Source organism: Magnolia sinica, chromosome 2 (assembly GCF_029962835.1).
Source record: "Magnolia sinica isolate HGM2019 chromosome 2, MsV1, whole genome shotgun sequence".
NCBI lineage: Eukaryota > Viridiplantae > Streptophyta > Magnoliopsida > Magnoliales > Magnoliaceae > Magnolia > Magnolia sinica.
The window spans coordinates 120,295,872-120,367,960 of NC_080574.1; the positions used below are offsets into that span (position 1 = coordinate 120,295,872).

The 72,089-nt window shown below is 40.3% G+C and overlaps 1 protein-coding gene across 1 annotated transcript; it reads left to right on the plus strand.

Moving 5' to 3' along the window:
* The first annotated feature begins 12,824 nt into the window (after positions 1-12,824).
* LOC131237487 (NAC domain-containing protein 105-like) lies at positions 12,825-20,616 on the plus strand. Its single transcript, XM_058235279.1, has 4 exons — positions 12,825-13,177; positions 15,946-16,110; positions 16,859-17,130; positions 19,852-20,616. Exons 2-4 carry the CDS (start codon positions 15,951-15,953, stop codon positions 20,371-20,373), a joined length of 954 nt encoding a protein of 317 aa, XP_058091262.1. The 5' UTR covers positions 12,825-13,177; positions 15,946-15,950; the 3' UTR covers positions 20,374-20,616.
* The last annotated feature ends 51,473 nt before the right edge of the window (positions 20,617-72,089 follow it).

The following is a 72,089-nucleotide window of genomic DNA, read 5'->3' on the forward strand; positions in this document are numbered from 1 at the left end:
CATGTTAAATGGTCATCTCATAGGTCACATTCAACAACTTCATGGCCAATTTCACTAAGATATGGGTCAATTTCAGAGTTATATGTTGCATTTTGGCCATGAACGTCTTGAATTTGACCATGCGTAGATTTGTCTAAGGACTGTAATCGACCGTTAAGTGAAGGGGATTGACTGTGAAATGCATGGAATTGTCCGTGAGGTGAAGGAAATAGTCTGTGAAATGGGTGGAATTGAACGTGACGATAAAGGGTATTGTCCATGAAAAGCATGGAATTGACCATGATGTGAAGGGGAATGACCGGGAATGACCGTGAAATGCATGGGAATGATCATGGTTTGAAGCGAATTGACCGCGAAATGCATGCAACTGACCGTGAAGTGGAGGGAATTGACTGCGAAATGCCTTGAAATGACCGTGAATCAACACGGAATTGTTTGGGATGACCATGAAATGCAAGGGAATGATTATGGTTTGAAGCAAATTGACCGCGAAATGCATGCAAATGACCGTGAAGTGAAGGGAATTGACCGCAAAATGCCTCGAAATGATCGTGAATCAACACGGAATTGTTTGGGATGACTGTGAAATGCATGGGAATGATCATGGTTTGAAGTGAATTGACTGCGGAATGCATGCAACTGACCATGAAGTGAGGGGAATTGACTGCGAAATGCCTCGAAATGACCGTGAATCAACACGAAATTGTTTGGGATGACCGTGAAATGCATGGGAATGATCATGGTTTGAAGCGATTTGACCGCGAAATGCATGCGAATGACCGTGAAGTGAGGGAAATTGACCGCGAAATGCCTCGAAATGACCGTGAATCAACACGGAATTGTTTGGGATGACCGTGAAATGCATGGGAATGATCATAGTTTGAAGCGAATTGACCGCGAAATGCATGCAACTGACCGTGAAGTGAGGGGAATTGACCGCGAAATGCCTCGAAATGATCGTGAATCAACACGAAATTATTTGGGATGACCATGAAATGCATGGGAATGATCATGGTTTGAAGCGAATTGATCGCGAAATACATGCAAATGACCATGAAGTGAAGGGAATTGACTGCGAAATGCCTCGAAATGACTGTGAATCAACATGGAATTGTTTGGGATGACCGTGAAATGCGTGGGAATGATCATGGTTTGAAGCGAATTGACCGCGAAATGCATGCAATTGACCGTGAAGTGAAGGGAATTGACCATGAAATGCCTTGAAATGACTGTGAATCAACACGGAATTATTTGGGATGACCGTAAAATGCATGAGAATGATCATGGTTTGAAGCGAATTGACCATGAAATGCATACAAACGACCGTGAAGTGAAGGGAATTGACCGCGAAATGCCACAAAATGACCGTGAATCAACACGGAATTGTTTGGGATGACCGTGAAATGCATGGGAATGATCATGGTTTGAATTGAATTGACCGCGAAATGCATGCAACTGACCGTGAAGTGAGGGGAATTGACCGCGAAATGCCTCAAAATGACCGTGAATCAACACGGAATTGTTTGGTATGACCATGAAATGCATGAGAATGATCATGGTTTGAAGCGAATTGACCGCGAAATACATCCAAATGACCGTGAAGTGAAGGGAATTGACTGCGAAATGCCTCGAAATGACCGTGAATCAACATGGAATTGTTTAGGATGACCGTGAAACGTGTGGGAATGATCATGGTTTGAAGCGAATTGACCGCGAAATGCATGCAACTGACCGTGAAGTGAGGGGAATTGACCGCGAAATGCCTCGAAATGACCGTGAATCAACGCGAAATTATTTGGGATGACCGTGAAATGCATGGGAATGATTATGGTTTGAAGCGAATTGACCGCGAAATACATGCAAATGACCGTAAAGTGAAGGGAATTAACTGCGAAATGCCTCGAAATGACCGTGAATCAACATGGAATTGTTTAGGATGACCGTGAAATGCGTGGGAATGATCATGGTTTGAAGCAAATTGATCGCGAAATGCATGCAACTGACCGTGAAGTGAAGGGAATTGACCGCGAAATGCCTTGAAATGACCGTGAATCAACACGGAATTATTTGGGATGACCGTGAAATGCATGGGAATGATCATGGTTTGAAGTGAATTGACCGCGAAATGCATGCGAATGACCATGAAGTGAGGGGAATTGACCGCGAAATGCCTCGAAGTGACCGTGAATCAACACGGAATTGTTTGGGATGACCGTGAAATACATGGGAATGATCATAGTTTGAAGCGAATTGACCGCAAAATGCCTCAAAATGATCATGAATCAACATGAAATTGTTTGGGATGACCGTGAAATGCATGAGAATGATCATGGTTTGGAATTGACCGCGAAATACATGCAAATGACCGTGAAGGGAGTTGACCGCGAAATGCCTCGAAATGACCGTGAATCAACATGGAATTATTTGGGATGACCGTGAAATGCATGGGAATGATCATGGTTTGAAGCGAATTGACGGCGAAATGCATGCGAATGACCATGAAGTGAGGGGAATTGACCGCGAAATGCCTCGAAATGACCGTGAATCATCACAGAATTGTTTTGGATGACCGTGAAATGCATGGGAATGATCATGGTTTGAAGTGAACTGAATAACTCAGTGGGTCCTCGGTCTGTTAACTCAGTCGGTGCTCAGTCACTTTCATGCTCTTCATTTAGTTTCATATCTAATTTCATTCTTTATTTAAACAACTCTCAATGTGGGTCATTTGAGTCCTGATTTCGCTCATTTATCAAGACATGCCATACCATTAAGCATTTTTAAAAAATGAAATTGGATTGGGGACCGTGCGCATATATACTATACTATATAGTGGGGTCCACCCATACAAAGCTTAATATTTTTAAAAATTGAAAATGGATTGTGGATGGTGCGCATATATAGTAAAATATACGGTGGGGTCAAAAAAACGAAAGCAGGGATTTCAATATACCTGTCATTCGAGGCTTCTTAGCTGGGAGGACCATATTTTGTCTTATCTTGGGCTCAAAAAAGTCGAAAAGGATGTCTGTGAGGTGTGTATTCTCGACCAGATAAAGGGAAAAGAAGGAAGCGGTAAAAAAAGGGTTTTACTGCTTCAGTGGACAGTCACAGGGGGGAGAAGTGATCAGAAATTGGTAATCCACGGGTAAGATGAACGATTAGAGAGAGAAAAAAGGAAAAAAGCTAGGATTTTTCGGTGGAGACGCAGCTGGCAACGGCAGTAAAACCCATCGTTTATACCAGGGGCATTTTCAACCTTTGGAAAGGCGTCCGTACAGCTGGGGTGTATTCTCGCAAGGGAAAATGAGGTGGGCTTAGTCTCCTAAATGGGCCATAAATGGGTTGTACAGTCGTAAATTACTCAAAAAATAAACACCCTTTTCAAGTTCACTTTTACAAAATAGGGGGTCCAAGAAAGTCCTCCACCTCAACCCATTTAATAATTAGGTATGTATTTTAAGGACGCCAACTCATATGATGTATCTGTTTATCCATATAAAAAATAATAATAATAATAAAATAAAAAATAAAAAAATTGGGTTAGGTTGTTAGTACACACCCATGCCAGTACACACACTCCATGTTAGCCAGCCCCACTAGGGATCGATACCAAGACCTCAAGTGTTGAAACGAGGTATCTCCACTCGGTCTGCCAGTTGAGCTATGGATGTGAATGTCTGTTGGTCTATCTCTTTTATTAGATCATTTTAAGGGACGAGCCTAAAATGAGGCAAATTCAATGCTCAGGTGGAAGCATTAGATCTACCTCATTTCTTTAGCTCATACTTTTAAATGATCTAGGAAAAGAGATAGACAGCATGGATAAATAGATACATCACATTGGGGCTCCTTACATATCTGCCTGTTCATGACTAGAGACAAACGGGGGTCAGGGTTAGGATGCAATCCGCAGCCGCATTTTATCCTCAAACCCATTTACAAATTGGCAAGTGAAAGGATTATAGAGTCATCCATGTAACATTAATTATACAAAGGAGCCAAATAATTTCATAAAAATTCAAAAACTATAGCCCTCTAATGTGGAAATCTATTTATTAACAAAAATAACTAGCAATATCCTTCCACATAACTTCCTCCAATAATAATAGACTTCTAACTCTATTAAACAACCAAAAAAGATATCTAAAAACTTAAAATCACACAAACAAAGTTATAGAAAGAAGGGTCTTAGGATCCATAGAAAATAAGAATGAAAATGACAGGGAAAAAAAAAAGGGCAATCTAGAGAGGGAGAGAGAGAGACCAAAAGATGAAAACCTAATTTATTTAAAAAGAAAGAGAGCAAGAAGAGAGTTTTTAGATGATAGATCATGTGCATATTAAATAGTCCTTATATATAATATGGATGATGATTTTCTAATGCTACTAACACAACCACTCTAAGTAGAAAATTTCATAATTAATTAATAACCAATTAAAATATAGACAACAATTAAGTTATATATATATATATATATATATATATATATATATATATATATATATATATATATGTTAGCTTCCTTTAGGGTACACTAAAGCTTCATGTGAGGCCCACAATCATTCCCAAACAATTTCCATGTGCAACTGCATCAGTAAATTTTAATGAAAATAGAAACTTCGAAAATTGCATAACTGTTTAGAGTCATCCACTAATTTGTCCATAACTTGCTTAACCGTAGTTAAAATTATGCCATTCTTGGCATGCTAAAAGGATGATTTAATAAGACCTCTAAGTGACTAATTTTATATTATTTTAATATCATTTGATACCTTAAGGTGGTACCAAGTTGATAGATGGGATTTAGAAAAATAGTTATTAGGTCATAGAGCCATCAACATGATCTAAGGGTTGTTTTTTTTTTTTAACACACGCGCACACACCCCACGTACACACTCACGCTAGTGGAATTTCACCACCTATGGGTACTCGAACCCTTGACCGGGAGTTGAAACTCTAGAGAGTCTACCACCCGAGCAAGAGTAAGGACCCAACATGATCTAAGGATAGTCATGGACCACATCATGCCGAGCTTTGTTTTTAGATTTGAAGAGTCTTCCTTAACTCGAATATTAGAACTATATTCATAAGTAAATTTACCCATAAAATGGTTGGTATGATTCTCAAAAGTAATAAAAACATCTAAGCATTAGTTGGAAGCAAAAGGTTTAAATTGTCTTTATAGGTGTGGATTGAAGTGATACTCGTGAGTTCCATCACAAATGCCAGTCAATCCACCATGATCATAAATGTCCATTTTATCATGGTTTTCACGTTAAGTCAGGTCATGGAATGGTAAAGTCGCAGGTCACATTGAAATCGACGTTGGAAATTTCTCTGACGGAGATGCTACCTACATTTGTTATCATCCACTTAGCTTTTGAAGTTCTTTTTTGATTTTCAGCTCCATGGAAATTTATTCACCCGTCTTTGTGGGGCCCACCATGTTGTTCATATGCCATACATCTCGTGCATAAAATGATCCCATCATGATGGAATTCCACAAAAATTGGGGCTATTCCAATCATCATGGCCCACACTATAGAAAACTATCGAGTATCAACAACCATCTAAAAATCTTTACATTGACATGGTGGCCCAAATGATGGTTGGATTGGTCTGATTTTTTGGGCGACACACATTCACAGTGGCACGATCTTAATGGACGGATTGGATTCTATACATAAGGCGGTCCCACAGGAAAAGTGCCATAGAGGATCTGACCTCTACAATTTGACAGAAACATGGGACACAGCCTTCAGGACCATATGGCACGTATATGCAAAATCTGAGCTTTCCATAAAGTGGGCCACAGATATTAGATAATCAATCAAATATCAAACCATTACACCCTTCCAGTGGACCACAATTTTCAAAACAGGAGTAAATGGAAACTTTATTTAGCCACCAGTCGTTTTGTGGCCAACATGAGTAAAATAGCCTGATTCTTTTTTGTGTTGGATTTTGGTTTTTTATTTTATTTTTTTTAAATAACCAAAACCGTCTATGTGATAGGGCTCCCCTTGGATGGAGGATGCCCGGAAAACTCTAAGACCGAATGTTTCATCCCTTTGAGTATACAGAGATTGTGGTGACCGTCCATTTTCAAAGGAAAAGAGATAAATCTTCAAAGGGGTCAAATAATCTAGTTAAATATTTTAATTGCTTTTTCTCTGCTATAAAAAGTGAGCCTTGTCATATGAATGGTTTGGATCATTCGAATATTAATAATATTCAAAGCTTAGAGTGCCGCAGGATATATTAAAGCAAACGCTGCAAACCTCCTCTTATATTTTGCTACGTCCACATGCGCGGATGGTACAAACCATATGCACGCCGCCTCATGTGCCAATTGAGAACGTGTCCAAAATCTAATCCGTCCATCTATCTGTCCAACCAATATATCTCATCACTAAAAATCACGCCCATTCATTAATCAGAGGGGGACTGATCTTCGTAACAGACCAAGGGCTAAGAAAAACATGGCCTACTTTCTTTAGCCATCCGTTTGTTTCCAACCGTGTGCCCCTGTTCATCCTCGTTATCATCATTCCATGTGAGGACTAATAAGTAGGAGTTACATATCATCTGTGTGAATCTGTATGGTGCATTTGAAGATATGCAGATATGTATAGAGAAAATTTTTCAATAACCATAGTTGGAACGTATCATACGGTAACATGCGTTGCTTAAGTGACCGATGAAAAAGCAATCGTGCACAAACCATTACTGGATAGGTGGTGAGAGGAGAAGCAAGGGAGTTCAAGTAGTGCTGAACAGTTATGTTAACCATCAAAACGTGAGAAAATCTAAATAAGTAAATCAAGATTATAAATAACAAATAAATAAAGAAAGAAGAGAGTGTTTCATACCAAGCTAAACAAAGTAAATCTATCTTTCAAATTATCTTTTTAATTTACGAGTCCAATTACATTTCAAAGTGTCATCTTTTACTCTTTTTTTTGTCAAGTAAATTACATTTCTTTGTGTAAATCTTTTACTTTCCATCCTATTGTTTACATTATGTAGTGTGACCTGTAGCTGGTAATCTTTAAGCTATAATTTGACTTTATGCTCATACGTTGGATTCGGTTCATCAATTAAAAAGGCATTCTGCAACTATTTTCACAACTAATGGTAAGAATCCTTCCTCATTTTCAATATTTTATCGGTATTAAAAAGTCTTTTTTTTACTTTAGGTGAAGTAACCTATCATCAGAGTATGAACTCCACCTTTTGAATATCATCTTATCTGATTTTACACGTTGAGTAAGTGTTGAATAGGCGTCTAATCTCACCAGATCTCGGTTATATGCCTATCTTAACGCTTATGGTCATTGTTGTTTGATTTAAATTAAAACCGCATTTTCAATTCTAGCATCCGCACACACTTAGTACCGAAAACACCACCAAACAGCCCCACCTGGTGAGTGAACCATACGGATGTTGGCCTGGGACATCTAAACTGAAGAAACCATTTTGCGGCTAGATTAGATCTCATGAATGTCTTCCGATTTGACACGTGGTGGCTGGTAGATGGGTTGCTTTTTACTCGTAGTAGGACAGCGATAAAGATAAGAGGTTTGCTGGAATATATCCCACGTAATACAATAGAGCACATGGCGATTTTGGTCTTCGGATATGAGGTTAACTTTAAATAATCCAAACCGTACGTTTATGTGATGGGGCTCACCTTGGATGGGTTGAGGAAAAATAAAATAGCTCATAAATTAGAATCTTCCAATCCCTTGATGAGTTGACTTATTTCCTTTGAATAATTGAAGGGTTCAAATATTTCAATCTCGTTTCAACACTGAGGTCTTGGTAGAATGAGTTAAAATATCTTGTTTGAACACTGAGGTCTTGGTATCGATTCCCACTTGTGCTATCCTCCATGCACAGTAAGATCCATCATATAAACGGTTAGGATCATTGAAAGAACCTCGATCCAACTGCTAAAATCCCAATGTATCTTACTGCAATAAGTGGAGACAGGTCATGCACGTCAACAAACCGTTGATGATGAAGCTGACTTGAAAATCTTAAGGATTTGAAAAATCTAACCTTTCGATCAATGGTCCCAAAAGAATATGATAAATGGACGTCCCATATTCAAATGAAAATAATTCAATGATCAAAGGTTAAAATACTTCAATCTATGAGACCTTTAGATGTTCCTCCATCCACTGTGAGACCCATCATATAAACGGCTTGGATCATACAAACGTATGCCCACGTGTACGGATTCCCGGAAACCAACAACCAGTACCTTTAGGAGAAAAACTTTGATACACAAGCGGAATGTGATGCTTGATACGCAAGCGCAATTTTCATTTTTTACACGTAACACACAACTCAAAATAAATCTTTCAAATTGTGACCCAAAATCATGGTGGACCTATAAAGCAGAAATTACAGATTTAAATATCTTAATAGGTCATATGTGGACATTTAATGAACGGTTGCGATGAATTTTTTTTCCAACGGTCTGATTTTAGCAAGCGTATATTCATCCCCAGTGCTTTTTACAATTTAGGAGGTTTAAATTGAGTAAGGGATCGTTTGGATGCCTATAATGTTTAAAGCTATAAACATGTTATATTTGAAAAGAATTTCTGGTGTAAGCGGTTTATACGCTATATCATTTAGCTTTTAAGTGATAATCTATTTATTAGTAAATATATTGTGTGCAATGGATAGCTTGTAAAGCATTTGCAGTGGATAAAATAGGTATTCATATCATAGAGCTTGGGTAGTAAACCTTCAAAAAATCTACAAATCATATGAGGAGTTGATTTCTTTTAGGGCATTAAGAGAGCATTAAAGTATGTACACACTAAATGGATTGGGTGCCTTCCACATATCACAATGGGCCTAAAAACAATTTGAAAGTTTTTAATGGTAGATGTCCTATCCTTCCCCATGTGGTCTGATAATCGACAAGTTATGAAATAATGAGCCCCATATATCATGAGTACATATCAACCATTGTATTGTAATATGCTTTTTAGCTATAAAAACTTGCCAAAAGACTTTACAAGCTTCCAAACAATCCCTGGTATCAGGCACATGAGAAATTTCTGAGTGGATGAGTATCAAGTGTCTTACACTACAGGAGTATCGAACAATTCCCCATAAATATATGGTATAAAAACGAGAAGTAATTCCATGCGTGTTGAAAGCTGACATTCTCTTTATACATTGTCTTGATTATATCTTAATACATCTCGGGTGGGCAATGGCCCACCAGACTTACCAAAATGAGAAGAAAAAGAGAAAGGAACGTTTTTGTCATATCGTATGCAATTTGTTTTGTCGTTACGTGAATCATAATCCATTAGGCAAAATGTCTTAGTTTCTTTAAGTACGATGTTCTTTTGAATTTTCGGAATCTAATCCTCTTACTATTCGTTTGCCTCCCATGCATCCCGGATCAGAATCCCAGTGTTTGTTGGCTCATTGGACCCACACGCTGACATAATCCGTAGATCAGAACCATCCATCTTTTATATTCTGTGATCTAGCGGCAATCAGAGAAAACTTGGGTTGAGCAGATGGTTTTGAGTATTTTTATGTGTACGTGAGTTTAGAACATTGAAAAGAAAATATTCAATGGATGATATTCGACTCTGAAAATCAAAGGTCAGAATGAGTACTGAAGTGTGTGTACTGAACTGAAGTGTGTGTACTGACATGGGTGTGTACTAACAAGCTAACCCTTAAAAAAAAAAATTAATAATAATTTTTTTTTTTTTTTTTAAAAGAGAGTACTGAAGTGTGATTTTGGGACCGTTATGGTGATCTGGAGAATTTGGACGATCCACATAAATGGACCAGATCAGTATGTGGGCCCTCTTGGAGCAACACATGTCAATAATACTCTAATAGCTTAACCTAAAGGGCCTTGGAAAAATCGAGGTTTACCAAGCCGATCAACTGGAAAATCCGATCTTTCCATCAAGTTGGCCACACTGTTTAGATCTTACGGTGTAAAAATCAGACCAATGCCTAAAAATGAGTTAATCTTATTTTAGTTAATTGTAATTATATTTATTTTTGGTTAGGATAAAAATTATCTTGATAACCAAAATCAATGATCTGTAAGACAATTGCAATTAATTAAAATGAGATAAACTGATTTTTAGACATCTACCAAACAACCCCAAATGAATAGCTAGAGAATCAAGTGGTCTGATTTTATTTTTAAAAAAAGTGAAGGGTAATAAGTGCTTGATCATGGCACAAGCACGTGGGTCTACCTACAAAACTACTGCTTTTTTTTTCTTTTGTCTTTTTTTTTTTTTTCAGAAAATTCATTTCAGATGGGAAATGACTTTACAAGGCTCTGCACAATATTTCAGGCCCCCTCACAACAAAATAATTGAGAGGGCCCGAAACTACAAAACCACTGCTGATATATCTTTTATACTCAGAATTCAATTGGTCAATATTTATTTATGTACTTAAATTTCAAAACTTTATTTTATATTTCTACATTCATAGATTCAAAACAATCCTATATATCCATCAGTTTGGCCTAAATTATCTATTGTTATTCTCCAGTCGCCTTGAGGGCCAACAATCAGATGGATAAGATTGTTGAATAAGTCTGGTTATAATTGAAATACGGGTCATCTATGCTAATGCCAAGTTGATGCATGGACCGATTGATACCTCATGACTTCGCTCCACGGATTGTAGAGAGATGTATCTATCATGATACTACCTTCTTTCACCTCTACTGTGCCATCTCCCGCTGAAAGTAGGTTTCTTTTGGTGTTGGTAGAGAGAGTCCTTAGTCACGTGAAAGCCCTTTTAATTGCTTAAAAACCCTTCTCATATCCTTTCATTTGTCATGATTTACTGAGGTTAAATGACTAACTATATACCTAATTTTCTACCTTAGAAATTCTCATTATGTGTAGTAGAGATTTCATGTGACCAAAGTTTTAATAATAATAATAATAATAATCTACGGCCTTACAATTAATCAGTTATATGAGGTGATGTTTTATGTGAGTTCATTTTGCTTATATTGTGACTGAAATGATCATGGAACCGGATTGGGTATCTGTGGAACCCACCATGATTTATGTATTTTATCCACTCATCCATCCATTTAACTAGATAGTTTTAGGTCTTTAGCCCAAAAATGAAGCACATCCAAAGTTCAAGTGGACCATACCATAAGAAATAGTATGACTTAAACGTGTACCCCCTAACAATTCTTAGGGGGCACAGAAGTTTTGGAATAAGCTGGTAATTGTTTTTTTTCCCTTCATCCATGTCTTTATGATCTTATGAACAGTTAGATGGCGAATAAACATCACTTTGGGCCCTAGAAAGGATTCAATGGTGGGAATAAAAAAGGATATATATATATATATATATATATATATATATATATATATATATATATATATATATATATATATATATATAGAAAGGATTCAATGGGAATCATTATTCCCACTCTTTCCTGTGGTATGGTCCGCTTGAGTTTTGGATATGCTTCAATTTGGGCTTAACCCCTCAAATGAGCTAAAAAAATGGATGGACCCAACAGAGTTTACTTAGTACTGTTACAGTGTACTCAGTAACTCGGTATATAATCCGATTTCAATTATCACCAAGTGGCCCACGATGAAATAATAACACTGAGGTAAGATCTGACTATTGATATCCAGATTCAAGTATAACTCTTTAAAAGCTTTCTTTGCAATCATTTTGATGTAAATTTCGTTGTAGCTCGTGCATGGTCATCTATAGAATTTGGGCACTTCTGGTCCTTGTGCAACCTGTCCATGGACAGGTGAGTCCCAGCAGGACGACCTATGATAGAGATTTATCAATAAGCAAAATAAACTCATTTTCTATGATATTCTACCAAAATCTAAGAATAAAAATGAAATCTTGAAATCAGATTTATCCACTGCATGAGCATGTCCACTGCAATTTTCATACCAGTTCCAAGGAAAAATCTCCATGGACGCATGCGCGCACACAAACACACACACATGCATTGAGATATCAGTTTATCTGCAAGATTGAATGTTGTAAATATATCTAACTGATTAAAATTACAATTAGGATAAAATGAATAATCTTGATTTTGTATACCTGATGTAATATTATAAATTCTCTTGAATCACAAGTGTTACCCAACGGTAGTATTAGTTCGTAATACATCGAACTCTAAGCATAAAATAAATTCATTAGGTAGGTATTCAACTCAAGTTCGTCTTTTTAAAATTTTTCCTTTCTTGAGAAATTACAGAACTTATTCAAAATGGACAATCAAACAACGAAAAATGAACACTAAATACAAATAAATGCTCTTTTATCGTCTTCTTCAGCTAGAGTATCATCTCTTTTAAAACGAAATGTGTAGCCTAGAAGCCACTTAGCTCACGAATTATATCGGCTCATTCGCGGCTCATTCGCAGCTCGGTATCATAATCGCACTAGTGACACATCGACGTATTTGAAAAAATGGACGTGTGATATTAAATGTGTCCAACATAAATTACTTTATGTTGGACCATTGGATGAAATCAACCAAAGCTGAACTTAGTCAAGTGGAGCCGAGCCGAGCCGAGCTGGGCCACTTAAAGTGTGGGGTGGCTTCTTTAGGATTCATAAGAAGAAATGTGAAGAATACACATTAATGTGAATGAGACACAAATGATTGGGCATATGATTGTGACTAGTGGAAGTCCGATGTGGCGTCCAAGTGGCGAGCAGATGGACCGACATGTGGCGGAGGGCGGCGCACCAAACGGGGCCCAGGGAGCTGTCAATGGGCAGCCATGGCCCGTCTAAATATCTTGGGCCACAAAAGATCGGTGGGAGGGGTGGCGTGACGATTCGTTGTTCACGCCGTCCAAACCTCCTTTCACCTCTGCCACCCCACGCGTAATCGATAACACCCTCTCCTTCCCTTATATTTTCTATCTTTCATGCCTTCCCTCCTCACAACATTTCTTCCACAACAACAATAACAAAAAACATCTCTCTCTCTCTCTCTCTCTCTCTCTCTCTCTCTCTCTCTCAAACAGATAATACAAAAAGAAAAACTGCCCAACATCTCAAAACCTACGTAGATCACCATAGAAAAGAACGCAACCGAGATACTCTGAAGGATATCTGCTTCAAGCCTACCGAAGAATCACGGTGAGTAATGCATTTTTGGTATATTTTCTGATGTTAGATGAACCTACGCAGATATAGGGCTATACCCGTCTGCACAAAACCAAATTTGGTAATATGGAAGACATGTGAGAGATCTGAGCCTTCCATCAGGTGGGCCATGCCACAAAAACAAATGGGTCACCGGTAGAAAGTTTGTTGTAGCCATCCATTTATTTGTACAGTGGCCCACCTGATGAGTGAAACAGCTTGATGTTTGAGGCACGGGATCTTATCAGTATGACCAACCTTATGGAAAGCTTAGATCCCACACACACGTGCAAAGTTGGATAGTATCTTTACGAGTGGATGAGCAGAAATCTATCAGAAAGATCTCTACCTCCAACCAATGGAAAAAAATAAAAAATAAAAAACAAAAAAACCTACATTGGATACCATGAAAAATGCATTCTGGTATCTTGTATGAAGCTAGCACAAAAGAAAATGTGCTAATATGGAACACATGTGAGAGATCCGACTCTTCAATCAGGTGGTCCAAAACAAATTAACAGCTAGATAGAAAAAAAAAAAAAAAAAAAAAATTGTTTTAACCATCCATTTATTCTACACTGGCCCACCTGGGGGTCAAACAGCTTCATGTGTAAAGGCAGAAGATCTAATCTGTCTATAAAACTTGATAGACTGCACTCTCAGACACACGTGTAGTATTGACGTGTGTCTATAGACGGGCAATGGCTTAGTTTGATTTTAACCATCCACTTATTTGTAAACTGGCCCACCTGAGTAGTGAAACAGCTTGATGCTCAAAGAACAAGATCCAATCAGTGTGGCCCAGATAATCCAAAGCTCAAATCTCACACATGTGTGTCATGTTGGTTTGTGGCCTTATTCAATATGCGCGTGTGGGCTTAGCAAACCTCTCCTTTTTTTTGTTATGATGATATGGAAGGATTAGTGTAACCCATGTTTCTTTTTGTTCTCTCTCTTGAATGAGAGTCATTTTCTATGTTAGTTTTTGACGGTGGGTGTGAAAGGGCCTTTTAAGCACCATGAAGTGCACTCAAAGAAACATGGGCATGCTTCCATCTCAAAAGTCTGTTTTTGCGGCTCCTTTTTTATGCAACTTATTACAAAACAATGACATGTTTGAGGGATGCTTTAGTGAAGACCACCAAGCAGGCCATCTTGGCACTCACCACTCACACGTGTAAACATGTCACACGCATGCAAGATCCAAGCCACTCCTCAGGTGGGTCCCTCCTCTAGATGCCTACACTAGACAATCTAGCTGATCTGATCATTGGATGGACTGAACATGTATGACCTACTTCATTATTAGACTAGCATGATTTTTAACACAACAAATCTACACAATGGGACATATCTGATGTACGGATTAGATCTCTTACATGTGTGCCCATCATCTCTAAGTGTGGGAGGCGAGTACAGAAAAACATACTCCTGGAGTTCACCTATCATTCTTCGAGACTTCACTTGTGGTGGCTACAATGTTACATGCAATTTAATACATCATTTTGAGAAGAAACTGATATTTCCACTCTCTCTATTTGGTGCACTCACCTTTTTTTCTAAGCGTTTCATGGTAACAGTACACCTTCAGTGCATATTGTAATAAGAAAGTAGAAAAAAAAGGGGTGTATATGCAAAACACAGGGTATAAATATCATTTTTCTTTATATGATATTTTTTATTTCTTTGAAGAATGTTACATAGAAAATGAATGGTATTGGATCTGTCACTTGAACATGTAATCATAATGTCTAGATGTTGATTCTTATTGAATAAGAAGTAGAGATCTCCGTTCGTCGAGGTGGACCAGTCTTGATATATACGTCACAACAAACCACTGTACACGTAGTTATGCGACCATCCGTATGATAGGGCCTACTGCATGTGTCCGATAGCGCAAAACCGATCGGACGGGCTTTCGCTGTCTGATTCAACTTCCCTATGACTGTGGACCAAGAGCTTCTCTTTTCAATTTTGTCCGTCCATTTAAAGGAGACAGATATGGAAGTTATAGTCACCCAATCGTCGTGGTTTCCATAACTTTGGTCATCCATGGTGTGGCCCACTAGATAAACGATCTGGATTCCCCAGTAGTATATCCCTATGTATGTTGGTGAGTCACAGTCAACCAACGAACTGGATGATTCCTCAACCAAACATCACTGATTTTGAAGACATGATTTGTTTTTTCTATCTTGGACTGGAATTCTCTTCAACACTTTGTTGTAGGAACCGCGTGCAGCAATCGAGTCCCTTGGGGCTTTTCATGATCTTTGTGTGACATCTACTCCGTCCAGAGTCACCTTAGGTTCACAGTACAATACAAAGAACAGCAATGATCTAAAACTCAGGTGAGCCACATCACGGAAACAAAGTAAAATCACTAGATTCGCTCCTTGTAGCCTATAGGACTTTCAGATCAGGCTGAATTTCTTCATGTGTTTTCAACCTAGTGTAGGTCAGCTGATTAATGGGTCGGATGGCATATAAATTACACGATGGCCAGAGGAAGGCTTCTATTGTTTCTGTACCCTTCTACACTCTTCCTAGTTGTGTGCCCCATTTAAATATTGGATCGGCCTAATCTTTTGCATCAACTCTTAACATTAAGTGTCAAAATAGATGGATGGAGTGGATTTCACGCACACATAACGGTGGGTTTACATAACCCGGATGTTGCCCCCTCTTTGTACAACAGGTGTTGTAGAGGATTATGGTCCAATATCTCTCTCTCTCATCCAATATTTTTTGTTGATTTTCAGGACCAATGGAAGTGGAGTCATGTGTCCCACCTGGATTTAGATTCCATCCAACAGAAGAAGAGCTTGTGGGTTATTACCTAACCAGGAAAGTTGCTTCTCAAAAGATTGATTTAGGGGTCATCACAGACGTTGATCTCTACAGAATAGAGCCATGGGATCTCCAAGGTAAGCCTCTGGTGCAGTTTAGTAAATCATATCAACCTTATAATACATCAGATTGGTGAATGATTTGATCAATCTGAACCGACCATCTCATTGGCCACCCCATGGATGGGCCAGCAGTTAAAACCACGCAGCAATTTTGCTGATTCTAGCCATTCAATGATCGAATTTGAAAGGACGGTTGAAGAAGCTTTTTCTCGATCGATAATCCAAAATAGATAGCAGATTGGATGGTTATGAACATCTAATTGTTGCAATTTTGAGGCTAATGCTCATCAAACAGGTAGGCCACCAACTGGATGGTACAGATCCATCCCCAAAGGAAAAGAAAAATCTAGGTTTTAGGGGATGACTATTTACCTCTGAGGGTCTTTGCCATCACACATGCCAACATGGCACACATGTGAGTGATCTGGGCTACTCATCGGGTAGGGTGCACTGTGAGCATGCACTAGCCTAACAAAGTAGACTGGATCAAATTGACCAGGTGGGGCACAATTTTTTTATGAGAAAAATGGAGGGTTGGGAGGAAATACCAACTGATGATATTCAAGATACATATATACACATGTAACAATCTCGACGAGCCGAACAGTCTGATTTTTTGTTCAGGGCATGATCCGAGTGCCCCACACCTGATGAATGGCCTTGATCTTATGCACATGTCATGTCGGCACACGTATACGTGACACACATCCATCTCATGGGATGGAGTGGAAATAACCATATTGGTTTTGCTAATCACATGTAGAAAGATGCAAGCTTGGTTATGAAGAGCAAAGTGAATGGTACTTCTTCAGTCACAAAGATAAGAAGTATCCGACCGGAACTCGAACAAATAGAGCTACTGCAGCTGGATTTTGGAAGGCGACGGGCCGCGATAAGGCAGTGATTTCAAAGATGAAAATAATAGGAATGAGGAAGACATTGGTGTTCTATAAGGGACGCGCACCCAATGGAAGAAAAACCGATTGGATCATGCACGAATACCGTCTCCAGACGACCGAACATGCGCCCCCACAGGTAAGTTAGTTTTAAAATATGATTAACAATGCATGAAAATTGAACACGCTTTGATACCAACGTTGAAAGATGAGTTAGTGGAATGGTCCCTGTTATTCTCCCATGTCATATTCTTGCTGGGGCCCATTGTTTCAATGGTACTTATGTCTTACACAAGTGGCATGTTGGTGTGGGGATAATGGGGCGGTACCACTGTTGTGGTACCTATTCCTCTATTGGAAAACATTTCAATCTGGTGGTCTTATATGATTGTGACTAGTCAATCTATAACTTGCAAAAGCATGATCAACGACGTAGTTTGAAAACTCGGTGACTCGAAACTCAGCCAAGTTAACTTGACTTAGCCAGAGAAATCGAGCCGAGTCACTGTGAAACTTGCCGAGGAGTCTTACTTGGGTTGATTTGTCGAGTCGTCTTGTCTCAAGCTCGATTCAAACCAAGTCACTTGGTTGAGTCAAGAGATCTTAATTAAAAACACACTCTTTTTTTTTCTTTTCTTTTTCCTTTTTTCTTTTTCTGTTAGCTTGTTAGTACACCCACTATCAGTTCACACTTCACTGTTAGCCACCAACACACTCTTACTAACCAACCAATAGTATAAATTAAAGCATTTAACTGCGGTTATGTGTAGTAAAAATTGCAAATTTTAATATTCGTACTATTTTAAGTGTCTATCATCAGTGTAATTACATTTCTAGTTTAATTATTAAATATTATCTAGTCAGAGTCTTCGAGTCAACTCAACCTAGATGGATGTTCTTTTCGAATTTTTAAACTATGATTAACAATGCTTGAAAATTAAACCCACTTTGATACCAATGTTGAAAGATGAGCCTGCAAAGCTGCATATATTTTCTCTCAGGTACTTTCATGGTGGGGTCCACCATTTTCATGGTACTGATATCCTTCACGAATGGCATGTTGATGGGCACATGGTTTGGTATGTGTGACTTCACTGAAGGTGGCATTCAAACAGATGGCCATGATATGAAGAAAATTTTAACTCCAGAAGCCGCTGGATAGGATCATTTGTAGGATGTGATTTTTATCCAAGGGTTATTACAGACAACCCACTAGATGGATGGATAAGATCCAACTCCCAACCTTGCCTGTGCATGCCCACTAGATGGATGGATAAGATCCACCATCCAACTAGCCTGTGCCCACTGGATGGATGGATAAGACTCACCTCCCAACCTAGCATGTATAAAGTATATATAGGGCAACAAACGTCTCTTCCTGATCCAGTGGGGCAAATCAGAGATGGGCTTTTTTTTCCTTCAATTACAAGGTTTCTGAATGTAGCATGATTGTGAGTCAGCAAAATGATGTAGTGTGAAACACCCATAGCAAAAGCTTGCTATCATTGAATCTTTGGATGTAAGCCCCACTTCGATCCACCACCTCCTATGGAATGATTATGTCCCACTTCCTATCATCTTCTGATCTTTTATTGACTGGTGATAAGATCCATCCATAGCTCGCCTTTGCTATGGACGTTCACACTTCACACTATCGATTTCCCTAACATTCCTCCTTTTCATTTGCATGAGTTCATTTTGTCTAACACATGTTTAGCCCAGTGTATCCACCATCCAGACATCGTTGGATGATCAGAACTATCCATTGCTTGGGCTCTTTTGTTGATGTGCTATGGATTAATACTCACCCTGAAGAGATGATCCTGACCATCAAATTTTTTCAGTCTAATTCGAACTGTTAAGATATTTTTTCAATGATCTATTAACTTCATCTTCAAATATTGATGATCGGGATGATCCGTTAGGCATAAGTTATGGATAAAATTCCATTTAGAATAGCTTCCAAAAGATGGACGGTACAATCATCATATGATGTTTGCACAGTGGGGCCTGCTGGGCAAGGCATGATGGAAACTCTAAGCTCATTTCCAAAGTTTCTCTTTGTTAGATGGGAAAGATCAAGTGCACTTCTGCTGCATTTGTAAATGGCATCACCACTACAAGTGATAGAATTGGCATGTACATCCATCAATATGGACCAACTGATAGATAGGCTACCACATGGATATAGGTCAATGCGCTATCCTCCAATGCGGCGAAACAGAGGCATTCGTCACGAAATATCTGATATGTGGTTGGTGGGACGGTGAATCTGAACTGACATTCTAGTGGGTCTCATCTGATGAGGCTGGACTAGAATTTACAATAACTCCAAACATATTAGCCTATTTCCATTAGCCATTTTCACTTTGACCATCCATTTCAAGACCATTGTTCAAATAGCTACTGTAGTTCATCCGGTGGGTTGTTCAACCAAAGGCCATCCATGGATAGGACCTACTAGATTGACGGTTTGATCTACCACCCAAGTTACCACATATCAATTATTATTTAGCCATGATCATCATCCCATTCTGATTAGTACAAATGAAAATATTCATGCCTACTTGCAGTTAATCAGGAAAACCTACCAATGGATTTTTTTTTTCCCTGGACTGGACAATTATAAACGTACGTACGTCTGATTGGCATGACTTTTGGGTTTGGTAGATCAAGAAGGCGGCCCACAGCTCGAACAATCAGGATCAAAATTTCTTGTGCACAAATCCATAACTTGTGGGGACAATTGCATGTACAAAATAGCATTACAAGTTCACTAACTCCTAAATTTTAAGATAAGATAATCATGTTTAGTTTCTAAAGCATCCTTAACTAAGAACACTTGATCATGTGACTGCAGGATGAAGGATGGGTGGTGTGCCGTGCATTCAAGAAGCAAAGTCCTAATCAAAGGCGGACCTTCGACGGTTGGAATCCTGCTTACTATATTAGAGATCCCAACCACGCCGGGTTTCAACCACTTACAGACACATTCAGCCCTTCACAATTTGTGGACAGTTATCATGGTGCCCATTCCCATGAACAATCCTACTGTGGTGACCAAGATCTCCAATTGAAGCCAAATTACTCGAGTCAACTCATCGAACTTCCACAGCTAGAAAGCCCTTCTCTGTCCACCTGTCTAGCCAATAAAGAAGGCTTTGAAGCTAGCATTCCGACCAACGGTGATCAATGCAACAACAAAGATGATTATGGACCGCAGTTCATTGATTGGAAAGCGCTTGACAAACTACTTGCGTCGCAACTAAATGATGTGTCATCATGTCCCAGCTCAAATGTGCCACTTATCCCCTTTGATCATTACGAGCCCGATGCTATAAACCATGGAAACCACTTTGTCTCTTCATTTCCCAATTCGTAATTATCATCGATATAAAAGATAACGGTCTGATTTTTCGGAGACTCGTTGAATTGCAAGTGTTTAGAATTTTCAAATAATACATAAGAAGTATATTAGAGGCAAAGCTAATTCTCTTGGTAAATGGGGATTTGCAAAGCTAATCTCCTAGTGTTCTAAGCTTCTTGTTTAATAGATTAATCCACTTTTTCAGTGTATTTTAACAGTTTTTATGGTGCATGGATAGCTCCCTCTTGAACCTTTAGAAATCTTTTGTACTAATCATTTATGTATTGTGTAACCTTGAAAACTTCAGAGTTTTTAATGTATTTTGTGTGTGTAGAAAAATGAGTTTTTTGTCCGTTGATCTTGTGTGTGTGTGTGTGAAGAAAGCTGGAAGCTCACCACCTTGTGGTTGTGGAACATATAGGTGGGGTTTGACTCAAAGAAAATAGAGTCTTTATACGACTTGTTGCAATAAAGCTCGTTTCCACATCACACATGTTCAAGCATTGCACATACGTGCAAGATCTAATCTAAAAAATGAGTTTTTTTGTCCGTTGATCTTGTGTGTGTGTGTGAAGAAAGCTGGAAGCTCACCACCTTGTGGTTGTGGAACATATAGGTGGGGTTTGACTCAAAGAAAATAGAGTCTTTATACGACTTGTTGCAATAAAGCTCGTTTCCACATCACACATGTTCAAGCATTGCACATACATGCAAGATCCAATCTATCCATCAAGTTGGTCCCACCTTCTATGTGTTTCTCTAAAAATAAATCTGGTCCACTCAACATGTAAGCTCTAATATTGGAAACACATGGACGGTTTAGAAATTTTCAGCCTAGTTTTTCAAAGCCGTACATTTTGACTCACGTAACCAGTAGACCAACTTGATTCTTGGGCTAGGATATCAACACGGTGCTGCCTTTCTGATGGAAAGAGGAGAACAATAAAGAAGAAAAAGACCGTTTGTGGAGAATATACATGCATGTGGAATCCAGTACCTAACAGCTATCTTTTCCTATTTGACCTGCCTCCACGCCACACATCATTAGAACGAGAGCGGATTAGGTGAGACCCCGGCCTCACCCAAGAAGGTGCGGCCCTTACCGTGGGTTTTCTGTGGGGCCACTTTGATGGATGTATTATGTATCCATGCCGTCCATCCATTTTTTCAGATCATTTTAGGGCATTATTCCAAAAATGAAGCAGATCCAATTATCGGGTGGACCATACCATAATAAACAGTGGTGATTGACTATTAATGGGCCATCAAAGTTTTGGATGAAGCTGGTATTTGTTTTTTGACCTTCCTCCAAGCTTATGTGACCTTATCAACAGATTGGATAGTAAATAAACACTACAGAAACATCAAGAAACATTAAGGTGCGCCCTAAGAAGTTTTTAATGGAAGGACAGGCAATCACCACTGTTTCTTATGGTATGGTCCACCTAATAATTGAATCTGCTTCATTTTTGGCATAATACCCTAAAATGATCTGTAAAAACGGATGGACAGTATGGATACAAATACATACATCAAGGTATTAGAACGACAAGTTGAACCTCGGTTCAAAACTGTGGCTAAAGCCTTTAGCCTCAGTTTTGCCTCAGTTATCCAAACCGAGGTTGAAACCCCCGTGGCTAAATGCTTTAGCCTCAGTTTTAGCAACCGAGGCTAAAATGACATTTATACCCTTGGTTCTTCAAGTGAAGCTAAAAGAATATTTTAGCTTCAGTTTTCTCGAAATGAGGCTAAATTAAAATTTTAGCCTCCATTGTTTCCAACTGAGACTAAATCCAAATTTAGCCTCAATTGCCTCTAACCGAAGCTAAAACTATTTTTAACCTCGGTTCTTAACAACCGAGGCTACAACCTTTAGCCATGGGAGTTATAGTCTCAGTTTAGGTAATTAAGGCAAAACCGAGACTAAAAATGAATTTAGCCTTTGTTGTCGTCAACTGAGGCTAAATTCAATTTTTAACATCATTTATTAATAACTGAGGCTAAATTTAGTTTCCATCAACAAAAGTTAACAATATTATAATCAACCAACGATGGAACCTGTGCATGTTTCCCGCATTTAACATCCATCAAGACAACAATCAACACAATACCAACAAAACAATTAATGGTATATTTAAAGTTTTCAAAACAAACAAACTGCCATTGCTGCTATTGTTGTACATCCACGATTTCTGTCATTGCTGCTGCTGGCTTCATTGAGAGAATTTTTCCTTGGTTGTGTTTTTTCGGGAATTACACCACAGGGCACTGAGACTGGGACTGTTGGAGGTCTCCTTCTTGAGGAAGCAACATAATGTGCTGTTTGGCCATTGATACGAGATATGAACCTATGTTTGCCTGAAAATAGAAACAAAAAATTGTAAGAGGATAGACATAAATCAAGAGAGATCATACAAAAGCGTGATATACCCCATAGATTGCACAAAAAGAAATCAAACAAACAGTCTGCGATGAATTTAAAAGAGCAAATAAAAAGGAAAATCAAATGAAAGAATCTAAAGAAAATAGAGCATGAGATTGGATGATCACTGTTTTGGTATCCCTGTTTTGTTGCTGCCTTTGTTTCCTTTTTGTTTCTTAATAAAATCAATTGTCAAAAATAAAAATAAAAAATAAAAAAAATTCATAGTTCGCAGCACAGTTTGTTGGTGTAGGCTCAAATAGATTGAAGATTATCAGTAAAAACCATCAAAGATCATGCAATTCAAACAAGATGAAAGAAGAACGCAAGTATTCCAAGATCAGATAGAAGATGGAAACAAGTATCACTGAAACCCAAAGCTACATCAACCTAATAAAATGTCTCATCCACATTTAAATTGGAATACCATCCTTAACTGCTGTCATAGGAGCACTTCATCAAGTTTATTCAATGCACACACCATGGTTCTTCACAAACTTATCGAAGGCATCCAGCAAAAAAATTTAATAAAGTAATAACTAATAAGACAGTAGGACAACTTAAAAATCGGTCAAATTCCAACTCATTGCTCAACCTTATGTATGTCCCTTCACCAATGAATTCCCAATTACTTTAGGAAATAATTGGAAAGACCAAAAAGATTCCATGGCTTAAAGAGTATCATTACCTGCAAATGATGAGTGTACGCCAGACCTGCATAGGTGCTCAAACTTTGGTCGAAAGGGCAAGTGCCTTCTCATAATATGAGATCGCCTCATTGTCCATCCTGACAGACAACAGATTTTTTTCCTTTTCAGTTTTTGGCATCAAGGCTAATGAAATATGAACTTCAATCAAATTCCACAATTAGTCATGCTGCGTGGTAACCAATAGTTCCTACAAGGAGCGTCCATCATTGATAAGAATGTTGTTTGTCAGCTTGGCCAGATGAACATCAACCAAATAGACCTTAATCTACTGGTAGTGCATGCTAATCAAGAAATCTCTCAAGGCCAATGGATGGTACAACTTGAAGAACTACAACACAATTAATTGGTTATGGCCGAAACAATTCTAGCAAGAAAGAATGCAGAAAAGATTCCAAAGATGTTCGACTCAAAATAAACTCAAATTACGAAATGAGAACGTTTCCCAAACACACATTTTGTTAGTTACCTCACAAATTGTGAGAAAATTCCCTAGTGACTTGGACATTTTTCCATTGTTGACAGTAACAAACCATTGTGCTTCCAATAGCTCACATTGCTCGCTGAACATGCAGCACAACTCTGGGCAATCTCACTCTCACAAAGAAGACCCACTCATTACCATGAATGCATAGAAGATGATATTTAAGTATCATTGTTATGCTCTACATCTATAAGCTTTAATAAACCAGACTAGGACAAGTATGCCTCAAAATCAGACACAAGTTTAGACACATCCTTATCAGTCTCTCTATCAAAATGAATAAATGAAACAAAAGCTTAAATTACAACTGATACAGAGACACAAATGATCCATGAAGAATCTTACATGGAATAACTTCCATGGGAATGGCATCATCAACTCTTTCTTCTTCTTCTTCTTTTTTCTTTTTTTTTTCTTTTTTTTTTTTTTGAATTACTTGAATGAGTCATATAAGAGTTACTGTAAGAAAAATAATTTTCTGAACTCATGTTACCTCTAGAACAAAATAGATGGCGCACTGAATGAAAGGTCCAGCCATCGGGTCAGATAACAAGCAATGGCTGAACTCTAACAGTCTCATCCCACACTGCCTCATCCACCCCAAAATAAATCAATTAATTGCTAATGGAAGTGAGCTCACCACAGTGGGCCTTTTTTTTTTTTTTAAAGGTGGGGGCACACCACCTGGGATCCATAGATAGGAAGGATGCTATACAGAGAAATTGAGGGCACCACGAAATGACTGGGCCTCACCAAAATATATACCTCATTCGGGCAGCAACCACAGTGGGCCTTTTAAGATGGCCTTCTTTCATTCTGTAACGTAGATCCTCACATTCTTCCTGCGACCACAAACATGCAACAAAGAACAATTCTAAGAGATGGTGCTTGTAAGATAAACAGTTGTAGTTCCCAAACAGAACAAATTCAGTAAACATCCCTAATAAAGAAAACACATACCAAAAGATTTTGAGGCTTCACATCCCTATGACAAACCCCGGGTACACTGTGAATATAAGCTAGGCCCCTAAAAATCTGGAGAACAACACCAAGCCATTAAGAAAAAAAAAGAGAGAGAAGAGAAAAGAGAAGGAACAGATAATTAAACGGGTGCAGAACCTATTAAATGCAAGAAGGATCTCATACTTGATACGTATAAAGTTGTAACCAATTTAGAATAAAAGAAAAAAAAAATCAGTCTATATCTGTTGGGTTATTTAGAATTCATAGTGAATCATACAAATTGTAAATCCAACTTGTCATATTAGGTACAACTATAAATTGCAAAGAAAAGATTGAGACTCATTTGGTTTCGATTCAATCTGAACCTCTAAAAAAAGATAAAAAGAAAGTTTAAGTATAGCAAGAAGAGCTTATAAAAGAAACTGAATTCCATGATGGTTTTGATTTTATATGAACTTCTAAAAAGAAAGAGAGCTCTGGTGAAAGAAACAAAAATAAATTACTAATTAATTAATCATTTAGCTATGTATTTGTACAATGGTAAGTTGAAGTATAACGGCATAGTGCTTGCAGAAATGAGGACACAATCAACCATGTCAACTCAATGTAGTACACATCAAACCAACTTATGATGAAGTATTTAACCTTTTAGAAAAACCAAAGGAATGAATAGAACAGAAAGCTCACCATATTCAAGCTGAAATGTTCGATTGAGAGAAATGGAACTATAAGACCCCAGAAAATGATGTCCGTTAGCATGACAACACCTGCGCAAGTCTTTCAAATGGACAACTTAAAAATAAGACAGTAGGACAACTTAAAAATCGGTCCGCACCACCACCGTAATTCGATATGGGAAATTGGTGGTGGGCCAGATTCGTTGATTAAACAGAACTGAATTAAAATAAAATAAAGAATAAATCAGAAGTGGAACTAGAAAAAGACCTGATTAGCGAAGCCGACTCCACACCCCAGGAAGATGCTTCCTATAATGAGCATGGCAAGGTCTTGGGCAGCTGCATTTAGCACCACACCAATGATGAAGAAAATCCCTGTTTTGATTTTCAGCCCCAGCTGTTTCTGATTTAAGCTGAAGCATGGATACCACAGTTTCTTTTGCAGATTTCAATGATTTAGGAATAGTTCCTCCTGCATTGAAGGCCTGTTCAGGGCCCAGTGAATGGACCATGTGACGAAATTCCCACTAATCAACCAATCCTAACCATCCATTTGACGGTTAAAAGTCAAACAGCAATTGGCTCAAATTCCAAAGGGCCAAATTGAAATATCAGTTGGGCCAGCAATTAGGATGGCCTGGATATGTGGTTACCTGTGTAACTTTATGCTCCGAACACAATTGGGCAAGCAATTGGACAGCCTGGATTGTCATATAACCATGACATGTGTATGTTGGAAGAGTTACCACCATTTTTCTTAAAATTGTAGTTAACCATCAAAGGAGTCATCATAAATGTCAGAGCTTAAAAACATCTTGAAAATGGTAGTTTAGTGAGTCATCTTCCTCAAATGTGACACTCATGCATGGCTATTTATCATTTCAAAATTCACATTAATAAATCAAAGATAATCATCATTTGATTGATGGTTATCAAATGGATGGTTAACAGTGAATGGTTTAAATTCCAAGGCAAAATCAAATGATTAATTTCATGTGGCTGGTGAAATTCTGTTTTATGCTCAAAGCACAATCGGTTAAGTTATTTGTACAATCTAGATTATCATATAACTTTTCCATGTTCTGTTGGAAGAGTTCTTACCATTCTGAACTTGGCAGTTACTCCTCACATGGCACACAAGTTTAAACAGGCTCAAACAAAGAAAAACCTTGAATGTATCTCAGAATTATTCCAAACAACAGTTTAGCTTCTTGGTGGTGATGCTCCAAATTCAAAAATCAGCAGTGTGCTTATTTCATTACCACAATAATTTGTGAAAATGATTAGTATTTTCAGCAAAAACAATGACTAGATGTTTATTATCATTTATTTGTGGGCTCCGTGTACCCCACTGGGCATGGATTTAAGTAGCGTTTCAGAACGTGACTCGTCTGGGGACCAAAACCAGTATGACTTGCCCTTTCTTCGGCATACCCATAGACAAATGAATATGCAAATAAAAACTCTACAGAATTATATGATTTTCAGCTCGGTTCTTGAAAATTACCTATATGCACGCTCTCTTTTGCCTACTGCTATTCTGCTTTCTTAAAAATACTAGTTTCGCCTACTTTCTTAGAAATAAACTAAGAAAATGGACATAATCATAAAACCATACAGATTAACTTGAAAATAAATAATTTGGTTTTTTACTATCATCATCCCAAGTATGCTCATCATTAAGGAATAAATATTAGCAGAAAGAAATTGTATTAGACACATACCTGCAAGTTTTTGTAGATATACCAAAACGGTCATAATAGAAGCAAGAACGGAATCTGCACATATCAATTAAATGTCTGAACAACATACTTTATCTAGGTAGTATTAAGAAATATGATCATACAGAACTAAAACAGTCCAATCAGATATTTGGATTGTTAACTCATAAGGTGGCCACACGTTTACAAACATAATGGATGGGTTTAAAAAATTGTCAGTGGATAAGATTCACCCATAGATGTGTTACCTGATGAGCTGACAAGGCCGATTTTTAGGCCAGTTCATCTACACAGTGAGCCCCACTGTTTGCATGGTTCGGATGTCTGCTACATGTGCCAGGTTGGCATGTAAGCTGCATGTAGAGAGGTTCATGAGGGCTCACCAAAACCATACAAAAGAGAATGAAGCTTTGAGATATTACAGGTGCATTGATAAGCTTGTTCAAAAGCTTAGTATGCACCTGAACTGCAGCACGTAAACCACCAAACGCAAATGAGAATGCCCTTGCTAAGGTTAAAAGGGAATTTGCAACAGAAAAGATGCAGAGTATAACCTACATCAACAATCACGAATTAGAATGGAAGTATATCTTTAACTGACAAGTCTTGTTATTTCTTGAATTATCAAACATACCGCTTGTTTTTGTTAGCAAGTGAAAACATGCAGAATCTGTGAAGCATGATCTGCCCTGTTCAAATTCTTCTAAACAATGAGGATTTATCGGGTCTGGATGTGCCCGTTCATACAAGTCTCAAACATTGTTTGGTGATCCACGGAACATTTTTGGGTGAACCATACCATTGACCTAATGGGCCCACTGTGGATTAGGAAAATGTTCCAAATTTGAAGTTGAAAAAGTGTTTCTCCAGAAATCACACAATTCGGGTGATCCTATCCATTGTTCGGAGAACTTTTGAGGATGCAAATGGATGGCTAGGAAAACTCCAACCAATGGTCAACATTCAATTGACAGAAGCCTTCCAATTGGTGGCAAAGTTGTTCCAATCAGTAGGGCATGACAAATTAATGGTTGAGACCTTGTATTTCGGTGCATAGATATGTAGATGGAGTGCTTCATAACTTGGATACTTGTCTGGATACATGTATTCCAAGGGAAAAGAAAAGAAAGGTAATGATTTTTTCGATGTTGAGGCATGGATTCCATTATTAGGGGTCATGTTTAGGATAGCAAGCGGAAAACTCATATTTGTTTGACAACGATCACCTAGTTTCTTGCACTAGTAATCTCACAGTTTGCCTACAACATAATTAAGAACAGGAGTTTCAGTTTCAATCAATCTCCATATAATTACAATCATTTAATTCTCTGAGGTTTTCATAAGGTATAAGAGAAAATAGATACTTGCCTGAACAAGTAAGTTCATCCATTAGATCCGTCTAATTTCAGTACCTTGAATTTCGAGCTTTAAAAAAAAGGAGAGGTAATGTGTATCAATTGTCTGTTCTTTTTTTTTTTTTTTTTTTACTGCTTTGTCATCTCATTTCGGCCTCCGTCTCACATGCAACGCACGTGCCATCCCTAGAAACCATCATGTAGGAGGCGGCATGCCAGGAAATCCCGTCCCAGTTCGGGCATCTCGATCCATGATGACTGACACTGAAATGATCCACACGAAAACACGGAGTAATCCGATCCATACCTTCTCTTGAAGAAGCCCGTAAAACCTGTCCTGCTCTTCTGGTAGCCAATCCAATGGCTCGATTGCGCTCTTGATCAGGCAATCCAGAAGCTTCTTCCATTGGAGATCAACATTGGGAGAATTCAGGACCTGGAAACGGGCGACGAGCAGTAAATCGATGGCCACCTAAATGTACACATTCTCCGTCTTGAAAACCTCTGATCCGCCGGATCCTTGATTCCCATCAGCAATCGACGGTGTAGAGAAGGATTCTAATGCATCGGTGGGGTCAAACGCGTCCGACGGAGATGAAAACGAGGGTTTTGGACCGCTTTACAGACGGGACATACAAACGTGAGAGATTGCATGGATTTCAACATAGATTTCGGAGAATTGGGATCTGAAACATACTTTAGAGAGATCAGTTTCTTGATTTCCTTCTGTGATTGCTGAGATGAACGAAGAATCGAGCGGATCGGCTTCGGATGCAGCTAAGAAAGCTGGATTTAGGGATTTTGCGATGATCTGCGAAAGGGAAAGGGAAATGAGAGAGAGAGAGAGAGAGAGAGAGATTTCAAACGCACCCTGTGGGATTTCTCCTTCGATCGACGGATGGCAGCTTTTTGAGGTGTTTGGATAGTAGAAGACTTCATCCTCTGGGCGCGAAAGTTTGAGAGAGTGAGAAAATGAATAGAGCGATTTATACAGGGGAGTTTTATTTTATGCTCCGGTTACATACGACGCTTGATACACATGCACTCAGAAACTGTACACTGAGCATACATTAACTCAAATCAAACCACCTAAATCGTAGAAATCAGTAACACTAGGTCACAGTCGAGTTTGAACAATCCTAACCTCAGGTTCTTGGACACTTATTTGTTGAAACAGGGCCCTTGGATATTTTTCATTTTTAACCGTCCAATAAATGTCCACCAATATAATAGTTGGATAATAGAATAAGCTTAATTTTTGGTTGATGATACACCTGAAATTTCATAAATGGTTTGGACCATTTAATTTTAATTACTTGTATTCCATGTATTATAAGTGTTTGCATATCATTCATGACCCTTTGGATGCGGATTGCATCCCACCTCGGTCCGTCTCCAGTTGGGAACGGGCAACAACTATGAGTGGCCACCGTGATATATGGCCTGTAAAAAGGTAAACATTTGGCCTCAGTTTCTCCCTAACCGAGGCAAATGGTTAGACTTTTGACTTTTGGCCACAGTTGCTCACTAACCAAGGTAAAAGGGCAGACTTTGACCTCAGTTTCTCATCAACCGAGGCAAAATGACAAACTTTTGGCCTCAGTTCTCAACAACCGAGGCAAAAGGGCAGACTTTTAGACTCAGTTTTTAACAACTGAGGCAAAAGGGCAGACTTTTGGCCTCAGTTGCTCACCAACCGAGGTAAAATGACAAACTTTTAGCCTCAGTTCTCAACAACTGAGGCAAAATGGTAGACTTTTGGCCTCAGTTCTCAACAACCGAGGCAAAAGAGTAGACTTTTGGCCTTAATTTTTCATCAACCAAGGCAAAAGGGTAGACTTTTAGCCTTAGTTGCTCACCAACCGAGGCAAAAGGGTAGACTTTTGGCCTTAGTTTTCAACAACCGAGGAAAAAGGACAAACTTTTGGCCTCAGTTGCTCACCAACTGAGGCAAAATGGCGGACTTTTGGCCTCAGTTTCTCACCAACCGAGCAAAAGGACAGACTTTTAGCATCAGTTTTCAACAACCGAGGCAAAAAGGCAGACTTTTAGCCTTAGTTGCTCACCAACCGAGGCAAAAAGGCAGACTTTTGACCTCAGTTTCTCACCAACCGAGGCAAAAGGGCAAACTTTTAGCCTCAGTTTCTCACCAACCGAGGCAAAAGGGCAGACTTTTGGCCTCAGTTTTCAATAACCGAGGCAAAAGGGTAGAATTTTGGTCTCAATTGCTCACCAACCGAAGCAAAAGGGTAGACTTTTGGCCTCAATTTCTCACCAACCGAGATAAAAGGGTAAACTTTTAGCCTCAATTTTCAACAACCGAGGCAAAAGGGCAGACTTTTGGCCTCAGTTTCTCATCAACCGAGGTAAAAGGGCAAACTTTTGGCCTCCTTATCAACAGATTGGATAGTAAATAAACACTACAGAAACATCAAGAAACATTAAGGTGCGCCCTAAGAAGTTTTTAATGGAAGGACAGGCAATCACCACTGTTTCTTATGGTATGGTCCACCTAATAATTGAATCTGCTTCATTTTTGGCATAATACCCTAAAATGATCTGTAAAAACGGATGGACAGTATGGATACAAATACATACATCAAGGTATTAGAACGACAAGTTGAACATGAATTGACTCTCAGACCTATCATGCCATGATGGCACGTGTGGCATGTACACGTGTTTCATTGCACAAACTTGTGGGCTTAACAAAGCTCTTTGTAGTAGTAAAAACTTGTGTATGTGTGTGTAAACAATGGAATAAGTAAATAACAAATCCATCTTTATTTCACTCATTAACAGAACCAGTTCTCATACAAACATTAATGGTTTGAATCTCAGTCTCAACATTGAATTTTGGTTCTGTAAGAACGTTTAGCTAGGTCAGTGACTCAGTTCAAGTCGAGCCGAGTCACATCGAGTCACCTGGGTCAGTCAGGAGACTCAATCAGTCTCCCCAAAACTCAGCCTAGTCACCCCTAGAAGCGAGTTTTTTCTCACTGACTTTTTAAAACTATAGGTAAAATAATTATATACCTATGGTCATTATATTCAGATATATCATGGTTTGAATAATTAGTGGCGCACTGAGATGCAAATGTCTGTACTGTGGTGCGAAAATAGAATAAAAATCTATCATTGCATGGGTTTGCATTTTCCATTTTGATTCAAAAAGCCTGTTAAAATAATTATTTTGTACTGTTAACACTTTATTGTATCGCTGAATATGAAATCTATTGGTGGAAACATTTTTTCTTGTTACATAACACTGCCTCCATCCTTAATTAGTGTCAAGCTGAAAGCTAATTTAAATAGGGGCCAAATTCATTACAATGCTTCGTAGGATAAACTTATCCCACAAAGTTTTTCTAGGACCCACCTTGATGTTTTCATGACATCCAAGTCGTAAATGTGTGCCCCCTCGCAATCTCCTTGGCACTCGAAAATCAGGCCAATTAACAACTCAGATGGCTACACCATGTAAAATCATGTTGTGGGCCACATTAGTTTTTGAATGGCCTAATTTCGGAGGTGTTATATGTTTGATCAACTGAATATATATATATATATATATGCTCTGAAAATTAATTTAAGTATTGAATTATAATTTTGAAATAATTCAAGATTATTTTAGTCAAAAGTGAAAAGAAATTTTAATATGGCACTACTTTCAGCATTAAGTGAAAGAAAGGGAGTTGAAGAAAAGACTTGTATTTTTTATGAAAAACAATTTATGTTGGATTTGTCAATCGATCTAAATTAGCGAAATCACTAAAAATGTCAAACTTTAGTGGTGAGTGCTGAAAATAAATTTTTATCAAATGGCCCAGCCAGACACATCTTCTAAATGGGTTGGACAGTTATACACGACACTTTCATAACACAATCTATAACATTTTTAATGTTTGGATTTCCCACCCAACTGTTCTCTTTGGCATCAGCGACACGAGGGGATGCACATGATAAAGAAGTATGTATGTCATGAGAACGTCATGTTTGGCCCCAGAAAAGTTTCTTAGGATAAGCTTAGCCTACAAAGTTTGGTGGTGGATTCAGCCTCAATTAGATATATCGCTTCTTGAATTGAAGGAGACTCCAAAGCTATACAATTTCCCCTTTAATAGGTCCAGCCATTTTAGCTTTCGAAGGGATAAAATGTTGGAGTACAAGGCAATCTATAGGGAGGCAAGAGTTACCCCCGTTAGGTTCCCACGCACGCAAGAGTTCTCTACATATTATATTGTCAAATTAAAGAGGTTGCTCGGTTGCTCGAATACATCCCGACGCCACTATATGATTCATTACGACTTTAGCCTTTGAATCCGGGTCATCTTCCAATCATCTAAACCGTTTGTTCTATGCGGTCCAGCTCATGGGAACTTCTCTTGAGGTCAAGTTGCGTGGGCCCACCATGATGCGTGTCGAACATCTACCCTATCAGTCAGATGCACCATTCCATGGTGGGCGTAAGGCTTAAAAAATCAAGTCAATCCGTGACTTTTGTGGGCCACACCACATACAAAAGTTGAGAGGGATTACCCTACGTTAAAACATTCATAATCATTTGTTGGGCCACTGAGAACTGGTTCACAAATCCATCCCATCCATTATGTGTATCCCACTTGGTCTGACCCCACTGGTTCACAAATCCATCCCATCCATTATGTGTGTCCCACTTGGATGAGGGGTCAGCCCAAGTTTCAGACGCATCCAAATTTCAGGTAGGCCCCACCAAGTGCTTTTATATATTTTAGCCATGTCTTCACATGATTTTAGATGGCTTGGCCCACCTGAGTTCCGTATACAGCTGATTTTTGGGACATTCCATAATTTAATGGGGACCCATCAAATGCACGGTGTTGATGTTTGACATACATCATGGTGGGGCCCCCACAGCTTGACCTCATGGGAAGTTTCCATGAGCTCGACTGCATAGAACCTTTTTCCACACACACACATGCGCACCTTTGCTCGCATGTCATGGGTCTAAAATCCGAATGGTCCATGTGATGTGGCACCCCATGAAACTCCTAGGGACCAATTTTCAGCTTGATCCAAAACTTTGGCGGGCCATAGCAAAGAGAGATGCAAATCAAGGAAGGAAAATGTTTTCTTTTGCCATGGCCTATCAAATTTTTAAATCAAGGTAAAAGTTGGGCCTGAGTTTTCATGGGGTGCTGCATCATGTGATCCGTTCAGATTTTGAGTTTATATAACGTGTAATGAGTTCCCAAAAATTCTCGCAGCTTAGCATTGGAATATATATATATATATATATATATATATATACACGGAAACGCTCACATGCGAACTAGTTCGTACGTACTACGTACGAACTTTTTTGAGAACCCATCATACGTGATGTTGATCCAAAATCTGAACCGTTCATGTGAATCAGAACCTCCTGAAACCCCCCGGGCCCAAGTTTTACTTTGATATGAAACTTTGGTGGCTATATATATATATATATATAGAAAGCTTTCAATTCAAATGGATAACGTGGTTATAATTTGGCTCTATGCAGGTTAAAATATTCAATATGAGATTTTTTTTTTTTTTTCCATCTCTAATTCAGAGTCATGTTAAATAAATAATTTGTGTCATTGAAAAAGGCTCAAATTCAATAACTACTGGCATATGTAATTAGTCGGGATGTATGTGGGCAAAACTCCAAACTAATTAAGTATGACAAAAGACAACCTACCAGTAGGGCTGTCAATGGGCCGAGTAGTCCTGACAGGCCTTCGGGCTTGGACCGTGTTGGGCCGGGTTTGGGGTGGTGTATTAGGCCCGAAGTTCGGGCTCTGGCTTAAATCAGGAGCCCGATTGTAAATCGGGCCAGACCCGGGCTTAACTTCTCAAAAGCCTATAAACCCGGCCAAGCTCGACAGTCTTTTCTGAACCTACTTTTTTTTTTCTTCTTCTTTTTCACTCTCTCCCTCTCTCTTACACATGAGGCACACCAAAATATCATTTATCCACGAAGATATTTAGGGCTTGGGATCAGGCAAACTTGGATCGGGTTTGTGTAAATGTCTTGAGCCAGACTCGAGCTAGATTATTTCAGCTTGTCACAGTCCCAAGCTGGATTTGGGCGTAGGTTCAGAATTATAGGCTGGGCTTGGACTAAGCTTGGCCCGACCCTAACCAGGCCCATTGACAGCCCCACCTACCAGAGGATGATGCTTGATCTCATGCATATGCTTGGAACAAATCGAGCAGTACATATTGTTGTCCCACTTTACACTTTATCATAGATAGAAAATAGCACTTTTTATGTAAATACATGCAAGGTTTTGTGGGACTGCATAAATAGTACCATTTTTCAAATCATTATTATATTTTTTATACCAAAACACCTTTTTTCAAATTTCTAAGACGAAAATGCTCCTAGACACGTTTTTCCAATTTTTATGCCTATACCATCATTTATTACAACTCTCCCAGTAACTCTTCTTCCACAATTGCACTCTAGTGATCTTTCCTAATAATCTTTTATGTGTTTCGACTACTTTCTTCTGCATAAACTCACACTTCGAAAAATTGGGTTCTTCTTCTTCTTTTTACTTATTATATTTCAATTTGCTTGTTCTAAAAAGAAAATGAGATGAAAAAATATTACAAATATTTAAATTTTAAAAGATGTATTCTTTTTATTTCTTCAAAAGATTAAGTTAAGATCAATTTCCATGAGAAATTTGGATAAAAGAATATATATATATATATATAGAAACTCCACTCCACTTTTAGAAGATGGATACTTCTTTTTGCAAAAATTATGCTTAATGAGTTTTTTTTGGAAAAAAATTAATATAAGAAGAGGAGAGATATCAAAAAATCTACTTTTAAAATATGGGTTCTTTTTTTTTTCTTCAAAAAATTAAGCTTAGTTTGATCATTTGCAAAGAGCTAGACTTTGATCCCACTTTTAAAAGTTCAAATAGTGTCCAAATGAGATGATTCTAATTTCATTTGAAATTTTCTTTAATTATTTGTCCAATGAGCCCAAGATCACCCTTATCTGACTTGTAACGAAGGAGCAATGACCATTTTTGTGAAATCACATGATGCTGGAAACGAGAGCCAATGCAAGCTGAACTTTGGGTCCACTTTTGAAAGCTTTAAATGGTGTCCAAACAAGCTAGTTCCAAAGCCATTTGAAATTTTGTTGAATTATCTATCTAATGAGCCCAAGATCGCCCTGATTTAACCTGTAACGAGAGAATTATTATTGTTTTTATGGGGATCACATGATGCTGGAAATGAAAGTAAACGCGACCCGAACATTGGGTCCACTTTTAAAATGTCAAACGATCTCCAAATGATATGATTCTAAACTTATTTAAAATTTTATCAAATTATCTTTCCAATAAGCACAAGATCGCTTCGATTCAACCTATAAACTCGAAGGCGATCTGGTAGGCGATTTCAAAGGCGAAAGGGGATCTTGAAGGCGAATATGGTGTCCAGGGCAATGATTAGGGCAAAGAAGCGATGACTATAGACCAGCGGAGCAAATTTCATAGGCCTCTTAAAGAGGGCGATTCACAGACTGTTCGTAACAGGCGCCACAGGGAGGAAGGAGGTAGCTTATTTGTGGGGAATCTTGCATTTAGCATTGCAGAGGAAGACATAAAGAAGGGATTTGGGCAGTTCAGAGACATCACTGATGTCCATATCCCGACCTTCGCATCTTCAGGAAGGGGAAGGGGATTTGCTTTTGTCAAATTCCGTCGGAAGGAGGAAGCCTAAACGGCGAAAGTTATGCTTTACGAGCGCTTTTCGAGCAAACGCAAGATGCTAATAAACAATGTTACCCAGAGATCAAAGCCCTATAATACAATGACTGCTAGAATGAAAACTAGAGTCGAAACGATAAGCCCTAGACAGGCAGAATGGAACCATATCCATTCTCAGAAGCGGGAAAGAGGGCAACCAGGATCAGAGAAACCAGCATCAAAATACTCTTAACCAGAATAACCTCAAATCGTATGCGAACGCTCTCAACCCACCCAAACCTCCATCTTCCAACAACTCCATTATTGTCCCAAAATGGATTTCCGATCAAGGGCGAATTTAGCCTATGCACTGGTTGGAGAAGTGCAAGGAGCAAAGGACGCCTCCAATGCCTTATATGAAGCCTTCCAATCATCCTCTTTTCAAAGCTCTCAGGTTGAGGTATTCAGAATCTCAGAATCAGTATATACCTTCAAATTCAATTCCAGGGAAGAGGTTATTGCATTCTCTAGAGACAAAATCCTACATCAAAAAATGTCATTGAAGAATACTAGAATGTGGGGCCCGGCAATGATGATTCCAGATAGGGGGACATGGATCCGTATTAAAGGTATTCTCATCCACGCATGGAGTGAGCACACTATTGGCCAAATCGTAGAACAAATGGTATCAGTTATCGAGCTAGACAAGCAGTCGCTAGATGGTCCAAATCATTGGTACGCAAGGGTTAAGATCATACCTCACCAAAATGCTATTCCATTCAAGATGTTCAATCTACTGGTTGAAGGAAGAACATTCCAAATATCTTCATTCATCGAAAACTGCAACTAGCCTGAAGTGGGGAGAGCAGACAACGAAGTATTGATCACCAAAGTAAAGGAAGGAACAAAGCAATGGGTTGTCAGAACGTTTGCTAATCACCAGAATGATAAACCTGGAGGAGAAGGGAATCATGGTTCAGACAAAGATGGAGGAATAGATACTCAAAAAAATAGCCCATTACCTGTTCCACAATATGATCCTAAGACATTGCAGACTACTATTGAAGAACAGATTCTCAGGAACTCTCCCACCCACAGACAACCTGATTATGTTTCTACTGTTATACCTACCCTGGACCATCAGACATTGGACATGCTGCCACAACCAGAAGCATCTACCAGGTCGGACACGCCTTAAAGCAGAGTAGTTGTCCACCTAGAAGTTACAGCTAGTGGAAACTTTCAGGTTTTCAGTCCACTTCAGCAAAGAAACCCCATTGACGACCATTGCATTCAATGGGCCATCATCCAGATTACCAAACAATCGACTCAGTTACATTCATCCACCCCATGGAATCAGCCAACGTCAAAGGCAATGGTGGACTGGGAAAGATGGCTCTTAGGAATGAAGGAATTGTTCAAGGATAGCTCTGCGAGATCGATTATCAATGCTTCTTCATATCAGAAGCATAATCTTGCAAAGATTAATGCGTTAAATCGGCTTTTCTCCCCAGCAAGATCCATTGACAAGGAGCTAGCCATTTGCTGTGAAGATACAGTAGTGAAAGTAGACAACAGCAAAGATACAGAAATGATTGAGGACATAACAGCAGAAAAACAAGGTACACAAACACCAAAAAAGCTAGGCAACAAAAATCATAACGAGGCTCTGGCTCTGTGGGTAGACATCCAAGGGAAAACTAGTAAGAGAGGCCTAAGTAGCAATTCGCAGGATGAAGGACCAGATAGAGAGCAGAAAGAAAAAAAAAAGGAAAAACTATCCAAAGCTCAAACTCACCAAGAGAAAAAGCCAGAGACTTAAGAACTTACAGAGGATGGCTGAGTCTAGGGGATGGGATACTGATGACTAACATCCTATCTTGGAATGTGAGAGGGGTAGGCAATGCTCAAACTACCCGGTATTTGAAAAGGTTGATCAGAAAACACAACATTGCGATACTCCTGCTTCAAGAACTGATGATCAGGGAGTCAAAGAGAGCATCAGTGGCTATTAAATTGGGTTTTGCCTATCAGATTACAGATGATACTGTGGATAATAAAATTTGGGCCCTAGCAAGGGGGCACATCCAAATTCAAACTATCAGGGTCTCCAGTCAGTGCATCACTATCAGAATATCCTCAGACAGTCTTCCCAACCCAGCCTTTATCACAGTAGTGTACGCTAGTTGTTCAAAGGCTCAGAGAAAAAATCTATGAGATGAATTGAGAGGAATACACAGCACCATCAGGGGCCCTTGGCTGGTTTGTGGCGACTTCAATACCACAATTAGCCCGGAAGAGCGCTTCGGGGGGCCCACGCTGCTATCAGGAGAGATGACAGACTTTCAAGATGCGATCAATGACACGGGGCTGATGGATACCGGATTCTCTAGATCTCCATTTACATGGTGCAACAATAGAGCGGGCAAAACTCAAAGATGGGCTAGATTGGACAGGATGCTTATCAACGCTGATTGGATGAGAAATCTCCAAGGCTTCAAGGTCGATCACCTAATGAGAACTCATTCTGACCATTCTCCTATCCTTCTTAGCTTTCTAAATGAATCAGCAAAATTCCCCCACCCATTTAGATTCCAAAGAATGTGGACAGACCATGATGATTTCATGACGGCAATCAAGGCTAGCTGGGACAAGGAAATTGTTGCAACTCCCATGTACAAGTTTTTCATTAAGTTGAAAAATCTGAAGTCGATGTTGAAAGTATGGAACAAAGAGGTCTTTGGTGATCTCAATAGAAATGTTCAAGTGGCAGAGGATGAGGTGCTCAAGGGTAAATTCAATCTACTCAGCATGCAATCAGAAGCAGATTCCCTCAAACTCAACTTAGCCTAGGCGAAGCTAAAGAACGCCCATCTCCGAGAGGAAATCTTTTGGAAGCAAAAGTCAAGGAACACTTGGCTAACAGAAGGTGATAGGAATACTAGATTTTTTTCACGACTCTGTTCTAGACAATCACAGGAGATTGGCAATTAAGAAAACGAAAAGGGCCACGGGTGAAGTTATTGAGAAGATAGAAGATATGTGCAAGGAGGCTGAGAGGTTCTTTAAAGAGTTGTTTTCAACTAATGGCAGCAACTCTAATGGCGATTTCCTCAATTACATCCCGAGGATGGTGACAAACCATATGAACGCTGGTCTCATGAGACCTCTCACTCTTAAAGAAGTCAAGGAAGCAGCGACATCTATCCCGATAGACAGTGCTCCAGGCCCGAACAGGTTTGGAGGAGCCTTTTACTCCTCTTCTTGGGATGTGATCAAGGAAGATTTATTTAAAGCGGTTAAAGAGTTCTTCCAAGGTGGTCTGATCTCCAGGGCATTCCAATGTTCCCAAATATGCCTCATCCCGAAGAAAAAGAATCTGAAAGCCATCACAGACTTCAGAACGATCAGTCTTTGTAACTGCATTATAAAGATTTTTTTTCCAAGATCATGGCATCTAGACTAGCTCCCATCCTCCCAAATATTATCTCCAAAGAGCAAGGTGCTTTCGTGAAAGGTAGATTGATAGCTGAAAATATTTTCATAACCAAAGAGATGGCCCATAAGATTAACCGCAAGGTTTATGAGGGTAACTTGATCATCAAATTAGACATGGAAAAGGCTTATGACAGATTGGAATGGGACTTCGTTTCTCAAGTGCTTCTGAAATTTGGCTTTGATCGGCACTGGATCTCTATTCTTCAACGTTGTTGGAATGATGTTTGGTTTTCCATCCTTATTAACGGCAGAAGCTTTGATTTCTTTAAAGCTAGCAGAGGTCTGAGACAAGGAGATCCCCTTTTGCCATCCATCTTTATCCTTGCAACTGAAGTGTTTAGCAGGGGTGTTCAAATTCTTTTCTCTTCGGGTAGCTGTCAGCCATTCAAGCTTCCCAAAAACTGTCCCAGTATAACCCACGTCTTTTTTTTTTATGATTCTATTTTATTTCTTAATGGCAGGCAATCTAATGTGCGTTATCTCCTCAAATTTGTTCATGAATATGAAAGGGCGTCTGGTCAAAAGGTTAATGCCTCCAAAACCACATTCATCGCCCCAAGACAACGTCCACAAGTAAAGCTCTAAGGCTAGGCAATCATACTAGGTTCAAGCAAGCATCATTCCCAACAGTATACCTTGGAGTTCCCCTCACCAAAGGTAGAATCAAAAGCCCGCTCTTGCATTAGCTAGTCCAGAAGATTGCCAGCAAAATCGATGGCTGGAAGGCCAAGCTACTCAACCCGGTGGCGAGATTGGTGTTGATCAAACACGTGCTAACTAGTATGCCCATTCACTTGATGTCTGCTATCAACATCCTAAAATGAGTAAGCAAATTTCTTGATAGAGCTCTCACAAATTTCTTCTAAGGGAGTTCGGATGGGATCAATAAAAGACATTGGGTCAGATGGTCGAAACTATGCACTCCTCTCCAGGAAGGTGGACTGGGAATCAGGAGCTTCGATGATATTATGAGTGCATTCAGAATCAAGATGGGTTGGCAACTGCTGCAAGGAACGTCGCTATGGGACAACTTCATCTTTGCCAAATACTTTCATAAGCTCATATTCAACAAAGGAGCGATTGGCTCGGTCTCCTCCCCAGGCTAGAAGGAAATTCTCAGAACTCTGCCTTTCACATTAAAGCATTCCAAATGGCTCTAGGAGAAGGAAAATTCAGTTTCTGGAACCAAAACTAGACGAGCAGCGGTTTGATTGCTGGAGCTGTTGTGAGACCAATCCCACATCACCTATTGAATGCCACAGCGGTGCCTTCAATCCCCACTCCGGTAGATGGAGATTCATCGATGTTCAGTAAATCATCCCCCCAGCAGCGATGCAGACTATTTTAGCTAGTGTTGTTTTCCTTTCAAACAGAGCAGACAGGCTGATATGGGATCTATCGCTGTAACGCCCCGTGTTTTCAGGACTCGAGTATATGACTTGTTTCCCAAAAATTCGAGTGTTAACCTTTAGAGAACCAAATTCCATATATTTTTTTTCTTTTATCAGAATTAGCAGATTAGCGTAGAATGGACAAGTCAGCATAAAGGAAAATTTGCATTTACATTTAAAATATACAAGAGGCTGCCTATAATGACTTATACAAACCAATGTCTCGATATTAACAATACAAGATTTATAAAATTCAATACATGAAAAATATTAAAACGCATTCAAACATAAGCCGCAAAGTCGCGCAAGTTCTCTTGGTGAGTACAAGCATGCATCCTTGACAATTACACCCGGCTCCTTATCAGTCTAAACATGAATATCATCTAAGTCACTTGTGCTACCTGTATAGTTATATATTTGATGGATGAGTTGCTAACTCAGTATGAATTCTCCTCAAAATTACACACCACCACCTTAGCTAAGCATAGTTAAAAACATCAAGACATTCAAAACAATACATGATGCAGTCTTTTTAAATGCATGAATGCGTGAATGCACATCGACCTGGGGATGCTCATCCAGCCAGACTTGGGCTCATCACCCATACAACATCGAACTGGGAATACTCATCCAATCGGACTTGGGCTCGTCATCCATGCATAATCTGGTCACCAGTGTAGCATATCTCGTACAACATGGTGCCAAGTCATCAAAATAGGTCGATAGTCGGTGGTCTAAAAGCTAGTGAAACGATACCCCAATGAACCAAGGGCATGTGCTACACCATCCAGAATTAGTCACCCGTCATCATCAATATGCTATGAATGTATGATTAGCCAAACTATTATTATTCCAATTACAGTCAGTCAATTTCAGTAACTCAAATGTTACTATGGGGGGCTCGTCACCCAACGTAGACCGACAGCTCAGGCATAGTGTCCCATGACCACCATCCCCGGCTCACGAGATTTTCCCATCCTAGAATGCTTAATGGATGCCCATCAACCAGTGGCCAATCAAATTCGATAATTAGGGATTACCATCGCATGGTTATAAGCCATCGAAGCCACACAAGACAACCATTAAAACATGGGACCGGTATTAAATCGTAGCGATAAAAGGATGCTCAGAATATTAAATCGACACGGTGAAGGGGTCAGATAAGGTTAAATCAGAGCGGTTAAAACTGTCATTTCCAAGTTACTCAAGCCGTATAACCTATGAATGGTAAATCCCACATAAATGTTCTATATCTCATATAACCTCCAATCAAGGGTCCATTCTTTACCACACTCTGTCCTGTTACATCCTAAACATGGGTTCACATACACAAGGGGGATCACCCACTATTAAGTGCAATGAATAGAGATCCATAAGCGACTCACAACGATCCATGATAAAGTATATAGTTATGGCATGCTAGACATAAGTTGATTCATAATAATCGCAATAAGTCATGAAAAGAACTATTAATTAAAAAGAGAGTTATCATGTAAGTAACGATCGCATGCAACCATGGTTCACAACTATCAACCATAAATCAGATATAAATCATGTCTTAAGAATTCGTACTAGTATAAGAAGTTTCATGCTATGTGATAACAATTTTGATTATCAATAAAGACTATAATTTAAACTAATTTAGAAATGGAAAGCTTAAGGGGAAGAATCATCACCTTGTGAGTTTAATCGCATACAAGCGTTATTGGGGAACGCGCGTGCCTTTAGAGTTGAATCCTTTCACAAATTATAGAGTTGTGTGGTTAGATCAAAGTTTTACAAAACTATCTATGGTCTAGATTATAACCTAAGGTTTGGATCACCTAGATTTAGGCTCCATCTTAGAGTTTAATTATAGGCTTAGATTTTAGAATTTGAACACTAATTAATGTACGATTGATTGCAATGTTAATCACAAAACTGTCATTAACATTAACTATATAATTGATATTAGCTATCATGATAGTAATGATCATTATGATAGTAATAAATAGTGTGATCTATTATTAATGATAATATTTAGGAATGATAAATAAATACTAATATCTAACATCCAATAGTTGTAGTTTTATAGTAATTAGTACTAGCATAAATAACCTGATAATAGCTAACCGTATTTAATAACTGCAATAATTATAATAACACCAATGATAATAATGAATCAAACAATTTACTTTGGGAGAGAGAATTGACCCACATAAGTCGACTCGACAGCAAGTCGAGCTTCCAAGCCCAATTTGTTCCAGCAACCCCACACGGCCACCACTTTACTCATGGCCCATCTTCTTTCTCCCCTACCTCCTTTCTTCCCTTTCTCCTTTTACCAAGGAAAGACCTAGAAGCAACTTAATAACTCAGTAGTGAGTCGAAACAGCCCAACTCAACAGTGAGTCGACTCACTTCCTCACTCTTTCCTCTTCCCTCTTTCATCCTCTCCTTCTCCCTCCCTCTGAAAACCCATGTCCAGCAGTTGGACTCAATCAACTCAGCCTAGCTTGACTCGACAACGAGTCAAGATAGCCAAACTCGACAAGTTTCGACCGAGTTAACTCAGTTGGCTGAGGAAGGACCCAGTCAACAGGTCTCCTCCTTCCTTTTCTCTCTGTCTTCCTCGTCTTCTCTACTTTCCATCTGCTGAAGGTACAATAGAAGCAACCAAACGACCATGCACAGCTTGGCTTAAACCGTGACTCAGAGCAACTCGTCCCAGCCAACTCCACAGCAACCGCTCAACTCGCTTTGGTGGAGCGACATAAAGCCACCACAAGCACACGTTCTCCCTGTCTCTCTTCATTGTTTTTCTTTTTCTTTCTACCAAACACGTCTAGCAAGGGGGCTGGATTAAACCAGACCAACACTTACCGTCCCAGCTCGACTCGGTGAAGATAGCCGAGTCAGTGATCTCGGACTGACAGCGAGCAGCTCATCGGCAAGCTTCTGCCGTGATAACTCGGCCCGACTTGACGTGGTGCACCACCACCACTCGAAACTTCTCTCACTCTCTTCTTCTTCTATAATGCTTTTAGAACGTCCAGAGGCAGCTGGACTCATCTCAGACGGGGCCCAACTCATCGGGCATGGCCCAACTCCTAACAAGGAAGAAGACGGCCATTAATGGAGTCTTCTCTACCAGCGCCTCCTACTTCTTCTCTCCTCTCCTTCCTCTATTAATCTTCTTCTATTCTCTTCACTCTCTCCCTCTGGCCAGCAGGATTTCTACCCCAACCCGAACTCGCCCCAACTTGCTGCGACTCGAAGTGGTGCGGCGCGACAATGAGTGAGGAAGAAGCTCCGCCATTAATGGCGGTTTCCAAACGGTGGTGTTTCTCTTTAATCCAACCTTCATGGACAGTCTGGACTGGCTCCAAGGAACTCATGGAGGAGAGAAATCGAAGGTTGGAAGGGCTTTGGGGGGTGCTTTTGGATGGAGAAGAAAACAACCGGTTTGGTTTTGTTGTGGAAGGAAACCCTAAACCGCTGCTAGAATGGACGGCTAAGATAGGCCTAAACGGAAGGCTAGGATTGGAGGATTTCTCCTCACGCGGATCGCCAGGTTGGCAGCAGTAAGACAGGCTTCCATTTTCAGAAACGTTGTGTTTTCGGGACCTGTTTGCAGCGAGAAGCGTGTGTATGCACACGTGTGGAATAGTGTGAAATCTAACTGGTTTTGGGTGCACGTGGGTCCTCTATAAAATGGACGGGTCAGATCTGTGAGGATGAGACCAGATGGTGGAGCCCCATCAATGCAAACGGACATTGCCGTTCGTTTGAAAGGAACAGGGAGCGGGAAAGAAAGAAGAGAATTTCCTTCTTTCGAAAATTCTCAGTCAAGCTTGGTTTGACCGGACTCTTTAGTCCAATGCACTGCTGGTGCACACGCACCATGCACTCTCGGGATTGGTGTTGGGGTCAATGGTGATGTCTGTGGGAAATCCACTTCATTCATACCACTTAATGGACCCTAGTATAGACTTTAACCAAAGATCAGGTGGTTACAAAGCTCAGGTGGGCCATACCAAGTGATTTTTGCCTTCTTTTATTGGCTTCTATCATTCTAGCGGTTGGATTGATCTCAATCCATGCTCCAACGATCAAAAGAGTCCTAAAAAATTTTCTGAGTGATCGGGATGCTTTATGGTCCACTATGGATGGTCAGATGGTCAAGCTCGTGATTAAATAAGTTCGTAATCTAAACCATTGGATGATCTCAAGATTCAATGGCTGATTTTAATGTTTAAATCATCAATCAATAGCCTTGGATCAGTTCACACAACTAATTACTTGATGATATCGGGTCCTATTTTAAGGTGGATCCTGTGAATAAGTGGGCCACAAATGATTTGATTATAATCCCTAGTAGTTAATTATAAGTTTTGAAATCCCACAGTCTTATTGGTTTCGAATTGTTAATCCATATCAATCCAAAGGTTGGATAACTTTCATTGCTAGTTATGGATTAGTTAATTAGTGGATCTATGGGTTTGGTCCCAATTATAGTGATTTGTAGTTTAGTTTCAGTATGGCATGATGGTCCATCCGAAGAGTCAATGGTTGGATAGCCTAACTACAGATGAAGATTACTCCTTGTGGATTGATCTAGAAGTTGATCAAATGAGTTGCCTAACTCACAGTTGGATTGAAAGATTATACGCATTTATTTAGGATAAAAATTTAGGTTTGATTGATCTTTGTGATCAAATGAATATGATACTGAAACTTCAACTTTCAGCTCAGATCACAGGTTGATCGTTCATGACGCAACCCTACCATGAGCGATCCAGAGTTAATTTAAGGTGGATTGACCTCAGACCTTACAATTGTATTGTAGGTTGTCCTAACCCAAATTCAGGCGATTAAGATGGTCAAATTGTGACTAATTGAGAGGTGGTTAGCGGTGTGGGTTATATGTGTTCCCACACGTGCCTGCTAATTAGGTTCCTATGGTAACACCCGAGTACTGAAAAGTACGGGGTGTTACAATCTACCCCCCTTAAAGAGAATTTCATTCACCACTTCTATTATGAATGGGAACGACCATTTAATTTATGGTGCCTCTGTGTATTCACTAATCCTCCCACTAGGGTAACTTGTGTGTGCAAGTGCTTACGACCGGCTATTAATGTTATGAGTGGTTCAATTACCCTAAAGATGTACTCTATTTCGTACCTGTATTTCTAAAGAGCTTATCTAAATTTGTTACCATTGAGTTCCTTGTCTACCAAATCAATTTCTACTAAATATTTGGAACCATTCCAGTATTAACCAGTACTAAGGATTTATTTAAATGTTTATCTTCATCAAATGTCCTATCACATTTACTAAGGTTACAAGTTCATTTACATGACCACTAATAGTAATATCTTATCTTTCCTTCTAATTTTTTTTACCTTTAATGATAGTGCCTAATACCTAAAGTACACTACAATTTTCTAGTTTCATATGCTCGAGCCGTCACAAATAGATGGTTGTAGTAGGTTTGAGCCAGATACATGGGTCTTATGCCTGCGCAGAACAGAGGACTTACTGTATCATTTTCAAATCCTGGTAAATCTAGATCTTCTGCCTGATCAGGGCATTGAGACCATTAGAGTTTGCTAGGATATAGAATTTGGACCAAACAGTGCAGCTTCGCTTAAATATGGTTCCATCTACCCGTGATCCTAGTTATTCAGGACTCCTGGGGAATATCATGTAATCTTATATCCTCAGAAAGGACAGTCGATGTGGCCCATTATGCTTCCACTATGCACTCTAATTGTCTATACACAAAAATCTCAGGACCAAGGTTTCTACATGAAATCTAAGTTTGAATTTTTCAAGTTCACCTAGGATTCCAAATCTAGTCTCGATATGCTCAGCCTAGGGTTGAAAATTTACTTAAAATTATATAACTTTACATCTAATAAATTTTACGTGGTGGAATTTGTGGGAGATGTTATTTCCAAGTAAGGAAAGGTATTAGGGAATTCAAATTACAATTCCTAGTGCGATTCTCAAGTCTAAGGAGTGCTTATGTTTGACATAATGTATGAAAGGGTGAGTAAGGATTTTCCTACAATGTCTAAGGTTGTTTTATTTGATGATTATTGCAACAACATTATTTCTAACTAGAAAAATCTTAAAGAAGTTCAAATTCCTAGATTTATAAATTTGTTTACCGAGAGTCAAGTTCAAGGAATGTTCTAATTGATCATGTTTAACTGTAGTGGGCATTTTTGTTCTCCCACGGTTCCTAAGTTTTGTTTCTAAGTTTAAATAGTAGTTTTGGTGGTTTACATGGGAACCAAAGTTTTTGTTTTAAGTTCAAATGACCGAACCTAAAATTTTCAAGGGACTCAAGTTTGGTTTGTAAGTTCTAGGATTATCCAAACAACTCTCTAAGGAACCTAAAATGTTAAGTATCTATATTTATTTATTTTTTCTTAACTCTAAGGGAAATTCACCTAAGTTCAAATGACTAAACCTAAAATGTACCTAAAATGTTCAAATGTCCTTAAGTTTTATGCTTCTATATTCTCGACTCTTCCTAATCCCGAGTGACTTACAGGTAAATTTGAATGGGAACCTAAGTTCATTTCTAAGCCTTATCATTATCCAAATGATTTTCTACGGACGGTAGAATCTCAAGTCTCTATATTCTCAATTTGTCCTAATTATGGGGGATTCTACATAAATTTCAAATGGCTAACCTAATAATCCTTAAGGATTTCTACATGAGTTTAAAGTCCAAAGGTCTAGCTAAAAAATTCCAAAGGCCCTAAAGTTTGAAGTACTTATGTTATCAAGTTTTTTTTTTAAGGGAATTTTTCATAAGTTCAAATGACTATTCTAATGATCTCTAAGGGAGCCTAAGTTTGGGTTTCTACATTCTCATATCTTCTTAAGTCTATGGGAGATTTATCTAAGTTCAAATCTCTAATTTCCAACATCTTACTTGAGACATTTATAGTTTGTATAAGCTCATTTCCCAAGGCCTAGTTTGTTCAAACTATGATCTAATACCAACTGTAACGCTCCGTGTTTTTAGGACTCGAGTATATGACTCATTTTCCAAAAATCCGAGTGTTAACCTTTAGAGAACCAAATTCCATTCTTTTATCAAAGTTAGCAGATTAGCGTAGAATGGACAAGTTAGCATAAAGGAAAATTTGCATTTATATTTAGAATATATAAGAGGCTGCCCATAATGACTTATACAAACCAATGTCTCGATATTAACAATACAAGATTTATGAAATTCAATATATGAGAAATATTAAAATGCATTCAAACATAAGCCGCAAAGTCGTGCAGCTTCTCTTGGCAGGTACAACCATGCATCCTTGACAATTACACCCGGCACCTCATCAGTCTAAACATAAATATCATCTAAGCGACCTGTGCTACCTGTACAGTTATATATTTGATGGATGAGTAGCCAACTCAGTGTGAATTTTCCTCAAGATTACACACCGCCGCCTTAACTAAGCATAGTTAAAAACATCAAGGCATTCAAAACAATACATGATGCAGTCTTTTTAAATGCATGAATATGCGAATGCACATCGACTTGGGGATGCTCATTTAGCCGGACTTGGGCTCGTCACCCATGCAACATCGACTTGGGAATGCTCATCCAGTTGGACTTAGGCTCGTCACCCATACAAAAGACTGGTCACCAGCGTAGCATATCTCATACAGCATGGTGCCAAGTCATCAAAATAGGTCCATAGTCGGTAGTTTGGAAGCTAGCGAAATAATACCTCAATGAACCTAAGGACACGTGCTACAACATCCAGAATTAGCCACCCATCATCGCCAATATGCTATGAATGTATGATTAGCCAAACCATTATTATTCTAATTACAATCAACCAATTTAAGTAACTCAATGGTCACTATGGGGGTTCGTTACCTAGCGTAGTCCGACCGCTCGGGCATAGTTTCCCATGACCACCATCCACAGCTCATAAGATTTCCACATCCTATGATGCTTAATGGATGCCCATCAACCAATGGCCAATCAAATTCGATAATTAGGGATTACCATCACATGGTTATAGGCCATCGAAGCCACACAAGACTACCATTAAAACATGAGACCGGTATTAAATCGCAGTGGTAAAAGGATGCTTAGAACATTAAATCGAGATGGCAAAGGGGTCAGATAAGGTTAAATCAAAGTGGTTAAAACGGTCATTTCCAAGTTACTCAAGCCGTATGACTTATGGACGATAAATCCTTAATTATTGAATTTGATTGGCCACTAGTTGATGGGCATCCATTAAGCATCCTAAGATGGAAAAATCTCATGAGTCAAGGATGGTAGTTGATTGCTTGCCTCCAAGTGCAGAGGTTCGTAAGTAGTATCCCGTGAATATAGGGTCGATCCCACAAGGAGATGAATTGTGAGAAGAAAAAAATCAAATGCAAAACAAACTAAGTAATAAAAATTAATCTGATGATTTGATTTTGGGATTTTTGAATGGATGTAATTCAAATGAATAAAATAACACACAAGCTTCAAAGTTCCACACATAAGTTAATGTTCCAAAATCATTATAACTTAGATATCACAACTAGGATCTGAGCACTATGGTCAGCCTAATCAGAAAATAAAACAGTTTAAATATTTTAATAAATGATATAAAAGATTAGAAAATGATGGATTTGCACCATTGACATATATTCTCAAGCGCCAGTGATTTTAAGTATTCAATATCTATAGGATAATGAATATCAAAGAAATATAACAGGTTGAGAACATCTTCTATCTAGGAAATCTGATTGATCTAGGGTAAGCCTATCCATCAATGTGGATCTCATATGATGGAAACATATGGATCTCACAAGAGGATAAAAAAATAAAACCTAAATAATAGATAACATGCATACACCATTCTTCTCATCATTAAAATAATCAATCATCATAATCTTAAATAAATATTAAACCCATGTGCTTCCCTTCTAGCTTGGGTTAGAAGGAACTTAGAAAAACATAATTAAATTGCAGAAATAAAAAGCAATAAGAAATAAAGTAAAAAATGCAAATAGAAAAGATTTTTAAAAAAAAACAACTTACAAAGCTTTAATAAAACTAAAAACTCTTTAAAAACTCTAAATTTTACTTTGGGATGTCTTGAATAATATTTTAGAATGCCCTAGGAAGCCCTATTTATAAGTAGGGAACTCCAATTTTTGTACAAAGTTGATAAACCCTAGAAAATGCCTCAAATATACGTATTTTTTTAAAATAGACTTCTCGCTGCATAGTTCATTTAAAACAGACTTCTTGCTACGCAGTTTTCCAAAATAGACTTCAGAGCTTCAGAATACAGTTTTTCAGAACGATTTCAGATTCTTCACTTCAAATATTCGATTCTCTTCATTCTTCACTTGGTTTTCTTAGATCTTTGGCATGTGAATTCTTCAATCTTGGTCTCCTAAGATCCATCCCTTGCCTTGGTGATTCTTGAGCATCAAATCCATGCTTTTTAGCACTCTTTTTCAATCCAAGCTCTTAAATTCACCTTGCAACACATACATGAGTAAATTAGAACATTAAGCTGATTCAAGTTCATAAAACCAAGATGTCAATGAGTAAAATTATGCAATATTTGAGTCTCAATAGTGGTCATGGGACAGTATGCCCGAGCTATCGGCCTACGCTCGGTGACAAGCCCCCGTAGTGACCATTGAGTTACTTAAATTAGCTGGTTGTAATTGGAATAATAATGGTTTGGCTAATCATGCATTCATAGCATATTGGCGATGACGGGTGGCTAATTCTGGATGTTGTAGCACGTGCCCTTAGGTTTAGTGGGGTATCGTTTCGCTAGCTCCCAGACCATCGACTATCAACCTATTTTTATGACTTGGCACCATGCTGTACGAGATATGCTATGCTGGTGACCAGTCTAATGCATGGGTAACGAGCCCAAGTCCGACTAGATGAGCATTCTCAGGTCGATGATTGCATGGGTGGCGAGCCCAAGTCTGACTGGATGAGCATCCCCAGGTCGATGTGCATTCACGCATCCATACATTTAAAAAGACTACATCATGTATTATTTTAATTACCTTTTTATTTTAACTATACTTAGCTAAGGCAGCGGTGTGGAATCTTAAGTGGAATTCACACTGAGTTGGTCACTCATCCATCAAATATATAACCGTAAAGGTAGCACAGATGGCTTAGATGATATTCATGTTCAGACTGATGAGGAGTAAGGTACAAGTGTCAGGGATGCATGGTCGTATCTGCCAAGAGGAGCTGCATGATCTCGCGGATCAAATCTATATGCATTTTATTATTTCTCATGTATTAAATCATGTAAATCTTATATTTGCTATTATAAGAGACATTGGTTTGTATAAGTCATTATGGGCAGCCTCTTGTATAATCTAAATTAAATTTTAAATTTTATTTTATGTTGATTTGTCCATTCTACGCTAAATTGTCATCTCTGAAAGAAAAGAAAAAAAAATTATGGAATTTGGTTATCTATAGGTTAATACTCGGGTTTTTGGGAAACGAGTTATATACTCAGGTCCTGAAAACACGGGGCATTACAGTTCAGGTGTTACCATCAGTGTTAGGAAAATTCACCCTAAAATCTGCCTAGAATGGGACTAGACAGCACCAGCCTATCAAACACTGGGCTAGGTGGATCTAGAAAAAATTTCTTCCCCTGAAAGTGGCGATTTTTGCCTGGAAAACCATCTATGGAGCCGTCCTAGTCGACTCAGCTGTGTAGAGTGTCGGCGTCTCAATTGCATCAAGATATGAATGCTGTTGTCTTCATATTATGCCTCAATAGTAATCTCAGTCTCCCTCTTCTACTGCTTGTCGAGGATCTGGGACCTCGACCAATGGCCCAGCCAGCCCAACAGTCGACTCATAGAGAAACGCGCGAAACAGGGGTCAGCTGCAAAGTCCAGATCTTGGCCACCCTCTCTATGCAGTGGAGGACTTAGACCACCTATTCTATCATGGCAACATCGCATGGAAGGTTTGGAGCTATTTCTATCGACTTTTTGATATCCCTATAATCCTCAACTAATCTATTATTCAGAGGATGCAGCAATGGACGTCGAAAGTAAGTCAAAAATTGAGAATCTCCTTCTTGATTGGCCTTGTCCCTAGCTTCATCATATGGGACATGTGGCTCAGTAGAAATGCTGCCCGATTTGAGGGCCATAACATGTCTAAAAACCATATCATCCCCAAAGTATCACGCTGGCTGAGAGAGATCGGCTCTGCCATCCTGGCTTTGGATAGAAATTCCATGTCAAAAACATCATTCTCCAGGCTCTAAGAATCAACAAATCTAACCTTCCAGTTGCAAGTAAACCTTCCATAGTCAGATGGACTAAGCCAATCATCTGGTGGGGCCCATTTGCTGCATGTGCGAGGCCCACCTATTGTGCATTGGTGCGGCCCATTGAAGCAGCCCACTTGATGTATATGAGGCCCATTGGTGCAGCCCATTGATCCGGCCCACTTGATGTATATGAGGCCCATTAGTGCGGCCCACTGATGCAGCTCACATGATGTATATGAGGCCCATTGGTGCGGCCCATTAATGTGGCCCACTTGATGTATATGAGGCCCATCGGTGCGACCCATTGATGCAGCCAACTTGATGTATACGAGGCCCATTGGTGCGGCCCATTGTGATCGATATATGTTAGGCCCATGTCATGCGGCCCATTGTGATATATGTTAGGGTTATATCATGCGGCCCATTGTGATGTGTATTAGGCCCATATCATGCGGCCCATTGTGCATGTGGCCCATCGTGATGTGTATTAGGCCCATGTGATGCGGCCCACTTGATGTATGAGACCCTTGTGTAAGGCACATTGAGATTATATGTGGCCCACTATGTTATGTATGATGCCTTTATGTGAGGCCATGGGCCCACTATATGTTTAGCTCCGTGAGGGCTACTCCTTGGGAGCAATGTTGATTGAATGTCCACATTGATGGGTGATGATGGTTAAATGTCCACATTGTGACCTTTCCTTAGGCCGATTGTCGAGGCTAATTGTCGAGGCCGATTATCGATGTCAATTATCAATACCAATTATGAGTATGTGACAGCATATCATCATGATACATACTCACATGCATCATCTGCATGTTTGTTATGAGATGTGATTGACCATTGCATATGTCATTGGGCAGGTTGTTATGAGACTCCCTGATAGGCGGAGATTGTCTCACATGAGCGCACGGTATGCACAGGATTGATGCATGAATGGATTGTATAACCCATACACTTTACATTGTATGTTTTGATTATTGTACGCCCTAGCGACATCAGAGTCGTGGCCTCCACAGGCATATCGTAGATGGCTAGATAGGACACCGAAAATGTTTAGTTCTAACATACAGGCATCATAGATGTCCTTAGGTGAAAATTCCTAAACCTCCTTGGCCAGGAGACGCCCCAACGTCTAGACCGAGTGGATATATATGAGCGCATGAGGGCCGTATACTAATAGGCTACATCTCCTATTGTGTTATGGTCGGTTGGGAAGGGGTGTGACCTTACCCGCCTGATTGAGGTGACAATATCTAAGTTGAGTTTGACCAGCTTGAGAAATGGGTCTGCTATCGATGAGCCGAGCCCTATTTTGGCAGGCGGATAGTGAGGTCTCTTCCACTTACCCAGTTGTGCGCTCGGATAGGGGCAACAAGCTGGTGTAGAGTGTAATAAACCCCAGTGATGATCCCAGAGATGTACAGTACTGATATGTGGACTTATTAAGTAGGAGTTGTATACTCAGCATCTTATTCATTCATTCATTCATTCACTATCCACTCGGGCTGATGGTGCGTAACTAATTTGATATGTATACCTTTGCAATGGTCAGGATTTCGGTTAGGCGTGCGACTAACCTGAGATCAGGAGTCTACCATATTGAGTCTGACTATCCAAATTTAGGTATGAGATGGTTTGGATAGAAGTCCCTTATGATAGACCCCATAGTCTGTGATACTACGTACTATCATCCTGACCTCACACTCCAGCTTGTTCATTTCATTCGCATCGCACATTACATTACATCCGCGACATATAGCATTTTAGGTTACTATGTTTCTGCACTTATATGGCCTAGACGGACTTAGCAAGATTTGCATATTGCAATGCATCCTCAGTATATGATATTGGCTTATTATATTTTTGCATCACATAGCCTTGATACGACTGATAGCATTCATGGACTTACCAGTATATTTCTACTTATTCTAATATCGTATGATTTATGGCATTGTATTACATACTTGGTACTTACCTTGAGCACACACTTTCACCACCCTCTAAGCTTTCTATAAGCTTATGCACGATAAATGCATGCAGGTGGCGATAGGTTGTAACAACATTGAGCTTTGAGCGTGCAACAGACTTCTGGAGCTTTGATTATCGATATATGTATTTCCCTTTTAATACTGTATTCAACTATTTATATTAGTGGATATGTGATGATGATGTTTCCTTTGTGATTTGGGTAAACTTGTGGTTATGCTTATAATGAGACAAATGTACATTGAAAAATCCTCCTTGTAGGATCCCAGAATCAGAATCTGGCGTATAGGCGCTGGGAGCCGAGAATGGGGTACTACGGAGGCTGTCGACACCGGATTTAGCAAATCGAAAATTTTGTGAACCCGATTTTTAGGTTTGGGGCGTGACATGCTGCACGTGTGGGGTGGGGCCCTACCTTGATATATGTATTCCATGCCCACACCGTCCATCTCTGGACGGTGCTATGGGGCCAGTCATGATGTATCTGTATATCCAGCCATCCGTCGATCTAGTTGGACGTGGGAACCACCCACACGTGCTACACGTGTGGGGTGAGGCCCACCGTAATGTATGTATTTTGTGTCAACACCGTCCATCTATGTGGACCCCACCAACAATTCAGCTGTTGTGTTGATGTCAACAAGTATTGTGGGCTTGATCATGGGTATGTGTTACATCCAAACTGTCCATCTGTGGACCCCACCAGCTACATAGCTACTACGTTGATGTCAGTAAGCTATGTGGGTCTGATCATGAGGTATGTGTTATATCTAAACCGTCCAGTCCATTGAACGTGGACCCCACTATGATTTATATATTTCATCCGCAACATCTAGCCATTTAGGACGGTGCTGGATGCACATGATGTATATGTTATATCCACGTCGTCCAAAGGCTGGATGCGAGACCCAGTGATGTATCTGTTTCATGCAGTTCGTCCATCCATGTGGCCCACCGTGATTAGGCCCATCTTGATGTATAGGAGGCCCATGTGATGCAAGGCCCACCTAATGTATATGAGGCCCTTATGATGAGGCCCATTGCCATGTATTTGAGCCCAGATATGAGGCCCGTTGTGATGTATTTGAGGCCCATATGATGCGGCCCGATGTGATGTATGAGAGGCCCATATGATGCGGCCCGATGTGATGTATATAAGGCCTTTGTGTGAGGCCCAATGGGGTATGTATTAGACCCTTATGTGAGGCCATGGGCCCACTATGTGTTTGGCTCTATGAGGGCCACTCCTTGGGAGCAATGTTGGTTAAATGTCCACATCGATGGGTAATGATGGTTAAATGTCCACATTGAGACCTTCCCTTAGGCCATTGTTAGGCCCATTCTCATCATTCTCTAAGTGGGTTGACCCTAATCATTGGGCCCCATTTACATGATCCATCTATTTACATTTGGCTTTCTCAAGATGTTGGGCCCCCATTGGTTTAGTAGGATTATTTTTTTGATCTTAGAGTCCATCTAGGACTTATTTGGGCCCCTTAGGGCATCTAGCGGACTATATAATAGTATGGAGAAGGAACTCTTTCCGGATCCTTAAGCATTTAGGTAAGGCCACCTAGGCCCAACCTTGATATGAGGAGAGTTCATCCTCACCATAGACGGAAGGATCTGTGGTATTAAATTTGGTATATCCTCTATTGAGGACTGATCCTCATGTTATGGATTAGATCTGTTATCCATCTATGGACCCCGCCTTGCATAAAGGCCGGTTATCGATACCAATTATAAGTATGTGATAGTATAGTATTATAATTGTATGAGGCCCTTGTGTGAGGACCGATTGTGATGTATGAGGCCCATTATGACCATGTGAGGCTCATTGAGATTGTCTAAGGTGCATTGTCATTGTATGAGGCCCAATGTGATTATGTGAGACCCATTGTGATTATACGAGGTCGATTGGGAAGGCCGATTATATGCGTAGGGCCCATTGTATGTGTGAGGCCCAATTGTGAAGCATGAGGCCCACCATGTGTGTGTGTGATTATGTGCACACCACTCATTCATTTACATGGGCCATGGGCTACCTTATATAGGCCCACCATGATATATGTATAATCATGCTCAGTATACTTCATGATACATACTCATACGCATCATCTGCATGCTTGTTATGAGGAGTGATTGAGCATAGCATGTGTCATTGGGCTGATTGTTTATAGGACTCCCTTAGAGGCAGAGTTTCCCTACATAAGCGCGCGGTACGCGCAGGTTGATGCATGATTGGATGGTATGACTCATGCATCTTGCATTTTGTGATATGACCACCGTATGCCCTAGCAACATCAAGGCTATGGTCTCCACATGTATATCATGGATGGCCATTTAGGATATCAAAAATGTTTGGTTCTAACATATGGGCATTTAATATATCTGTAACGCCCCGTCCAAAAATGAACAGTGTCTTAAGGTGCTCACGTGCGAACCGATGCAGGACCAAAAGATTCGACCGCACGTGTGGGTCTATTATTGATAAATTAATCTAAATTTAGCCATTGATGTGATTAAATCAAATCGTGGCTGGGCCGAGCACGGGCCGTAGAGCCAAGTGCCCAAGCTACACTTAGCAACTATCCATACGGGCCGTGTATCGCCCGAGGAAGGACCAGAAACTCCGACATTTTAGTAGGCCAAGGGCCTCACTGGGCTTGTGATCTCACGCGGATGTCAGGCTCAAACGATGCCCAAAAATGGTTGAACTTTGCCATATAGCCAACACTTGAAACTCACGAGTCACCAGGCCTAAAGAAGAAAATTCTGAAATTTAAATCAATTGGCCCTGTTTCTTAAGTCAGCAAATTCAGGCATTTCGGCCATTGGATTTCTTCTAAATTCACACCAAAGTTCAGAAATAATTCCCTGCCCTTGCCCAGAAAATTTGACCATTGATCGCGGAACAGTGACCGTTGATCACAAATCAGGCCGCTTCAACAAAACCCTGCATCCATTTGCGATCAAACTTTGCCCAACCCTTCATCGAGCCATGGGGCACGTGTTCCATGAATCAGATGGGCTAGGGGGCCATCAGGACAGCCCCAATGATTAAAAAAAATGTGCCCACAGGGCCATTGGAGGAAATTACCAAACAGTAAGGTCGACTGATATAATTCTGGACATATAAAAGTCTAGCCCTCTCCCTCATTTGCTGAAATTTCAGCAACAAAAATTCTAAAAGAGAGAGAGAGGGAGAGTGAGGAGATTGGGAGTGATGGTGGTTTATGGTGCTTGGGATTTGGGAATCCCCGCACCTACACCTTCCAATTGCCGGAAAACGCCGACCCAATTGTCGTTGGAGCGAAACCCCTTTCAATCCAAGATAAGATTGAGCTCCAGACCATTTCTCCCTAAATTCTAGCCACATGCATGTAACTTACCGCCACTCCATGCAATGCAGGGCCCTATCACCGTTAGGACGATCTCAGCAACTTCCGGTCAATAATAGGTGCGAACCATTACCTTTAGGTAGCCGATTATCGTGCCTAGCATAGGTTTAGTGAATGTGTGTGGTGCATTGTTAGTGCATGTTGCTAAATTTTTATTTGGGCTACATAATTAAGATAATGGACTAGAAATTACTGAAATTATGGAAGGGGATTAGACCCTAATACCCCAAATCTATAACTTGTGCATTTATATGCTCATGCAAGGTGCAAATATCTAACTTTTCCCAAATTTATGCTAGTTGATTATTGATTGCCTAATTTGGTGCTAACTATGCTTAAATAATGACATGAATTGCTGTAAATTGTTAATTGTTGGTTGAATTGTTGCTACATGTCAATTATGCTAGGAGTAAAGGCGTAGAATGTTGTCACATTGCTGATTTATTGAACTACTTGCTTAATTTCCTCAATTTATAGTTGAATTATGTGATTTATGTTAACTCATGAAAGACTAGTTGTTGTATATTGGTGCATGGCTACCCTTATGCTTGTATATGTTGGAACATGATGAACATGACCTGTATGGGTTAGTGAAACTTGATATATTGTTGTCCATGTACTTAAATTACTGATTTATGCCTGCCATGGGTGAACTATCTCTGAATTTGACAATGCATGTTGTGTATTCTTGCATAAACTCTTATGGATGGGCCGATTACCTGGAATTACTTGGGCGACCCCTTTCGTTGAACCTGCCTGCGAGTAATCTGGCTCGAATAGTTGAACTATAGGCTGTTGACTATAGTTGGACTACACGAGACAGTGTTCTCAGGCCGATTAATTACGGTTCAACCCGTCGGGGCATATTAACTCTTAAGTCGACCATCCTTATACGTTAACAATGTCTGATCATGCTTGTATGAACCCGAAGTACCCTAAGACTATTGCGCCCACTATTAGCTATAATTTACGACCCACAAAGACTCATAAGCCAGGGATGGTGGTATGGAACAATATGCCCATGTTGTCGGCCTACGCTGTGGTGACGAGGCTCCCCGTAGTGTTCAGTGAGCACTTAGACTCGTGAGCCAGAAACAGTGGTACAGGACACTGTGCCCATGCTGTCGGCCTATGTTGGGGTGATGACCTCCCAATAGTAACTGCGAGTAGGACATTTAAGTCCCAATTGTGTTTCTTTTGAGATTACGGTTTTCGAGATTGACGACCCCATATAGGGCTAAGGATCGCGAGAGTCGTATGACCACGGCCCTTGAACCATACGATTAGGTTAGGGCAACAACTTCACTAAGGGTATTCCAGTTTTCCCAATTTGCTGGACGAATGAATCTAATTAATCAACCGGGCTAACATATTTCATGACATTTGCATTATTTTTGTAGCGATTAGACAGTGGAGGTTGCAATTTGAGGGAGTGTTGGTCATTGTGAACGTCAAATGTCATCGCTTGAGGGAGAGTTGGTAGTGAGGAGCATGCATCATATCATTGAGTCATACATTTGCATTAACAACAGTATTTAAGATTCTATGTTGTTTGTTATTCATTAAATATATTCTATGTATGATAATTTGTGTGGCCTATTGCTAATGGTACCACTGAGTTAGCTACTCACTCTCACTCTAGGACGGTGTTATAAGACACCAACCAAAATTCGATATAGATGCAGGTACCCTGGAGCAAGACACACTGGACGATGTCGGTGCCGACGACGATGAGGAACGAACATATTTCCAAGCATTTGACGGACCTTATTAGCGCGATGGATGGCTGTGGGATTGGGCCAGAGCCCAGATCATTTTAGGGATTGACATGTAAAAGCGAAAGGGTCCCTAAGCGATGACATTCTAGATTATCGGATTTATTTGTCTATGGATAGTTATAAATTTATGTTGAGATGTTTATTTAACTTAGTGGCACTTAAATCCTTTCTGAATGATCTAATATTAATTACGCTTAGTTTAATTTTCATTGTTTCTAATACCTAATAATTGCATGCATGTGTGACTCATTTATGCACATGTGGCACCTGGAAATTCGGGAGCCGAGTTGCTACTCGGTCCTCGAATTTTGAGGTACTACAACTTGGTATCAAAGCATGATTTGGATTAAACCAGGCTTAGGATAATGGGTTTATCACGACACACTCTAACTTAGGAGTGAGCAACTGAATTTAAAAATAATACTGGGATCTCGAAACTTTGCCTAATCGGCGAGATCGACCCCTGTAGGCTAGCTTAGGATAGTAAGTAGGACCACTTAAGTTATACAAAGTGATCCAAGTTACTTTTAACTAGAAATTAGACGATCTAAGCTAACCAAGGTTAAACAACGTAAGTCTAAGCTACTCTAGTAGCTCAGAGGACTTCCACAGTCCGGTCTGTGGATTCAACGAGCCCATTTGACGCTGGATTGATTCGATCACAGCTAAAATGGACCAAGGACTTGTCTATATCCAATTCAACCCACCTGAGCTAGCACGCTCAGCTTACGAACTCCCATTTAGGCAGAAAATAGCACCTGGACCACAGTACATGCACCATACTCAACTTAGAGATGAAACGGACCCATTGAGGGGGGGCCCGAGGGGTCTTGCGTGGTGAAAACACAAACCCTAGGGGAGTGGCCACCGCCAGAACCTCCGAAGAGGGGCGGCGGTGCGCCGCCGCTAACCCGATCAAGTGGGGTCCCTCCCACATGTGGGGGCCCTCTTTACCGGTCCTTACACCCTTTAAACCCCCCAACTCCCCTTTCCCCACTCATTTGCACCATCCAAACCTCCCCTAAACCCTTCCTCACTTTCAAATCCCCATTTCTAAAGCTCATAAGTCCATTTTCCTCTTTGCATGCTCCATCTCTAACCCTCATTCCATTTTAATCTTCCTAAATCCTCCTTGCACATCCCCATTCTCACCCATTTGAGCACCATAACTCTCATTTCTTCAAAATAATCACTCTATTCCCTAAGCACTTCTTCTCCATGGCCTTCTTTAAGATGGTGACCTCCATCTTCTCCATTTCTAGGATTTTCTCTCTTATGAGGAAAAAGTGAGTGGCCCCGGATGAAGCCAGGCCGAGCCGACCGAGAGGATCTAAGAAGAAGCCGAGCGCCGATGCGGGTCCGAGCGCCGAAAGGAGGTCAAAGCGGGATCTTGATCCCCAAGTCCCAATAGAGAGGTCACCACCGTTGGGCATCAAGCACGATAGGTTCCGCCATCACAAGATTGTGTTTGAGGCCCGTGTAGACGAGAAGTTGTTTGGAAAATATCCATTTCTTGATCACCTTCTAGCAAATGGATGGGGGCCAATGTTAGAGGGAAAGTCTCACGCTAGTGAGAACCTCATGTAGACTTTTTATGCGCACATAAGGGACCCAACCCTCGACACTCTTGAGTTTATCATACCACTAGGCAGACAAGAGGCTAGGGTTAATGTCGATATCATTACCCGCATCCTTGAAGTGGAGTGCGGTACCACTCACGCCAGTGAGACTAACCTGGCTGAGAGACAGGAGAGAAACCACTGCACGCGATTCTTGTGCGGCCGACTGGTTGAGTGGAGGCGAGAAAATAGCCTCAAGACGACAGAGATGACCCCCGACTACCACCTGTTCCACCATATATACACATACAACATGTACCCCAGGTCGAGCAACCGTACGGAGTGCACTAAGTTTATGGTGGACTTCCTATATCAGGTGAGGTAAGGAGATAAGATTTACCTGCCCACTCTCATGTTGACTCAGATAGTGAAGGTGGTGCAATCTATTCGGGAGAATCAGTCTCTCCCATTTGGCCGACTGATTTACAAGATTGCCCATAATTATATGTACAAGTAGCAGGTGAACCGTCTCGTCCCTATTAAACAGATTGATGAGAATACTCTCAACAATATGAAGATGGGCCCCAAGCAGCGCGTAGCCCGACTAGAAGAACTGGGGGATGAGATAGAAGAAGAGACTGAAGAGGAGAAAGAGAGTGAGGATGAAGAATAAGAGGAAACTGAGGCCCAGGACTCCGACTAGGAGCCTCCTGCCACCCATAGTGAGCGTGAGACCCTGGCCAAGGTGGTGGAGAACCAGGAATATTTGAAGAAGAAATTCAAGAAGATGTCTCATACTTTGAAAGTCCTCCTATACTGCATGCAGGATAAGGGAGCACCTCCACCTTCGCCGGAGTTAGAGGATTAGGAGTGTAGTGTGTGGTTGTTGTTTCCCTTTTTGTAATAGCCTTAGATAGGCTTAGTTTAGTTGCTTTTGGGTTGTTAATTCTGAAATTTTCTTTTGTTAAGTCAGTAATCATGCATTTTCTATCATTGTACATGTAATGTCATAGCATACGTAACAGTGACAATTTTGCTTAATGAAATGCATGAAGTTGCTTTTACTTGAGTAATGTGTTAAAATGCTTGGAAAATTGATAACACATGTGAGACATTGCTCTAACTTCATGAATATTGTACAATGTGTTCATGGAGACTTTGTATCTGAATGTTGTGAAACTGTCTTTCAGGACAATGAGGCCCCAAGGCGATAGTCGTCTTGTCCGCCTAGCCCTGGGCGGGAGAGATGACCATGAGCGAATCGCCCCAAATGAACTGTCGAGTAGTCAGGGCGGAGCCAGTCAGCTCAATATGGACAATGAAATACCAGGCCAACTCCTAGAGGTGCCACCAATCCGGGGCGAGACCTCTTCATACCGGACCACCCCAGCCGTGGGCACTATGGAGCAGATGTTACATGTGATGCAACAGCAACAACAGTCTCTGCACACTTTGGTGGGAACTATGGCTCACCATATGGATGCACCATCGCCTGGTCAAGCCGGGACATCAACCGCTCCGTACAACCTTTTCGAGCACTTCCAAAGACTGAGATCACCCACATTCGCCGGCACTCACAGACCTGAGGAGGCCAAGAGCTGGCTAAATCAAGTCACTAAGGCGATCCGGCCTCTACATTACTCGGAAGCAGAACAGGTGGAATTGATATCCTACCTATTCGAGAAGGAGGCAGATGTATGGTAGGACAGTGTATTAAGGACTGTCCCCGAAAACTTCGTATGGACTTGGGAGGACTTTGAGACACGGTTCTTCCAGAAATATTTCCCACGTACATATCGGATAGAGAAGGAGAATGAATTTTTGCGCCTCCAACAAGGAGGTATTGCGGTGGCCGTGTATGAGAACCAGTTCACCGAGCTGTCTTGATATGCTCTGAAGATCGTGGCCGATGAAGAAACTCGAATGAGACGTTTTACCGAGGGACTGAGGGCCAGAATTCGCACTAAAATGTGTTGTGCGAATATTCAAACTTATGCTGAACTAGTAGAAATGTCCCTGTGGTCGGAGCAGGATGGCGAGAGGGTCTCCCGGGCACGTATTCAAGCCAAATCACGAGGAAGAGCTGGAGGACAGTCTTCATCCTCCTCATGAAGAAGGGTACCACCTAATGTGCCTCCCCAACACACACCGCCTTCACCTGCATACGCCCGTCCCGATCGTGTGTGCGGGTATTGCCGAAAGGTGGGGCATTCAGAGGCCTACTATTTTTTGAAGATGAGGGACCATGGATATATACCCCCACAGCACATGAGCTATCCGCCGCAACTAGCATCGTCGGCTCCTCCTCAACGAGCTGTGGGCCCATCTCAGCAGATTCATAGATCGCTGGCACCTCAGGTTAGGCCATCGCCTCAACCTATGCACTAGCCCAACCGACCACAGCAAGCTCGGGTTCACGCTCTGACAGCCGAGGGCGTTGATGCAGCTGTGACCACTCCTGCAGCATTTGAGGTTACGGCCCATGTTCAAGGTACCCCTATCTTTCTTCTTGTGGACACTAGGTCCACAACTTCACTCATATCACCCACGACTGTCAAGAGTCTAGGACTACCAATTGCTCCCATGTTGGGAGTGAGAATTATATCGGTAGCCGGAACCTTCACCGAAGCTACATCCGTCTGCTGGGGTTGTCCCATAGACTTAGCAAGAAATGGATTCATGTGGATCTTATAGTCACGAAGGTCTTCCACTACGACATAATCTTGGGAATGAACTGGCTTTCTGCAATGAGAGCCGAGATCGATTGCGAAGACCGGATGGTGACGATCTATGAGGATGGTAGCTCTCCTTTTACATTCTTGGTTCAGGTCAGCTACCCACAATGAGTCCTCTGTTATGCATCGCTAGAAGAAGGCAGTGAAGAGATTTCACTATCATACACACCTGTTGTGAGAGATTTTGTTGATGTGTTTAAGAGAATTCCGGGACTCCCTCCCCGGAAGAGTTTGACTTCACCATCGATTTGGTGCCACGTACAATGCCCATTTCTCTCCCAATCTATCGGATGCCTCCGTATGAAATGGCGGAACTACGAGTCCAAATTGACGGACTATTGGATGCAGGTTTTATTTGACCTAGTGTATCCCCATGGGGAGCCTAGTTGTGTTTGTAAGAAAGAAGGATGGCTCCCTACGGTTATACATTGATTACCGAAGGCTTAATCAGGTCACTATAAAGAACAAGTACCCTTTATCTCAAATCGATGATTTGTTTGACCAATTGAGAGGTGCCAATACTTCTCAAAGATTAACCTACAGTCCAGGTACCATCAACTGCGGCTTAAAGCTGAAGATGTGCCAAAGATAGCATTCATGACCAGTTTTGGGCATTATGAGTTCTTGGTCATGCCTTTCGGACTCACTAATGCGCTGACTGTGTTTATGGATTTAATGAACAGAGTCTTCAGACCGTTTCTATATCGATTTGTCATCGTGTTCATAGATGACATTCTGGTATATTCCAAGAGCCGTAAGGAACATGAGGAACATCTGCAAGCGGTTCCGCTCAAGCGAAACAAGTTGTATGCCCAGTTTTGGAAGTGCGACTTCTGGAAAGAAGTCAAATTTCTAGGCCACGTGGTGTCTAAAGAAGGCATCTCCATGGACTTGGCTAAAGTAGCAGCAATACAATACTGAAAACAACCGAGCTCAGTTACGGAGGTCATGAGCTTCTTAGGTTTTGCGGGATATTACCGTCGGTTCATCAAAGATTTTTCTAAAATTATCCGACCTTTGTCCCAACTCACCAAAAAGGACCTTATGTAATGCCCTGGACTTTTTAATACCGAGTATTGAAAGTCCTCGAGCATTACCGTGAAAAGTAACATAATATTTACAAGTGTACGATACCAATCCAACTACTCTAGCGTTACATCCTTGCCTTAATACAAATCTAACCATTGGAAATTACATCCATTCAATAAATCCAACCATCTGATAGTTGATTTCAAGGCAGGATCATCCATCACATGATTTGACGTAAGTACTTTTCCATGAATGACAGGACGAATAACTCCCTATCCGTAATGATTTAGATATACATTCTTTTGTAAGAATTTCTTAGAAAAGTGCCTAGAACCAAGTGAAGCCATCGGATTTCCCAAAACTCACATATCAACAATAATTACAAAAATGCCATTAGCTTAGACCCTTGAATTTTAGATCACATGGTTCCCAATATCCATTTAATAAAAAATTTCATACCATACTTATGTATCCTAAATTAACTATACACATCAAATTTCAGCCCTTGGATCATTGTAGAAGAAACCCAATCGACAAATCAGCCCCTCAATCGTTGATTTTGACGTCCAACAAAAATCCCGAGTAGCCAAATTAAGATATATCTCCCTTCGTCTAAGTTTGTATAATCCTATGGATAGATTGGATGACAAACAAACATCCCTATAAGGCCTAGACAGGTTTCAAACGGTGGAAATAACCACTGTTCATGTGGTGCAGTCTACCTGATCTTTGGATATACTTTAATCTTGGGCTCAATGCCTTAAATTAAATGGAAAAATGAATGGACGAAGTAGATTTCTCACAAGCAGCACCATGGGCCCCACACATGGGCAAACGAACATGTAGTGTGCGTGCAACCGCCGCACACCGGACTGGGAAACCCAGTCAAACACGGATGACCTGACTCCCTTTCATTCTCTCCGTTTTCCTTTCACACACAACCGACGGATCACGTCCATTTGAGGAAGTTGTGAGCCACCTTGATCATTCTTCTGAATGATCTGAACCGTCCAATCGGTTCAGGACGATGGCTCGACTAGAACCATGAAGTCTCCACACGTATCCGTACACGTGTGTGCATGTGAGCAGAGTAAGAACAAGCCATGTGCAGCTGCTTCTTCTCTGAAAACGAAAAGAATTCCAATCTTTTCGCTTGTATTCCCTTATGCAAACACCCCTATCAATCCAAACCATCCATCCTACAAGCAGAATCAATGAAGAACAATCTCTGCTTATTCGTTGTGTAAGAATCCCAGCATATCATGACTTCGAGACTTTCTCGCTATTCGCAACACAAACGAGCAGTGTCCGTTCAGAGGAGCTATGACGTCCATCGACTGAATGGAGGATCTGGACCATCCATCTTGTTTGGATGGGAATTTCGACCAAGACCTTGGTATCGTAACCCATGTTATCGGAGGGACGTTCGCTGCAGAGTCTACACAGAAACCGCGTAAGTGGCTTTCGCAAGATCATTCTAGAGTTCTGTAGGCTATAAAAAGATCTCCCCTGTCCGACTATGAGGGAGAGAAAGAAAGAGAGAGAAAGTGCTCGGCCGAGAGCAACATGCCACGAAAAACGGGAAGATGCTCGGTCCGTCCTGACCTCTATTTAATCAGTAAAGAAGGAAAGAGGAAGAAAGAAAAGAAAGAAAAAAAGAAAGAAAGAAAGCAAGGAAGAAAGAAAAGAGAAGAATAAAGAAGGAAAGAAAGGAAAGAAAGAAAGAAAAGGAAAAGGGAAGAAAGAGAGAGAGAGAGAGAAGGTGCGATGAGTCGACTCACCGAGTCCTAGGACTGAGTCAAGGCCAGGTTCAAATTCTATGATATAGGATAAGATTGAATGGGAAGGAGTATGCAAGAACACCTAGCCGCGGATAAGGACAATTCAATTTTAAAAGTGAGGGTTTTATCCTTTAAACTTACTGTAATTTAAGTTGATGCGTTATTATCTTGTCTTTTTCGTACCTTTTGTCTTAATTGAGTTGATGCATTTTATCTTGCCTTTTACGTCTTTTTTATCCATTCTCAGATTACTATTACTTTCCCTCTATTTTCATTGTAAATTGTTATCATCAATTATTAGCCCTTTTTGGGATTATGACATGATGTCAATTATAAGTGATTTCTCTGAATTTACGTGAGGCCTTGGATACAAGCCTTGCCCCTGCCCTATTAAATTTAATGAGTTGGCCCTGCCACTCGTCTTGTTATTTGAGTTGGCTCCGCCACTCGTCTCTGTGTTAAGTTGTCCATTGTCACTCTCCTTATTATTGAGTTGACCCTTGTCACTCTTCTCTTATTATGTTGGTCATTGCCACTTTGTTGAGTTGACCATTCTCACTCTTCTCTTTATTATGTTGGCCTCGTGCCGTATATCTTAAAGGCTTGGGCATGTGTCTTGCTATTCTAGAACCTCCATGATTCAGTTTATATTCTTCATGATTCAGATTCAGTTTATATTCTTAATGATTCAGTTTATATTCTCTATAAGTGCAAGTGATGTGTTAAGAGGTATCACAACTAGTGAATCGATTATCGTATCATGAACGTAATGCGTTACGGGTAGCGGCCCTCTTAGTCGGCACATAATTTCATGGGTTGGTTGGCGTGGTGCACAATCGATGTATGTAAATCGGCATACTTGTTACATCAAATTTTCATGATTGGATGTCGCAAATAGTTGCTCCATGAATACATCGTGTTACGTAAATTTTCTAACCGCGTGTTGTGTTGCCTTGAGATGTTCACGTAAATCCACGTTAGCGTTGGCCATGTCGGCGAATATCCATAGTTATGGGATGCGGGTCGAGCCGGATTTTTTATGAATTATATTTCACATTGTGATTATCACTACATATGATGAGCTGCACACATTATGCTAGGCATACATCTCATTTAGGTTGTTTGCGCATACTGATATCTCATGTATTAGTAGAGTATGAGACGTATCAGTACCATTATTTTACTTTTTATGAATCTCTTGAATTATTGTTAATCTTAAAGGATAACCATCACTATGAGTAGGGCATTGACCCTCTCCCAACCGTACAGTTGATGCAGGCGACGTACAGATTGAAGACTTAGAGGACTACTTCCCTATAGAAGATTATCTTGAAAGACTAAGAAGACAGTTTTACTATTTAGTTTTATACTTCCGCTGTGAATTCTGATGTTGTAATAAACCTCCCATTATGAGGGCATTTGATTACTCTTCTTACTCCGATGAAATATAATCAATACGGTTGATTTTATTCCTGTGAATGTTACCTTCATGAATGTATTTGGATGTGACACAAATGAAAAAAAAAGTGCAATTTTCTAAAGTATCCAATTTATACATCATTAACACCCGGTTTCCTCAGGCATGAGTATAAATTTTGGCCGTAAAAATTCAGGATGTTACACCTTAAGTTCGCGTGGAATGAGAAGGCAAAAGCACCCTTCAAGGAGTTGAAGGAAAGGTTGACCTTGGCCCCAGTACTCATCCTACTTGAGCAAGGGATTAAGTACATCATTTTTACGGACGCTCCCGCATGGGGTTAAGTTATGTCCTTATGCAGAAGGATCAAGTTATTGTCTATGCTTCACGGCAATTGAGGAAGCATGAAGAAAATTACCATGCTCACGATCTCGAATTGGCTGCAGACATTTTTGCCTTGAAAATATAGAGATATTATCTTTATGGGGAAGAATCTGAGCTCTTTTATGACCACAAGAGCCTCAAATACATCTTCACCCAAAGAGATCTAAACATAAGGCAACATCGCTGGATGGAGACCTTGAAGGATTTCAAATTTGAAGTTTCTTACCATCCTAGAAAGCCAATCTGGTAACAGATGCATTGAGCCGAAAGAAGACTGTCGAGTTTGCGGCTCCATTAATGGTGAGAGAATGGAATATGGTGGAGTATGTGCAAGACTTCGAGCTAAAACTAAGAATAGAAGAGCCATACGAAGTCATTGCACATGTTAACATCCAACCAATGATCGACAGCCAGATCATTGAGGCCCAAAGGGGCGATGAATTATTGGTAAAGATGAGAGAACTTGCAGTCATCCGAAGTGATTCCGAGTGGAGAATCAGCACTGATGGAGGATTACACTTTCAAGGCCACCTTTGCGTCCCAGACCATCCTAAGCTGAAAGAGGCGCTGCTAGCTGAGGCCCATAACTCTAAGCTAGTCATGCACCCCAGAAGTACCAAGATGTACCAGGACCTCAAGCGCAATTACTGGTGGGACAACATGAAGAGAGAGATAGTTAGTTATGTATCTCGGTGCCTTACATGTCAGCAAGTGAAGGCAGAGTATTATCGACTGCCAGGTCTCTTACAGCCCATGTCACTTGCCGAATGGAAGTGGGATTATATTTCTATGGATTTCATTTCAGGTTTGCCCGGGATGAAGAAAGGGCACGATTCAATTTGGGTGATCATGGACCGATTGACTAAATCGGCTCATTTTCTCCCTATCCGAGCTTTATACTCCGCCGATGACTTAGCTAAGTTATATATTCAGGAAATAGTTTGGCTTCACGGCGTTCCTTTAGAAATTGTGTCGGACTGGGACACGATTCACCTCGATGTTCTGGACTCGAATACAGGAAGCCATGGGAGTTAAGCTGAAGTTTAGCACCGCTTTCCACCCTCAAACCGATGGGCAGACAGAACGGGTGAACCGAATACTAGAAGACATGTTAAGAGCGTGTGCATTGGATTTCTTGGATTGTTGGGATGAATGCCTCCCCTACGCCGAGTTTGCTTATAACAATAGCTTCCAAGCTAGCATCGGCATGGTGCCTTATGAGGCCTTATATGGGCGCCCGTTGTTGGGCTGAAGTTGGTGAGAAAAGCTTATTGGGACCTGTTTTGGTCCAGACCACCACCGAGAAAATTGAAATTATTAGGCAACGCATATTAACGGCCCAGAGCAGGCAGAAGAGCTATGTAGACACAAGACGAAGGGATTTAGAATTTGAAGCAGGAGACTATATATTTTTGAGAATCTCACCAATGAAGGGAGTTCTGCGTTTTGGTAAAAGGGAAAACTTACCCCGTGATATATCAGCCCTTTCCAGATCTTGATTCGGATAGGACCAGTCGTGTATCCTCTAGCCATACCCACTCCCCTCGCCGGTGTATATAATGTGTTTCACTTCTCCATGCTTAAAAAGTACGTTCCTGACCCTTCACACGTTATTCGATGAAAGCACGTGGAACTCAAGGACAACGCCACATACATCCTTAAACCCACTAGATACTTGGACAAGAAGGAGCAAGTGCTGCGAAATAAGGTGATCCCACTAGTGAAGGTGTTATGGACGCACCACGGGGAAGAAGAAGCCACTCGGGAAACCGAGGCCAAAGTGCGCGAACACTATCCTAACCTGCTCAACAAATATGAACAAGTACAAATTTTGAGAACAAAATTTATTTATAAGGGGGGTAGATTATAATGCCCCGTCCAAAAAGGAATAGTGTCCTGAGGCGCTCACATGCGAACTAACGTAGGACCGAATGATTCGATCACATGTGTGGGTCTATTACTAATAAATTAATCCAAATTTAGCCATTGGTGCGATTAAATTAAATCGTGGCTGGGCCGAGCACGGGCCGTAGAGCCAGATGCCCAAGCTACACTTAGCAACTGCCCGTGCGGGCCGTGCATCACCCAAGGAAGGACCAAAAACTCCGACACTTTGGTAGGCCAAGGGCCTCACTGGGCTTGTGATCTCACGCGAATGTAAGGCTCAAACAATGCCCAGAAATGGTTGAACTGTGCCATACAGCCAGCACTTGAAACTCGCGAGTCACTAGGCCTAAAGAAGAAAACTCTGAAATTTAAATCAATTGGACCTGTTTCTTGAGTCAGCAAATCTAGGCATTTCAGCCATCGAATTTCTTCTAAATTCACACCAAAAGTCAGAAATAATTCCCTTCCCTTGCCCACAAAATCTGACCATTGATCGTGGAACGATGACCGTTGATCGTGAATTAGGCCGCTGCGGCAAAATCTCGCATCCGTTTGCGATCAAACTTTACTCAACCCTTCATCGAGCTATGGGGCACGTGTTCCATGAATCAGATGGGCCAGGGGACCATCATGACAGCCTCAATGATTAAAAAAAGGGCCTACAGGGCCATTGGAGGAAATTACCAAACAGAAGGGTCGACTAATATAATTCTAGACATATAAAAGTTCAGCCCTCTCCCTCATTTGCTGAAATTTCAGCAACAAAAATTCTGAGAGAGAGAGAGAGAAAGGGAGAGTAAGGAGATTGGGTGGTGATTGTGGTTTGTGGTGCTTGGGATTTGGGAATCCCCGCACCTACACCTTCCAATTGCCGGAAAGTACCAACCTAATTGTCGTTGGAGTGAAACCCCTTTCAATCCAAGGTAAGATTGAGCTCCAGACCATTTCTCCCTAAATTCTAGCCACATGCATGTAACTTACCGCCACTCTATGCAATGTAGGGCCCCAGTGCTGTTAGGACGATCTCAACAACTTTTGGTCAACAATAGGTGCAAACCATTACCTTTAGGTAGCCAATTATCGTGCCTAGCATAGGTTTAGTGAATGTGTGTGGTGCTTTGTTAGTGCATGTTGCTGAATTTTCATTTGGGCAGCATAATTAGGATAATGGATTAGAAATTGTTGAAATTATGGAAGGGGATTAGACCCTAATGCCCTAAATCTGTGACTTGTGCATTTGGATGCTCATGTAGGGTGCACATATCTAACTTTCCCCAAATTTATGCTAGTTTATTGTTGATTTCCTGATCTGGTGCTAACTATGCTTAAACAATGACATGAATTGCTATAAATTGTTCCTTATTGGTGAATTGTTGCTACATGTCAATTATGCTAGGAGTAAAGGTGTGGAATGTTGTCACATTGCTGATTTGTTGAACTACTTGCTTGATTTCCTCGATTTATAGCTGACTTATGTGATTTATGTTAACTCATAGAAGACTAGTTATTGTATATTGGTGCATGGCTGC

Excerpts from the sequence above, each read along its gene's own strand:
- LOC131237487 (XM_058235279.1), top strand. The coding sequence starts at position 15,951 with ATGGAAGTGGAGTCATGTGTCCCACCTGGATTTAGATTCCATCCAACA. Across the intron at positions 16,111-16,858 it reads AGAGCCATGGGATCTCCAAG|AAAGATGCAAGCTTGGTTAT; the intron begins GTAAGCCTCTGG and ends AATCACATGTAG. Across the intron at positions 17,131-19,851 it reads CCGAACATGCGCCCCCACAG|GATGAAGGATGGGTGGTGTG; the intron begins GTAAGTTAGTTT and ends ATGTGACTGCAG.